Below are 68723 nucleotides of genomic sequence, written 5' to 3'. Positions count from 1 at the left end.
ATCAATTCTGATGCACTGAGAGGAGAGGAAAATGATCAGGAACAGTCAGCATGGATTCACCAAGGGCAAGTCATGCCTGACTAACCTAATTGCCTTCTGTGATGAGATAATTGGCTCTGTGGATGAGGGGAAAGCAGTGGACGTGTTATTCCTTGACTTTAGCAAAGCTTTTGGTGCGGTCTCCCACAGTATTCTTGCCAGCAAGTTAAAGAAGTATGGTCTGAATGAATGGACTATAAGGTTGATAGAAAGCTGGCTAGATCGTCAGGCTCAATGGGTAGTGATCAATGGCTCCATGTCTAGTTGGCAGCAGGTATCAAGCAGAGTGCCCCCAGGGTCAGTCCTGGGGCCGGTTTTGTTCAATATTTTCATTAATGATCCGGAGGATGGAGTGGACTACACCCTCAGCAAGTTTGCAGATGACACTAAACTGGGAGGAGTGGTAGATACACTGGAGGGTAGGGATAGGACACAGAGGGACCTAGACAAATTAGAGGATTGGGCCAAAAGAAATCTGATGAGGTTCAACAAGGACAAGTGCAGAGTCCTGCAGTTAGGATGAAAGAATCCCATTCACTGCTACAGACTAGGGACCGAGTGGCTAGGCAGCAGTTATGCAGAAAAGGACCTAGGGGTTACAGTGGACAAGAAGCTGGATATGAGTCAACAGTGTGCCCTTGTTGCCAAGAAGGCTAACGGCATTTTGGACTGTATAAGTAGGGGCATTGCCAGCAGATCGAGGGACATGATCATTCCCCTCTATTCAGCATTGGTGTCCAGTTTTGGGCCCCACACTACAAGAAGGATGTTGAAAAATTGGAAAGAGTCCAGCGGAGGGCAACAAAAATGATTACAGGGCTGGAGCACATCACTTATGAGGAGAGGCTGAGGAAACTGGGATTGTTTAGTCTGCAGAAGAGAAGAGTGAGGGGAGATTTGATAGCTGCTTTCAACTACCTGAAAGGGGGTTCCAAAGAGGATGGATCTAGACTGTTCTCAGTGGTACCACGTGACAGAACAAGGTGTAATGGTCTCAAGTTGCAGTGGGGGAGGTTTAGTTTGGATATTAGGGAAAACTTTTTCACTAGGAGGGTGGTGAAGCTGGAATGGGTTACCTAGGGAGGTGGTGGAATCTTCTTCCTTAGAGGTTTTTAAGGCCCAGCTTGACAAAGCCCTGGCTGGGATGATTTAGTTGGGGATTGGCCCTGCTTTGAGCAGGGAATTGGACTAAATGACCTCCTGAGGTCCCTTCCAACCCTGATATTCTATGATTCTATGAAAACAAATGGGAAATGTCTTGCATTATTTTCACTTATCTGTATCCTGTTATAATGCAGCAGCAAATATTTACATTATGTATACTCCTTTGTAAATCTTGTAGAATGCTAATGAAGAACTTTAACAGAAAACTGCTAATTTCAAAGCAAGAGGCCACTGTGTGTGATGACTAGAGGTCAAAGACTCAAAGTGTGTTCCTCACTCACTATCATCAAAGGAAAAGCCCACATGGGCAGAGACATTGTTAGCTTGTTTTCCATCAGAAGAGGTTATAAATATGGATTTAAGGAAAGATTCTTCACCTCTGGACTGTTTGGAGTCTTACAGGGAAGTATACCAGATGCAAAGCAGAGACCCCCAGAGACAATCTGGGTACCCAGAAAAGACTTTGGGGAAACTGACAGTTTATTACATCACTGCCACAATTAGGAATTACAAACTGTGACTCACTTGTGCATATATTTTACCTGTTTTAATGTCTCAATAACTCTCATTTCCTTTTCTTAGCTAATAAATCCTTAGTTAGTTTACTATAGAATTGGCTACCAGCATTGTCTTTGGTGTAAGATCTAGAGTACCCATTGATTTAGGGTAGGTGACTGGTCTCTTGGGACTGGGAGCAATCTGGCATGGTGTGATTTTTGTTTTAAGTGATCTTTTATCACAAAATTCAGATTGTCTGCGTGGCAAGATAGATTTGAGAGTCTAAGGGGAGCAGGGCCAGCTCTAGGCACCAGCAAAACAAGCAGGTGCTTGGGGCAGCACATTTGCAGTGGGCGGCATTCTGGCCATCCCTTTTTTTTTTTTTTTTAACTCACTTCCTCCCCTCTCGCAATGCTGCAGAAACGGAGAACCCATGGACCCCTGGGAGCTGTAGTTCCTTGCCTAGCTCCCTGCCTATAGAGCCAGCCCTGGAGCAGGGCAAGAATTACATTTCCCAGCAATCCCTTGGCAGCTATCAACAGGAAAGGGAGGGGGAGGGAGTGAGGTAGCTGAGCCATGCTGCAGCTTGTTGTGAATGGAGAGCTGGCTGCTAGAACGGGGTGGCACTGTGAGTGGGGGACAAGTGTGCCCAGCCCAAGGAGTACAAGGCTTTGCCCCAGATATCCCCTTCAGAAGACTTTCCCAGACTGGATTAGGGATACTGGTGTGACCTCACCTTGCAGCCCCCCAAGAAGGAATTTGGTGGACTAAAGGGACAGTGCACCTCTCTATCTGAAGCCTAGCAAGGGAGGTACGTGGATCCCACTAGACTTTAAAATGAAAAGTAAGGGAGGGGAGGCTCTGCTAGAGGACCTGGGCAGCTTTAGATACAGTACCGGGCATGTAGGAGGATTTCCACTTCTGAGCCATGGAAGCAGAAATTGACTTTTCCTTTCCAGATATAGCTAATATTCAGAAAGGGAATCTAGCACCTGCCTTCCAGATTTGAACACTCTCAAAATTCAGGCGTGCTCAAGCTCAATTTGGGCAGCTGTTACTTCATTTCTCCTAAATCAAATATACTGATCCACTGTAACTTGCTGTAGAAAAAGTAGGATAAAATTGAGCAAGCAATGCTTCCCAGTGATTTTTAGGACTGGAATTGCTATTTTCAACAGCCATTGCTTTTTTTTTTTTTTAACTTTCATTTGTTTAAAAGGAAGACAGTGATTGCATTGGCAAATTCCCTATAGAAACAAAGAATGGAACAAAAGAATAATAAAGGCACCTCAACTTTTCCTCATTTATGTAGGACCGTCTTATAATATGCATCCAGACATCCTCCAATCACACAAGCTGAAAATTGTTCCACTTTACTGCAGTTCTGTAACCATATGGGAACCAATCCTGTCTGTGTTCTGTGCACATCCAAAATTCCTGCTGAATGACCCGCCCTGGGAGCGAGTTACCAGCGACCCAGGGCTGGGACAGCAGGAGGGTGCAGGTTGGGGGGAGAGCCCAGGGCTGGGGCAGCAATAAGCAGGGGGGGAGCCCAGGGCTGGGGTGGGGGACAGCCAAAATTTTTTTTGCTTGGGGTGGCAAAAAAGCTAGAGCCGGCCCTGACAGGAGTCCACAGGAGAGCACTCTGAGGGGTCGATTTATCGCGTCTAAATTGACTCCCGCCCGATCCAAAATGCCCCCAACCACCCCCGACCTGAAGTGACAGGATTAGACTGAAATCTTGTGTATGGTAGTAGATTGTGCTACCAGTACACCTCTGATCCTCCCCCACAATAAAAGAAGAACCAAACAGATTGGCATGTATTTATTCTTAGTATGTGCAATATCCTTTGTGGAATGACACCAGGTATGACTTTGACCCTTAAAATTTTAAAATTAAAGGACCCTGCAGGGTGTAACATGCATGTCATGTTAAGGAAGACTGTGATTAGACAAATACTTGTAAGTAAAAGACTTACATCACTCAGAGGAGTTAGCTGTGTAATGAATTTTGGCTGGTAACTAATGAGAACATTATATGCAAAGGATGTCAAAAACCCTGCAGACTACCCAAAAGAACATATAAAACTATCACAAGTCAGGACTGTTCTAACCACTTTTCTTCACTTATTCTCCAGGGTGAACTGATTAAGTCTGATTTGCTTCCAGCACTTTAAAATTACTAAAATGTGCTTTTTGATAGTTTTAACACGGGGCTCAGTCCTGCACAGATAGTCTCTAATTCTCAGCAATATTAGAGGGTTTGTTTCCATAAAAGAGTTGTGCGGTTATTCAGCTGCAGGCGTTAGGTAAGGCAGGCTTTGGTTGTTGTGTGGCCATTAATTTGGGTGCACAAGGGAAATTCAGATCGCTTAATTAGACTTGAAAACAGTGGACGTGTTATTCATTGACTTTAGCAAAGCTTTTGATAAGGTCTCCCACAGTACTTTTGCAACTAGGTAAGAAGACTGGGGTGGCTGAATGGTGGATGGAAAGTTGGCTCAACGGGTAGAGATCAATGGCTCCATGTGTAATTGGCAGCCGATATCAAGCGGAGTGCCCCAAGGATCGGTCTTGGGGCCGGTTTTGTTCAATATATTCATTAATGATCCAGAGGATGGCGTGGACTGCACCCTCAGCAAGTTTGCAGATGACACTAAACTGGGAGGAGTGGTAGATATGCTGAAGGAGAGGGACAGCATACAGAGGGACCTAGACAAATTAGAGGATTGGGCCAAATGAAATCTGATGAGGTTCAACAAGGACAAGTGCAGAGTCCTGCACTTGGGACGGAAGAATCCCATGCACTGCTACAGACTAGGGACAGAGTGGCTAGGCAGCAGTTATGCAGAAAAGGACCTAGGGGTTACAGTGGACAAGAAGCTGGATATGAGTCAACAGTGTGCCCTTGTTGCCAAGAAGGCTAACGGCATTTTGGGCTGTATAAGTAGGGGCATTGCCAGCAGATCGAGGGACATGATCATTCCCCTCTATTCAGCATTGGTGTCCAGTTTTGGGCCCCACACTACAAGAAGGATGTTGAAAAATTGGAAAGAGTCCAGCGGAGGGCAACAAAAATGATTACGGGGCTGGAGCACATCACTTATGAGGAGAGGCTGAGGAAACTGGGATTGTTTAGTCTGCAGAAGAGAAGAGTGAGGGGAGATTTGATAGCTGCTTTCAACTATCTGAAAGGGGATTACAAAGGGGGTTCCAAAGAGGATGGATCTAGACTGTTCTCAGTGGTAGCAGATGACAGAACAAAGAGTAACCGTCTCAAATTGCAGTGAGGGAGGTTTATGTTGGATATTAGGAAAAGCTTTTTCAGTAGGAAGGTTGTGAAGAACTGGAATGGCTTACCTAGGGAGGTGGTGGAATCTCCTTCCTTAGAGGTTTTTAAATTCAGGCTTGACAAAGCCCTGGCTGGAATGATTTAGTTGGTGTTGGGCCTGCTTTGAGCAGGGGGTTGGAGTAGATGACCGCCTGAGGTCCCATCCAACCCTGATAACAAGGCTAAGCTGAAATTGGGAAATTTCTTACTTGTCTACAGGAACACGCAACTCTTTTTTCCTCCCACTATCTTTGCCTACTTATCTGGACCTGCTACATCCTGATTTAGTCTCATGTATTCAAGCCAGGAGGGTCTGATGTAAATCACCGTATGGTACGTAAGGAGCTACCTGAAGAAGTCACCGAACCATTAGTAGTGATCTTCCCAGAGTAGAGGTCCCAGAGGACAGAATAACGGCAAAGGGAACTAGAGTCCCAATCAGACTAAATTTATAGTTGGAAAGATACTGAAACAAATTATTGAACAATCAATTAGTAAGCACATAGAGAATAATAATAATAAGTAATATGCAACATGCATTTCTCAAGAACAAATTATGCAAAATAATTTTTGTTGCCCTCCGTTGGACTCTTTCCAATTTTTCCACATCCTTCTTGAAGTGTGGGGCCCAAAACTGGACACAGTACTCCAGTTGAGGCCTCACTAATGCCGAATAGAGGGGAATGATCACATCCCTCGATCTGCTGGCAATGCTCCAACTTATACAGCCCAAAATGCCGTTAACTTCTTGGTAACAAGGGCACACTGTTGACTCATATCCAACTGCTCATCTAACCCTTAAGCTTAAATGTCTGTACAAAGTATTTCACTAGTCTATTTGTAGCAGGATGGTATAGAGCAGAAAATATATGCAGAATTCCATTTGAAACTAGTAACCGCTGAAATGCTTCTGGACAAACATGAGGTCCATTGCCATTCACTAACTAAAAAGATCAGGAATACTTGTGGCACCTTAGAGACTAATAAAATTATTTGAGTATAAGTTTTCGTGGGCTACAGCCCACTTCATCGCATGCCCAGAAAAGCTGATGCTCAAATAAATTTGTTAGTCTCTAAGGTGCCACAAGTACTCCTGTTCCTTTTGCAATACAGACTAACACGGCTGCTACTCTGAAACCATTCAGTAACTGTAACAGTGGACCAAACTGGCTACACAAGGTACGAACATATCCAGTTGTCTTGGTAGTTGTAGTAGAAATAATTCTGAAAACTTCTGGTCATTTTTCATGGGCATTGGCTATGTCGAAATACAAACTTTTAAATAGTCCTGCAAATCCCATTTGACTACGTGTCCAAGGTGTCTGAGGCCAAAATCAACCCTGTAAGCAAGCTGGGACAGGAGCATGCTGAATTTGCTGACGTGTAAGAGATCATTTTGCCTTTTTCTCAATGTCTTTGTCAATCCCAGGCTACAAGATATGACTCTGGGCTAGGGCCTTCATCAATATAATGCCAAGATGACCTACATGAAGCGCTTCCAAAACCTGTGACTGAAATCATTTTGGAATCATCACTTTCACTTGCATTCCCCATAAGTTACAACACTGATTGACAGATACTTAAGATTGATGTGAATTGTGTCAACCAGGGATTCTTTTGTTCCAACACTGTATCCTGTAATAGCATCCCCTGTACAAGAGAAAGCACATCATCCTTAGTTTATTTGCTTGTGCTAGTGCTGGGTGACCTATCCAGCAAATCGAGATAAAACACTTCATCTGAAGTTGCTTTGGGAGGATGGGAGCTTTGGCACAGCAAGCATGAGATCCCATTTGCATTGTTCTTTGCAAACTTGACTAATATAGGAATGAGCTGAAAATAGCAATGTCCATCATTAAATACGAGCAGCAGCCAATGACGGAATTCCATGTTTTGGTCCAAAAATTGAAATTAAGGGCAGTGATCCATCAGCATGGTAAAATGTCTACCATACAGCTAGATATGGAACGTCCAATTTCCGAAGATGATGCTGAAAGCCTCCTGCTCTAGTTGGGCACCGTTCTGCTGGAGGGTGGTGAAGGAAATTGGTGGCTCCATGTCATTATTAAAAATATGGGGGAAAAATGCTCCCACTCCATGTGGAGATTTGGCACAAGCCAATTGCAATGGTAGCGAGGCAAAGTGTGCAAGAACGTCAGCTGGTGTCAACCGTTTACCTGCTGCTTTGAATACACACACATTCATACACATACAAATACACACACGTACAAACACACACATGCATGCCCACACAAACATACGCATCTATACACATGCAAACACACGCATATACACACAGCCACAATCACATATATACACATACACATGCGCACATGCACACACATATAGACACACTGTGACAGACCCAGACCAGTGGGATAGAGGAGTCTGGAAGAGGGCAAATATACTGGTCACTGGATGAGTAGTTTTCTGTTCCCTGAGTGACCAGAGCAGGGGCTGCACTAGAGTAATCAGTAACCTGCTAGAACCAGTTAAGGCAGGCAGGCTAATTAGGACACCTGGAGTCAATTAAGAAGAAGCTGCTAGAATCAATTAAGGCAGGCTAATAAGGGCACCTGGGTTTTAAAAAGGAGCTCACTTCAGTTTGTGGTGTGAGTGTGAGGAGCTGGGAGCAAGAGGCGCAAGGAGCTGAGAGGGAGAGGGTGAGGGTGTGCTGCTGGAGGACTGAGGAGCACAAGCGTTATCAGACACCAGGCGGAATAAGGAAGGTGTTTGGAAGAGGCCATGGGGAAGTAGCCCAGGGAGTTGTAGCTGTCATGCAGCTGTTATGGGAGGCACTATAGACAGCTGCAGTCCACAGGGCCCTGGGCTGGAACCCGGAGTAGAGGGTGGGCCGAGGTTCCCCCAAACCTCCCAATTGACCTGGACTGTGAGTTCTTCTAGAGGGGAAGGTCTCTGGGCTGTTCCCCAATCCACATGGTGAATCTCTGAGGCAAGAAAATCCGCCAATAAGTGCAGGACCCACCAAGATAGAGGAGGAACTTTGTCACAACACTTGCACAAACACAGAGACACACAGAGATACGCATGCACAGACACGAACACACATGGACGCAGACACACACACATAATTTTTCTGCTAAATTTTCAGCATTCTGGGCCTGGGGTTCCTGATCTCTGCGGCCCTATGCCGAGTGTCATCCCCACAGTGCTCACAGCCTCAGGCTGTTCTTCTCAGCTTGTCGCCAATAAAGCGAGAGGGAAAGACGTGTCTGTCCCCTGGACAACCCTCGCTGGTATCTGGTACTCGGTGCTGGCTGTGTACGCGCAGAAGCTGTGGCATGTTTCCTTTAAGGCTGTGGAACCCTGGCTCCAGGGAGCGTCATTCCCTCATGGAGAGCTGAGCTCCCGGTGTCATTCCAATCTCCCTCCAGCCTCTCTGTTGACAGTGTCAGTTCAGCTCAGAGAACTTGGGCTCTGCAAGAAAAGCTTTGCCAAGAAACCCCTAGGGATGGTGGGGGAAGGCGACTCTCTCCCTGCACATGTGAGGGGGCTCCCAGGGACCTGACCCCTGACCTTGCTCCCAGCCCCTTGACTTCACCCACATCTCCACTCCCAGGGCAGCTCGTGTTCACGGGGGTGAGAGCCTGCTCCGGACTGCTCTGTGGGGAGGTGCAGTTGGGGTACCGAGGAGCTGGAGACCTGGTGGAAGGGCAGGAACACATTTTCTTCCTGTCCCTGCACGCACTGAGTTCTGAAGGAGCAAGCCCCCCATTACCAACAGGAGTCACATTTGTTCCTTGTACGGCATGAGGGCCACCCCCGACCGGCCCACATCTTTGACTAGGTGCAGACCAGGGCAAGGCAGGTGGGTCTCAGTACCCTACCATAAGAACGGCCATACTGAGTCAGCCCAAAGGTCCATCTAGCTCAGTATCCTGTCACAGCAGCCAATGCCAGGTGCCCCAGAGGGAATGAACACAACAGGCAATCATCGCGTAACCTGTGTCGTTCAGTCCCAGCTTCTGGCAGCCAGAGGCTAGGGAACATGGAGCACAGGATTGCATCCCTGCCCATCCTGGCTAATAGCCACTGATGGACCTATCCTGGCAGGGTCTCCCCATGCAGACCCTGCCAGTTCAGCCGCACCCTGCCTGGCAGGACTCTCTGAGACGGTGTCGCTCTGCTGTCTCGGGGCTGGAGCAGGAACTGGCGGTTCATCCTGTGGGAGAAGCTGATGCTGCCCCACTCTGCTCTGCAGTCGCAGCATGCAGCTGCTATGGGGCTGGGAAACAACTGGCCACAGGGCAGCAGGGGTTTGCCCAGAGAGAGCTCGGGGCAAAACCCCTGCAGGGAGCAGGTAAAAGAAGGAATAAGCAGAGGGAAGGAATAAGCCTTCCTCACCCCCACCCACCCACCCCAGCCTTTTCTGGGCCAGGCACCTCCTCTCAGCCAAACAGAGGCACTATCCCCTGCAGGAGGGAGCCCTGCTGAGTCCCTCCTCATCACATCCTGCCGCTGCTCCCGCAAGCCTGAGGGGTGCATGACTAGCCCAGCTACGCTGACCCCCTACCCTATGGAGTAACAGTGACACCCAGTGGTCGGTCAGGATACTGCAGTGTGTGTTTCTCATGGCGCAGCAGTGACACCTGGTGGCCAGTTCGGGTATTCCACGGAGTGCGTTTCCCATGCAAAAACAAGGAGTCCGGTGTCACCTTAAAGACTAACAGATTTATTTGGGCATAAGCTTTCGTGGGTAAAAAATCTCACTTATTCAGATGCATGGAGTGAAATTTACAGATGCAGGCATTATATAATGATACATGAAGAGAAGGAGTGGGATATCCGGGGCTCATCAAGCAACGGAAGAACAGTGGTGCTTAGCACTCACTGACAACCCCGCCAGTCAGCACCTCCCAGTCCTCCACAGCACCTTCTCACCGCCAGCGGCCCCATTGATCAGCGCCTACCCCTTCCCCACAGCACCTTCTCCCCGCCAGTGGCCCTGAGATCAGTGTTACCCCCTCCCGCACAGACTTCTCCCGCCAGCGACCCCGATGATGAGCGCCTCCCCCTTACTCCCACAGCACCTTCTCCCCACCAGCAGCCCCGACGATCAGCACCTCCTCCTTCCCCGCAGCACCTCCTGCCCTCAAGCGCACCCTCTAATCAGCACCTCCCCTCCCCCGCAGCACCTCCTGTCTGCCTGCCAGCGGCCCGCCGATCAGCACCTCCCCCACGCACACAGCAACACCTGTCCACCAGCGGCCCCACCGTTCAGCAAAACCCCTGCCCCTGCAACACCACCTGCCCTGCCACTGACCTGCCGGGGCAATTCCAGCCCTACCATGACCTGCCAGGGCAATTCCAGCCCTGCCAGAGACCTGCCGGGGCAATTCCAGCCCTTCCAGTGAGCTGCTGGAGCAATTTCAGCTCTGCCAGTGACCTGCCGGGGCAATTCCAGACCTGCCGGTGACCTGCTGGAGCAATTCCAGCCCTGACATTGACCTGCCGGAGCTATTCCAGTTCTGCCCTTGACCAGCCAGGGCAATTCTAACCCTACTGGTGACCTTCCGGGGCAATTCCAGACCTGCTGGTGACGTGCCAGGGCAATTCCAGCTCTGCCTTGGGCTTGGGGGAAATGCACTTAGCTACAAAGTTCCAGCAGCGCCCAACTTCCCCCTGCTGGCCCCAGAGACCTGGCCCTGCACACAGGTGGCTGCTGATGTGCTAGAGGCCCTGCTCCATGCTCCCCCGCTGCCATAGCTTGGCCCCAAGGATCAAGCCCAGTGACCCAGCCCAGGGCTCTGCCCCGATGCCCATGATGCCTCGGGGGAGGGGGGGGAGTAACTGAAATGTACAAAATGGGGGACCCAGCTGTGGGGAGTTCATGTCGCTAATTTAACTGGGTGCGGGGAGCAGACACTCCTCGTGGTCCCTGCCCCTCTGGGCCATGACCAGCAGGGGTGGGGTTGACCCTGTCTGGGAGCAATCTCCCCCCATGCACAGCTGCCAGATGCTTTCAGGAGTGAGGTCCCAGCGAGTGACAGGGGGTGGGCAGAGACTCTGTCCAGATCTACAAACATCTCTCAATAACGCCTGGCTGGTGCCTCTTGCCTGCATGCCCAGGCCAGACTGCTCGCCAGATTTGGGGTCAGGAAGATGTTGGGACCATGGGGAGGTATGGGGGGGCAGAGTGCCCACTGGGCTCACACAGACTTGCCCAACCTCATCAATTCCCTGCCAGACCCTCCCGCCTCCAACCCCCCTGCTCTTGCCCTGGAGACAGTCTGCTCAGAGAGAGGAGGCTCCCCCAGAGTCCTGACTGGCTTCGTAGGGAGTAGTTCCAGAGCATCACCCGGGGACTCCGTGACAGAGGTGTAACCACGACGCCCAACACATCACCACCTCCGTCGATACCAAGCGGGCTGCTGTATCCACGGCATCTAGTGAGGTCTGGAGCGGCATTCTCGCCACTAACCATCCCCTGTGTATGATGGCTTGAAACTGTTCCCGTTGTGCTTCTGGCAGATAGTCAGTAAATGAATTAAATTTGGCATCATTCATGTGGTCATACTTCACAATTAAGGCCTGGTAATTCGCAATCCTGAATTTTAAAGTCACCAAGGAGTAAGCCTTCCTCCAAATAAATAAAGTCTCTTCCAGTATCTGTCATAAGGGGTGGCTTTAGAATGATGCTCTCAGCCACAGGAATCAGGGCCGGCCCTAACTTTTTTGCTGCCCCAAGCAGCAAAAAAAAGCGCCGCCCCCCGAGCCCACCGCCAAGCGCCGCGCCGCACCATCCCCACCCCAGCGCCACCCCCACGCCGAGCGTCGCGCCGCCGGAGCCCGCCCCCACCGCCAAGCGCCGCCGTAACACACACACACCCCCAGCGCCGTGCCCCGCGCCGTGCCGCGAGAGCCCCCCACCCCCGCACCGAGCGCCGCCGGAACCCCCCCACAGCGCCGCGCCCACGCTGCCCCCCCGCCGAGTGCTGCCGGAGCCCGCCCCCCCCGCAGAATGCCGCGCCACGCTCCCCCCGCCGCCCCTTACCAGGTGCCACCCCAAGCATGTGCTTGGGTGCCTGGTGCCTGGAGCCGGCCCTGACAGGAATTCACAGCATTCACCATTATGGAGTTAGGTGAAGGGTGCAAAGAGGAACTCCACATCCTGGGAGGGCATATAGTACTTTTTAATTGACCCATTTTCACATTGGCATGATGGAGGCTGGTCTTTGCCAAATGCCCCTAGTAGGATTCACAAGCAACTCATTAACTGGAAGGTGATTCTTGAGGAGGAGGACGTGTGCAATATATCTAGCAACTTGCGGTGGGGATCTTTTACCGCCTCGAAGGGAATTTGCAGTGTGTCTGCCATCCTTTTAGTGAGATCCTGAAATGGTTTAAAATTGTCCACCATCGATGGTGGAGGGGACATCACCACTGCGTCCTGGGAGGAGGAGGAGATATTGGTTGGTGGCGTAACCTCCTCTTCTAGTCTGGCCACCTGCTCCTCAAAAGTTTCCTCTTGAGGTTCTGGGGCTCTGGTCACAGAGGCTGGAGGAGACCATCTTATTGATTCTCGATAGGAGACACTAGATGCCCGAGAAGCATGGTGCCTGTAGGCTGCCCATGGATCCCAGTGTGGCCACTGGGGCAGGGGAAAGCACATGGTTGGCAGTACCCACAGGTGGTCATACCAAGAGGGCTTAGGCTCATCCTGGTCACTGACTCACTGGATAGCGGTGGAACCAACAAGACTGGAGGTGAACACCCCAGTACTGGTGGTGATTCCAAGGGTTGAGATGTGCTTGGTACCAGGGCCCCGGTGTGACGGGTTCGATCACAGAAACCCCCTTGAGACTGTCATCTGATTGCTGAGTCTACCTCTGAGCCCATTTTCTCTGCCAGTTTGGGCCTCCAGAACCCTGCCTTGTCGAGCCAGACACACCAGTCTGCTCCAACACATACCTCTCTATCAGTGTTATAGAGGGCAGACAATTTATGAGTTTACCCTGCATAAACTTTATACAGAGTAAAACAGATTTATTTGGGGTTTGGATCCCATTGAGAGCTGGGTGTCTTGGTGCTAGAGACAGGAGCACTTGCTAAGACGTTTTCAGTGAAGTCTGCCTCTTTGGGGCACGTGGTTCAGACCTGGCTCTGTGTTGGAGCAGACTAGTGTGTCTGGCTCGACAAGGCAGGGTTCAGGAGGCCCAAACTGGCAGAGAAAACGGGCTACGTTTTATAATTAATAAAATCACTTCTGCTTATTAATTAACCCAGAGTAAGTAATTAATACCTTTGGGAGCAATCACTGAGGTTACTTAGAATCAAACACATTGAGATACAAGTACATAGCCAATATACATAACTTCAAATACAAAAATTATACACACATATAGACAACATAATCATAACCAGCAACCTACAACTTTTCCATAGACACCCAACTTGACCGCCTCTGTACAAGACCTGGTACAACCATAGGCCCCTGGTTGCAAAAATGATTTATACAGTCACAGTTCATGTCAATAATATCACACCGTCCTCCTGAACTTACTGCCAGAGTCTTGGACACTGTCCAGGGTGGAGGCAGTACATGTAAAATCCCTTTTTGTCTCTGGTCACAAACCGTCCCAATGCCTTTAAACCCTATGATGTCAGGTGTTCTAGCAAGGTTTGGAGTTCCTGGTCCCCGGCCTGAAAACATGTTGGGGTGTAGTATTGCTAACAGAATGCAGATAGCAATATCTATTAAAGTGTAGGTGTCTTGGCATTTAGCCACCAATGCCATGAGGTGGTGTGCCTCAGTTTCCCCTTCCACACCACAACCGTGTAGGCCTGTTATGCTTTTGCTGCTGTGCCAAACTTCCAGCCTGTTTACAGCTATAAGCTGAGAAGCAACATGCTTGTGGGACTGTTTTGTCACCATCCTTAGCATGTGCAAAAGTTTTCCCCACAAATCAGGTATGTCACACATCTTTAAAGGGTTTACCGTTAGTATTGACTCCTTTGTCTTGACCCCCAGATGAAGTAGCAAAAGACACAGGCTCAACAGCCAACTTATGTCAGACTGATTCCACTCACACAGCCTGGCTTGCCCAGTGTTTAGTGCATTTCCCATTCCCTTTGTGTACCATAGAATCATAGAATATCAGGGTTGGAAGAGCCCTCAGGAGGTCATCTAGTCCAACCCCCTGCTCAAAGCAGGACCAATTCCCAACTAAATCATCCCAGACAGGGCTTTGTCAAGCCAGGCCTTAAAAACCTCTAAGGAAGGAGATTCCACCACCTCCCTAAGTAACCCATTCCAGTGCTTCACAACCCTCCTAGTGAAAAAGTTTTTCCTAATATCCAACATAAACCTCCCCCACTGCAACTTGAGACCAATTACTCCTTGTTCCATCATCTACTACCACTGAGAACAGTCTAGATCCAGCCTCTTTGGAACCCCCTTTCAAGTAGTTGAAAGCTAGGGTTACCATACGTCCGGATTTTCCCGGACATGTCCGGCTTTTGGGGGCTCAAATCCCCGTCCGGGGGGAAATCCCCAAAAGCCGGGCATGTCCGGGAAAATCGGGAGGTCAGCCGGGCCGGCGGGGAGCCGGGTTGGCCGGGCCCGCGGGGAGCCGGGCCGGCGGGGAGCCGGGTCGGCCGGGCCCGCGGGGAGCCGGGCCCGCGGGGAGCCGGGCCGGTGGGGAGCCGGGTCGGCCGGGCCCGCGGGGAGCTGGGCCCACGGGGAGCCGGGTCAGCCGGGCCCGCGGGGAGCCGGGCCGGCGGGGAGGCGGGGGCCGGGCCGGCGGGGAGCCGGGTCGGCCGGGCCCGCGGGGAGCCGGGCCCGCGGGGAGCCGGGTCAGCCGGGCCCGCGGGGAGCCGGGTCAGCCGGGCCGGCGGGGAGCCGGGCCTGCGGGGAGCCGGGCCCGCGGGGAGCCGGGCCCGCAGGGCCGGGAGCCGGGGGGTGCGCCGGGCCGCCGGGGGCCGGCAGTGCTGGGCGGGCCGGGGGTGGTCGGCCGGGGCCGGCACCCCAGGGCCCGAGCCGACCCAGGCTGGAAACGCCGGGGGGCCAGCCTGGGCCGCGCCTCCTCCCCCCACACCCCCCTTACCTGCTTCAGGCTTCCCGCGAATCAAATATTCGCGGGAAGCAGGGGAGGGGGCGGAGACTTTGGGGAGGGGGCGGGGTTGGGCGGGGGTGTGTGGGCGGGGCTGGGGGCGGGGCCGTGGGCCGTGGAGTGTCCTCCATTTGGAGGCACAAAATATGGTAACCCTATGAAAGCAGCTATCAAATCCCCCCTCATTCTTCTCTTCTGCAGACTAAACAATCCCAGTTCCCCCAGCCTTTCCTCATAAGTCATGTGCTGCAGACCCCTAATAATTTTTGTTGCCCTCCGCTGGACTCTTTCCAATTTTTCCACATCCTTCTTGTAGTGTGGGGCCCAAAACTAGACACAGTGCTCCAGATGAGGCCTCACCAGTGCCGAATACAGGGGAATGATCACATCCCTCGATCTGCTGGCAATGCCCCGACTTATACAGCCCCAAATGCAGTTAGCCTTCTTGGCAACAAGGGCACACTGTTGACTTGTATCCAGCTTCTCGTCCACTGTAACCCCTAGGTCCTTTTCTGCAGAACTCCTGCCTAGCAATTCGGTCCCTAGTCTGTAGCAGTGAATGGGATTCTTCCGTCCGAAGTGCAGGACTCTGCACTTGTCCTTGTTGAACCTCATCAGATTTCTTTCAGCCCAATCCTGTAATTTGTCTAGGTCCCTCTGTATGCTATCTCTACCCTCCAGCGTATCTACCACTCCTCCCAGTTTAGTGTCATCTGCAAACTTGCTGAGAGTGCAGTCCACGCCATCCTCCAGATCATGAATGAAGATATTGAACAAAACTGGCCCCAAGACCGACCCTTGGGGCACTCCACTTGATACCGACTGCCAACTAGACATGAAGCCATTGATCACTACTCGTTGAGTCTGACGATCTAGCCAGCTTTCTATCCACCTTATAGTCCATTTATCCAGCCCATACTTCTTTAACTTGCCGGCAAGAATACTATGGAGACCATATCAAAAGCTTTGCTAAAGTCAAGGAATAACACATCCACTGCTTTCCCATCATCTACAGAGCCAGTTATCTTGTCATAGAAGGCAATTAAATTAATCAGGCATGACTTGCCCTTGGTGAATCCATGCTGACTGTTCCTGATCACTTTCCTCTCCTCTAAGTGCTTCAGAATTGATTCATTGAGGACCTGCTCCGTGATTTTTCCAGGGACTGAGGTGAGGCTGACTGGCCTGTAGTTCCCTGGATCCTCCTTCTTCCCTTTTTTAAAGATGGGCACTACATTAGCCTTTTTCCAGTCATCCGGGACCTCCCCAAATCACCATGAGTTTTCAAAGATAATGGCCAATGGCTCTGCAATCACATCCGCCAACTCCTTTAGCACCCTTGGATGCAGCGCATCAGGCACCATGGACTTGTGCTAATTCAGCTTTTCTAAATAGTCCCAAACCACTTCTTTCTCCACAGAGGGCTGGTCACCTCCTCCCCATGCTGTGCTGCCCAGTGCAGTAGGCTGGGAGATGACCTTGTTGGTGAAGAAAGGGGCAAAAAAGGCATTGAGTACATTAGCTTTTTCCACATCCTCTGTCACTAGGTTGCCATGGTAGGTGCTCAGATACAGATTCTTCTGCATCTCTGGAGAAGGCTCTTAATTCAGGCATGTGTTTGAGGCTTTGGCAAGGAAAGGGTGCACTGCAGCCATTCCTGCCCTCAACCCCTCCCTCTGGAATTTCTGTGGGTGGACCCCACCCACTTGTGAAGCTTCCCAAATGCAAAGTTTTTCTTCCCCCAGCCTTGAAGAGACTGTGTTATCTTTTACAAGGGTAGCAGGAATAACATTCTTTTCTGTACAAGACCTGGTGCAACCATAGGACCCTGGTTGCAACAATACACTCACAGTTCATGTCAATTATGTCATACCCGGTATCAAGGAGTGGGAACTCTGGAGTCTCAGCCACCATGAGATCTCTGGAAAAACGAAACTCCTGCAGTACCACGGTGATCAGTACCGTCAGAGCTTGTCGGTGCTGACTCGCTGGCCCTGAGGAAATCAGCAGAGATCTTGCCCAAGATGGTCAGTCCGAGAAGGGTTGCTTGGAAGTAGTTGTTACCGAGGATTACTATACTGGTACCAGGGTCTGCGCTCTTGCCTTTGACAGGTGATGCTGCCACTTCAGATCCTGCACCCTTCTGGTCCTTAGGCTTATAGGCGGTCTGCACTGGAGGACCCAGGTGTCCCATTGGAATGGTGCTTCGGAGCCATCGGTGATCAATCCAGCCAGGGATCTCCTCTGGCTGGTCCAGGACTCAGTTTGAGAGCTGCAAGCCTTGTGAGACAAGTCCAGATTTCCTCCTTAGAAGTAGAAGGCTCCAGGGATGGTCTGTGCCGCAGAGGGGATTTGTTTGGACACTAGCTTAAGAGCACTCTCCATAAGGAAGAGTTTCAACTTTAACTTATGTTTTTTATTTCTTTTCAGGAGCTAGCCTTCAGCTGCTGGCAGAAAGTACACCTCTGTGGAAGGGAGCTTCTCTGAGGCACCAGATGCAGTGGCATGTCCATCCATAACCGGTATTTTCTTCCTGAAGGACAGGTACTGTTTAAACCCAGATGAGCCAGGTATGCCCCCTACTGGTGATCCCCAGAGGGGAGATAAAAGGGGGGAAAACAGGGGTAAGAAAAGTTTGGTTTGTTTTTTAATAGGGGAAAAACTAATAGAACCCAGGGCCGCCCAGAGGATTCAGGGGGTGTGGGGTCTTCGGCGGCGGGTCCCGGAGCGGAAGGACCCCCTGCCGCCGAATTGCCGCCGAAGACCCGGAGCGGAAGAAGTTCCAGGGGCCCGGGCCCCACGACAGTTTTCCAGGGCCCCCGGAGCAAGTGAAGGACTCAGCTCCTGGGGCAAATTGCCCCATTTGCCCCCCCCCCGGGCGGCCCTGATAGAACTAAGATAAGACTAAGAAGATCTAATAAACTCTAATAGTAGCTCTAAAAACCGAACTCTCAAACTCTGAGGTAAGAGAAAGTGGACTGCTCTCCACCCTGTCTCAGGCCAGAAGGTGGTTCACCTGCTCAGCACAAGTTAGCCTCAAGGCAGAGCATGCGGGAGGGAGAGCGCCTGTGCAGGCCGAATGGACACGGCTACCAAAGATCTCAGATCAGAGACACAGGGACATAGACACGCCTACAGTGGAGCATCCATAGGGACACATCTGAAAGAAGAAACCTGGGTTCTATCCTGGCTGACGGAGGAGAGTGGGTTCTCATGGGTTAGAGCCAGGAGGCGAGCGTCTGGGAACAGTCTAGACTCCTGGGATCTATCCTGGCTCTGGGAGGGGAGTGTGGTTTGGGAGGGGGCTGGGGTTTGGAGCCTGGACTCCTGGTTTCTGTTGTCCGTTCCTTTCAGGATGGATCCCTGGCTCACAGCCTGTCTCCGTGGAGTCACCATGCCCCACATGCCAGAGGCAGTTGCTCGCGACACGCAGCAATAGCTGCTGACTAGGGTTACCATACGTCCGGATTTTCCCGGACATGTCCGACTTTTTGGGCTCCAAATCCCCGTCCGGGGGGAAATCCCAAAAAGCCGGACATGTACGGGAAAATCGGACATGCGGTCGGCGGCTCGGGTGCCGGGCCGGGGGCTCGGGGGCTCCGCCGGCGGTGCTCGGGGGGGCCCGGTGCCGGGCCGGGGGCTCGGCCGGCGGTGCTCGGGGGGGCCCGGGGCCGGGGGGCTCGGCCGGCGGCTCGGGTGCCGGGCCGGGTGCTGGGCCGGGGGCTCGGCCGGCGGTGCTCGGGGGGGCCGGGCCGGGGGGCTCGGCCGGCAGCTCGGGTGCCGGGTGCCGGGCCGGGTGCCGGCGGTGCTCGGGGGTGCCGGGTGCCGGGCCAGGTGCCGGCGGTGCTCGGGGGGGCCGGGTGCTGGGCCGGGCCGGGGGCTCGGCCGGCGGTGCTCGGGGGGGCCCGGTGCCGGGCCAGGCCGGGGGGCTCGGCTGGCGGCTCGGGGGTGCCGGGTGCCGGGCCGGGTGCCGGCGGTGCTCGGGGGGGCCCGGTGCCGTGCCGGGCCGGGGACTCGGGGGGCCCGGCCGGGGACTCGGGTGCCGGGTCGGGGACTCGGCAGGCGGTGCCGGGCCGGGGGCTCGGGGGACGGGCTGGGGACCTGCGGTGCCGGGGGTGGGCCGCGCCTCCTCCCCCCACACCCCCCCTTACCTGCTTCAGGCTTCCCGCGACTCAAATGTTCGCGGGAAGCAGGGGAGGGGGCGGAGACTTTGGGGAGGGGGCGGGGTTGGGGCGGGGCTAGGGGCGGGGCTGGGGGCGGGGCTGGGGGCGGGGTTGGGGCCCCTTTAAAGTGTCCTCCTTTCGGAGGCACTAAATATGGTAACCCTACTGCTGACCCTAATTCAGTGAGTAGCGCTTGGTGAGTGGAGTCCAGTGCCAGGAACCTCAAGTCCCCGATGGAGCCCAGGAACCCTTCACTGGATCCACGCGCGGAACCAAGCCAGGGACGGCTTCCCCACAGCCACCTGAGTATGAATCAGGCTCAGTGCCCTCCAGGGGGAAAGGCCTCATCTCCCATCCCTCCAACTTTGCGGCCCCCTAACCCAGCACAGTGGCCTGGAGCAAATGGTTCCTAGGGTAGACAGACTGCACTCCCCACACCTCCCCGTCTCCATCAGCCCCTCAATCCTCGACATCCCAGCCTTTGACCTTAGAACACCAGTTTTGATGCCTTGGTCAAGGTCCCGAGAGACCATGTGACGAAATTTGGGATTTTTGTAGTGTTTTCCATTAATAGCGTGTGCGCTCCTCAGTTTCCCTGTGTGCTGTATGTTTAACAAGGTGGTGGGAGAGGGTTTGTTGTTGCAGAGGATCAGGTGTGACCTTGCCTGGCAGCTGGGTCCCCCAAACAATGGCCTGGAGAAGGGGAACCCTAACAACTGGTGACCTGGAGACTAAGAGGCCCACCCCAGCTTGGCCAGTGAGAGCACAAAGGGCTGAAGAGAGAGGACCCTGGTGACCTGATCAACCAGTTCCAGCCAGAGGGGAACAAAGGACAGGGGAGGAGCTGTTGGGGCCGGTGATATCAGATGCCCAGCTGAAAAGCGCAGGGTCTCTGGACTGGAGAGAGTGAGCAGGCAGAGCCCACCTGGATGCATAGGCATGCGCACGGGGTGTGCTGTGTGTGCCCCGGCACACCCTAATGTCCTGAGCTCCGGCTGGGAAGGCTGCTCCTTCCCCCTCCCCTCCTCAGCTGTTTGCCAGGCAGACTCAAATCAACTGCTTTCTGCCTCCCTGCTCCGGCAGGGGCCAAGTGAGTCACACACACACACACAAGAAGCCTTCGGTTAGGTGTGGGCGGGAGTGCGGAGCTACCAGCAGCAGCACAGCCAGCCCCTGCTTGCCTAGGGCTGCCCCGCACCTCTTGGGCTGGTGGCCATGGCGTCCACGTGTATGGCTGCTCCCTGCTAGCCAGGCTCCATTCTGGCCACAGCAGGCAGCAGGTGACCCAAGGGAGCCCAGCGAGGCTAGGGCTGGGTGCAATGGGAGAAGCTCCAGATACCGGCAGGGGCCATGCGGGGGTGGGGGAAGTCCTGGACCCTGGCAGAAGATGTGGGGTTGAAGTCCCCGTCTCGGGAGCCCCAGCCACCCTAGTGGCAAAAGTTGCAGGGCTGAAGCCCTGACCCCACTCTGTGTGGAGCTGGCCTGAGCCCCTCTGTCTCCCATCCCACCTGTGGAGCTGGGGCTGCATACTTCTGCGGGGCAGTGTTTGGCTCCGCGGGGAGGCTAGGACCCTCATCTCATGGTAAGGGGTCCAGGGCCAGGGGGGTTGGATAAGGGGTGGGGGCAGTCAGGGGACAGGGAGCAGGGTGGGTTGGATAGGGGGTGAGATCCCGGGGGGGTGGTTAGGGGCAGGGGGTCTCTGGAGGGGGCAGTCAGGGAGCAGGGGGGGTTGGATGGGGCATGGGAGTCCCACGGTCTGGCAGGGGGTGAATAGGGGTCAGGGCAGTCAGGGGACAGGGAGCAAGGAAGGTCCTGGGGGGGCAATTGGGGGGGTGGTCTTTGGAGGCGGTGGTCAGGGGACAAGGAGCTGGGGGGGTTGTAGGGGTCAGGAGTTCTGGGGGGGGCCTGTCGGGGGTGGGGAGCGGTTGGATAGGCATGGCAGTCCTGGGGGTCTGTCTAGGGGCAGGGATGTGGAAAGGGTTGGGGCAGTCAGGGGACAGGTAGGGGGTAGGGTCCTAGGGGGGCAGTCAGGGGACAAGGAGCAGGGAGGCTTAGATAGGGGGAGGGGTTCTGGGGGGCAGTTAAGGGCAGGGGTCCCAGGAGGTGGTAGTCAGGGGACAAGGAGCAGGGGGGGTTGGGGGTTCTGAGGGGGACAGTCAGGGGTCGGGAAGTAGGAGGGAGTGGATGGGGGCAGGATGAGGGTGGGGCTAGGGCAGGGTGGGGCTCCTTGGGTGCACACCCTAATGAAATGGGCTGCGCACACCTATGCCTGGATGCAGGGGAGACTTAGATGTAACTGTGCTGAAGGAGGCCAGGCCTGCGGGTTCTGAGAGTTTCCTGTGCTGTGTTCAGATGCTCAGTAAACACTCCTGTTTTACACTGGCTGAGAGTCGCTCCGGTCTAGAGAACAGGGTGGCATTATTCCCTCTGGGAGTGGAGGCTCCGGGGGTCCAGAGCAAGTGGACTCCCTGAGGGGGCCCACGGTGAAAAACAGGCGTGCTAAGGCTCAGAGAGGCGGAGGGGCTTAACCTCTGAGAGAGTGGACCCCCGAGAAGGGCTGTCACGCTGAATGGGTTTCCCCCAGTGACCATATGGGGCCAAGAGTGGGCATGATCTGTGGGTCCATGACAGACCACTCCCCACATCAGCTGCAACCTCCCTGCCCCCATGGCCTACACTCCCCACACCACCCTGCTCCCATGCTGCCAGGCTCCCTTCCAGCCCCCCTTCCTGCACTCCCCCCCCCATGCCACCCCTTCCCCCCGTCGGCCTGAACTCCCCATGTTGTCCCCTCCACTACTGCCAGGCTCCCTCCCTGCCTCCCAGCCTGCACTCCCCACACCACCCCCTCCCCTGCTGCCAGGATCCCTCTCCCCATCCCAACCTGCTCTCCCCATGCCTCCCACTTTGCAAGCTGTTAGAGATCCCCCTCTACCTAACCCCATATTTCCCATCACCCCCCACTCCCCACATCTATCACTCACATAGCCCCCTATCCGCTCCCTGACCCCACTGTGACAGTGCACCCCATATTCATCATAGTGCTGCTTATGATGTGATTATTGCATAATTATGATGCATTTTGTACAAAATGGGTCATGTGAGGTGTCATTGCAAAAGTTATGATTTGCCAAATATGATTATCCTATTTGTGGGCATGTATCATTTTTGTATCTGAAGTTTTGAATATTGACTATGAACCCGTATTTCAAATGTGCTTACTGTGGATAACCCCCACAGCTAGCCTTTCAGGTACAACAATGAAGAAGCTAGACAGTGCTAATGGTTCATCAACAAAGACAATGGACCATGGAAGAACTTAGCCTTCCTGTGTGAACGTTTCAGCCAGCCTATGAGTAATGGATGCTATGACTCAGCAAGGCATGTAAGGGCATGTGACCAGGCCACATGATATTGAATGCCATTTTGGTACCTGTATTTGTCTACAAACTGGAGTGGACTGAGTTTGGAAAAAAGGGTTCCCACTATATGTTAAAGTTATACAAGGCAGGGAGTGACATCAGCTCGTGGCCTCACTCCCCACACAAGGACACTCCTGGAAACACCTGGGAACAAAGACTGAATTGGAGGAAGTGCTGGTCCCAGGCTAAAGGGATTTTTAGCCAGTGTATGGAAACTCAATTGACGGCTTGTATCATCAGTAAGGTTGAGAAATTGCTACTTCAAATATTATCCCTCTAGTATTTTAGACTTGGTAATCTGATTTGATCTGTTTGCTATCACTTAAAATCTATCTTTCTGTATTTAATAAACGTGTTTTATGTTCTTATCTTTACCAGCACGTTTTCAATGAAGTGGCTGGGAAAATCTCATCTCTGTAAACAAAGGCTGTTTCATATCTTTCCCACATCAAGGGGAAAGCAAACTATATTAATGAGCTTGCATTGTACAGTGCAAGATGGTATAATACTGGGTTTATTCTCCAGTGAGGGTGAAAGGCTGGGGATCTGAGAAATTGGCTGTTGTTTTCTGTCTGTCCTTGAGTGGCTTAGGTAAAGCACTCAGGTAGCTCAGCTGGATGTGTGATACCACCTGCTGTCAAGTTGGGTGATAACAGGGCCTGGAGAGGCTGGCTGAATCTCTACAAAGCAGTGTGAGAGAGGCCTGCCCAGCTGGTGGGTTGGGGGCACAGCGGTTCCCACAGCTCCCAGGCTGCACCCTGGGGGTTGACAACCCATCACACCCATACCCCCCCACACCTTTACCCCCCCCCTTGCCCCAAGTCCCCCCCACCCCAGGAATCACACTGTGAGTGCAGGATGAAATCCAGTCTCTTTATTCCATGAACAGCCCCTACGGCACAGTGACGGGTGGGTACCCAGGACCTGTCCAAGGGTCGGAGAAGGAGGGGCCGGGAGCCACTCAGCTGTATTCCCTGAAGAGCCCAGAGTGGCTGGGTTGGGGTGATGAGTCCCCTGGGCCAGGGGGACTGAGGGGGACATGACATTGGGGAGCAGGATGCTATGGGGGGATGGCTGGCAGGCATGGGAGATATGGGTGGATGGCATGGAGGGTTATGGCACTGGGGGGCTGGATGGCATGGAAGGGTGGCTGGCATGGGAGGATATGGCACTGGGGGATATTGAATGGGGGGCTGGATGGCATGGGGACAGCTGGTATCTCTGGTGTCAGTGCATGGAGGGGAGGGAGTAGAGTCTGCAGCACCCCTTGGAAGGCTGAGGGGGGCACTCACTAGCAAACCCCTCAGATGCCCTCTGTGGGGGCTGCTCCCCCAGATCTCAGCCCCTCCCCCCATGACGGGAGGAGCTGTCTGAGTGCCAGGGACCTGGAGGAACCCTAGCCCAACCCTGCCTGCCATGCCTTGGCCATTGGGAGGGGATGGAGGGTGGGGGACTCAGGGGAGTCTGCTCTGGGAGTCCGCGAAGCAGCCCCCTGGGTCAATGGGGTACATCCCATTTGCGAATGGAAACACGAGCTCCTTCAGGGAACGTGCCTGGGGTCCTGAAGGCTGCCATCATGTATGCCTGTCTCAGCCTCGGGGTGGGGTCTCAGGACCCATTGGCAGCCATCTTGGACATTTCCCCCATCTCCACGGTGCCTTGGGTGTGGCCAAGTTGGGACCCATTGGGCAGCCATCTTGAAGGCATCCCCCATCCTCTCATGTGGCTGGGACCATGGGATCCCAGTATGCAGGCGTCCTGGACACCACTTTGAGTCTGGCTCAGGCCTAGGAACCCATTGGGCGGCCAGCCTGGAGGACTCACCCAAGTCCCTGAGAGGCTGATGCTTTGCGCTGGTAACCTGGGACCAGGCTGGAAGCTGTTTGGGGCTCTGATGCCCTTCCCTCCCCGTGTCCAGGCTGCCCCACGTCAGGCCCCAGCTCCTCAGAACCAGAACGTGCTGGTAGTGACGTAACCAAAACAACCTGAAGCGCGCAAAATGTGCAAACCAGAAAGCGCGAGTGCAGTGCCCAGAGGCGGGGGCGGGGGGCTGGAGCAGGCCGAGGCCAAGCTTTGCATTGTGTGAGCAGTGGCCATGTTGCTTCCCCCATCATGCATTGTGGCGGGGGCAGCCTCGCTCACCATGAGGCAAAAGGATGTGTCTAAAAGAGCGAGGTGCCCACTGCCCATCCCCTGTGGGGCTGGGAGAGTGAGCACTAGGATTCACAACAACATGCTTTGTTTGGGGCGCCCCCAGGCGTGCAGGGTGTGTGGGGGAGCCAGCTGGGGGGCACTCTCTGGGGGGCGCCCCATCTCGAATCACTCCCCTCGTCCTTCATTCGTTCCTCGCCGTTACCTCAGGCCTGCAACAAACAATGTCACTCAAAACCAGGCCACCCTGACCACAGCCCCTGCAGCCAAAGGAGAACCTCGCTGCTGCTAGCAGTAGTGGGCTGTTATCCTCTCTGGGGTCCACCATGGGAGCGGGATGTGACGCTGTGTTACAACAAATTGTAGTTGAGATAGGGAAAGGAGTGGGGCCTAGTGGTTAGACTGGGAGCCAGGACTCCTGGGTGCTCTCCTGGCTCTGGGAGAGGAGTGGGGTCTAGTGGTTAGAGCAGGGGAGGCTGGGTTCTCTCCTGGCTCTGACCCGCAGGGCAGGGGCACAAAGCACAGCGCTAGGGTGGGTGCAGGGAGCTCTTGTGCCCCCACCAAGGAAGGGAGGGGCCATGGGGCTGGTGGAGGCAGTCGGTGCTGGGGTGGCAGCGAGGCAGAATCTGATGAGAGGATGCAGGGCAGCACCAAATCCTGTGGGCCAGGACGACCCCCAGGGCTCCCGGCCGTCTGGGCTTACCCGCCACACGAGGTCCCCCACGCTCGCGGACGGCCCCCAAGAACTATTCTGCCACCTGCACCCCGGCACAGTTCTCCTTGCTCTCCGACGTGATGGCTAGATACTCGGAGCTGTGGAGAGACAGGGGTGAGGACAGCCTGCCACCCACTGCCCACCCTAGGGTTGCCAACTTTCTAATCGCACAAAACTGAACACCCTAGACCCACCCCTTCCTGAGGCTCTGCCCCCTGCTCACTACATTCCCCCTCCCTCCATGGCTCGCTCTTCCCCACCCTCACTCACTTTCACTGGTCTGGGACAGGGGTTTGGGGTGCAGGAGGGGGAGAGGGCTCCATCTGGGGATGCAGGTTCTGGGGAGGGGCCAGGGATGTTTGGAGTGTAGGGGGGGGCTCCAGGCTGGGAGGTGGGGCAGAGGGGTTCAGGGTATTGGAGGGAGGGAGCTCTGGGCTGGAGCAGGGAGTTGGGGTATGGGGGGGTGAGGGCTCCATTTGGGGGTGCAGGCTCTGGGGTGGAGCTGGGGATGAGGGGTTTGGAGTGCAGGAGGGGGCTCCAGGTTGGGGGGGGGCTCAGGGCTGGGGGTTGGGGCAGGAGGTTGGGGTGTGGGCTTACCTCCTGCGGCTCCCAGTCAGCAGCACAGTGGGGAGGCAAGGCAGGCTTCCTGCCTGTCCCGGCTCCGCGCTGCACCCCAGAAGTGGCCAGCAGGTCCAGTTTCTAGGCGGGGGGCGGCCAGGAGGCTCTGCGCGCTGCTCTCACCCGCAGGCACCACCCCACAGCTCCCATTGGCCATGGTTCCCAGCCAATGGGAGTGCAGAAACAATCTGGGGGTGGGGGCAGCGCATGGAGCCCCGTGGCCTCCCCGTCTAAGAGACGGACCTGCTGGCTGCTTCCGGGGTGCAGCGTGCAGCCAGGACAGGTAGGGACTAGCCTGCCTTAGCCCTGTAGCACTGGACTTTTAACAGCCCGGTCAGCGGTGCTGACCAGAGCGCCAGGGTCCCTTTTCAACTGGGTGTTCCGGTCGAAAACTGGACACCTCGTCACCCTAGCATAGCCGGCCTGCCCCCAGGCACTCCCCACCTGGGTCATGCCCAACCCAGCCCCCACCTGCCCCTCTGAGCCCCCCCAGCTCCCTGCACTCACGCATTCTCCTGTGCAGCCGCCTCCGTGGCCGCCGCGATTTTCTTGTAGCAATAAATCATCTCAGCCACCAGCCAGATGGTGAGCACCACGATGAGCACATACATCATGATCTCTGACACGATGGACGCCATGTCCCGGTTCGCTGCGGGAGGGGAGAGGGTGAGACCCCCCCACCTGAGCTCTGTCTGCAATGGGACAGGTTCCCCCAGCTCCTGGGGGCTGCCCCAGACCCTCCCACCTCCGGCTGTCAGAAACTGACTTTTCCCGACACCACCATGGCCGCCTGCCCAGTTCAGCCCCAATGGGCCTTTAGCCCCTTAGCTCTTCCCTGCCTGCCCCTCCCCCCCTGCTGAATTTATGGGGCGCACACGGACCCTCCCAGCATGCTCTGGGAAGTAACCAAGCCCAGCTCTTCCCGCCCATCTCAGCTCAGCCTGAGTGTCCCGCGGCCCCCTGCACCAGCCCAGGATGAGTGTACAGCCCCACTCCTCTGTGTGGCTCCACCCCTGGTGTGTACCTCCACCCCCATGTGTGTGGCTCCACCTCCTTGTGCCCTCATTCCCTTCCTCCATGTGTGTGGCCCTCTCCCCATGTGATTCAACCCCCCATGTATGTGCCTCCACTTCTGTGTACATGGTGCCACCCCCATACCTGGGCTGTCCCATGTGTGTAGCCCCATCTCAGTGAGTCAGACCCCTCCCTCCATGTGGCCACAGCCCACATGTGTATGGCTCCAGCCTTGTGTGTGGCCTTGCCCTGATGTCTCTGGCCCCACCCTCTGTAGGTAGCCCCACCCCTATGTGTTGACCTGCCCCCATTACTGTGACTTCCCTGTACCTGTGGCTCTGCCCCATGTACATGGCACTAGGGCAACCAGAGGTCCTGATTTTATTGGGACAGTCCCGATATTCAGGGCTTTGTCTTATATAGGAACCTCTTACCCCCCACCCTCTGGTCACCCTAGTGGCACCACCCTGTGTACATAGCTCCACCCCTGCCCATGGCCCCACCCCCTGCCTGCGGCCCCACCCACTCACCCTTGTCCACCACCTCGACGTGGATGGTCTTGTTGATGACGATGTTGTAGACGTAGCCATCAAAGGTGAGGTTGCGGTCGACGCGGCAGAGGTACTCGCCCGCCTGCGCATAGGTCACGTTGGTCAGGAAGATGGACAGATCCTGCAGATCCCGCGTGTTCTTGCTGCCGTTCCACACCACCAGATCCTGGAACCGCTCATCCACCACCTCCAGCAGTGCATCAGGGTCATAACGCAGGATCTGGGGGGAAGGAAGTCAGACGGCCGGCCATGCACTGCAGGGGACTCCTGTCCCAGACCACAGCCCCATGGGGGTCGCCTGCCACAGACCACAGCCCCATGGGGATCGCCTGTCCTGGCCCAGACCCCCATGGAAGACATCTGACCTGGACCAGACCCCCACGGGGGATGCCTGTCATGGACCAGATCCCCACGGGGTCGCCTGCCACAGACCATAGCCCCATGGGGGATGCCTGTCCCAGACCAGACCCCCCTGGGGTCGCCTGCCACAGACCACAGCCCAACGGGGGAACACCTGTCCCAGACCAGACCCCCATGGGGGACGCCTGCCATGGACCAAAGCCCATGGGGGAAAGACATCTGTCCTGTCCTGCCACAAACCACAGCCCCACAGGGGATGCCTGCCACAGAACACAGCCCAACGGGGGACGCCTGTCTCACACCAGACCCCCATGGAAGACATCTGTCCTGGACCAGACCCCCACGGGGGACGCCTGTCATAGACCAGATCCCCACAGGGTCACCTGCCACAGACCATAGCCCCATGGGGGATGCCTGTCCCAGACCAGACCCTGCCAGAGACCAGAACCCCATGGAGGGCAGCGGTGGTGTGCTGGGGACAGGACAGCAGCCTCAGCATTGTGGGTGAGATGAGGAGCTTGTGTGGACAGGGCAGGCCAGGGTCTCTGGGTCTCTGGTGAGTCTCCGTGTAACTCGTCTGCACGGCCTCGCGGGGCTGCAGGGACTCCGGCATTTCCCAGGTAATCACCTTTTGGGGCTCCCCATGCTGCGGTCAGCTGAGCACCTGGCGGGAAACATCTCGGGGAGTGGGATTGTGGGGGGCTCTCTGGGGTTACCCCACTGGGGAAGCTAGGAAAGTGGAAGCCAGGCTGACATCCTCATGTTCGTGGGCAGCTAGTGGGGCCAGCCCCATGGAGAGTGACCCCCCCATGGCCCCACGGACAGTGACCCCCCGCGGCCCCACAGCATCATAGGGAGTGACACTCCCCTCCCATATTCAGTGAAGGGAGACATGAGGCAGGATGGATGTGGTATCTGTTTTTCATAGGAGGTTCTAACCTCCTGGGAAGAGGATGGAGTCTACTGGTTAGAGCCGGGGGGCTGGGAACCAGGTCTCCTGGCTTCTATCCCCAGCGCTGAGTGGGGAGAGAAATCTAGGGGTTTGGGGATGGGGAGGTGGAGCGTAGTGAGCAACCAGCAGAGAACAAGCCTTGTCTGCCTTCACCCAGCTCAGGGCAGCTGGTTAGTGACATGGGCCTGTCTGGAATAGGCCAGTGCTGAGATGCAGCCACCTCTGGGGTGGGGCCCAGCCGCTGTCTAACAACACATGGGGTTGGACTGGGCAGTGAAGGAGGAGGCTGCGTGCAGGGGAAGCCACAGGGAGGAGAAGGGAAAGCCCTGGATAGGGACCTGATTCCCCCTCCTGTACCCCGTGCTCCCTCCAGTGCAGTCCAGCCCCCCCAGCCAGCCCTCGCGCACCCTGGTGAAGGTCTCAGTGCCCTTCTCCCTGAAGTACCACTCCGTGTAGGCCTCAGCCGAGGTCTCGCTCCGCTTCTTGCAGGAAATGCAGAGGATCTTGAAGGTCATCCCAAAAACGGCCTCGGTGTGGGAGTCCACCTCCACGCAGCCGGCATAGCACGACGAAACTGAGGGGGGGAGGGTTTTAAAGGATCACACACAGCTCCCTCCAGGCCCCACAGGAGCACCAGCCCCAACCCCCCAATCTGCATCCCCAAAACTGATCTGCACCCCCAGAACCACCCCAGCACTCCACATCTGCACCCCATCATCACCTGATCTACACTCCCTCCACCAGCACCCCCAGATCCGCACATTCAGTACCCCCAGAACCACCCCCAGCCCCTGGGCTCCCCCATATGCTCCCCCTTCCCCTCCCTTCCCTCCAATCAGTTCTCGAGGCAGGGCCGGCTCTAGGCACCAGGCACCCAAGCACATGCTTGGGGCGGCACCTGGTAAGGGGCGGCGGGGGGAACGCGGCTCGGCATTCCGTGGGGGGGGGGGGCGCTCCGGCGGCGCAGCGCTGGGGGGGCGGGCTCCGGTTGCGTGGGGCTCGGCGAGGGGGCGGCGCGGGAAGGGGGTTCCGGCGACGCTCGGCGGGGGGCGGGGGCGGGCTCCGGCAGCGCGGGGCTCGGCGCTCGGCGGGGGGCGGGGGCGGGCTCCAGCAGCGCGGGGCTCGGCGCTCGGGGGGGGGTGCAGCGCGGGCACGGCGCTGGAGGGGGTTTCCGGCGGCGCTTGGCAGGGGGCGGGGGCGGGCTCCGGCGGCGGGGGGCGTCGCGGGGCTTGGCGCTCGGGGGGGTGTCCGGCGGCGCTCGGCGCGGGGGGGGGCTCCGGCGCTCGGGGGGCGGGCGGCTCGGGGGGGGGCGGCGCTCTGAGGGGGATTCCGGTGGCGCTCGGCGGGGGGCGGCGCGGCGCTCGGCTGGGGGGGGGCGGCACGGCACGGCGCTCGGCGGGGGGTCTGGGGGGCGGCGCTTTTTTTTGCTGCTTGGGGCAAAAGCTAGAGCCAGCCCCTGTCTCGAGGGGCTGCATTGGTCCTGCTCCCTGGGGGAGCTGCAGGTCACTCTCCCAGCCGGAGAGGTGGGGATCAAGGCAAGGGCCTGGGAAAGCCACTGTTGGCTGGACAGAATCACATCTGCTCTGTGGGTGTGTGTCTGTGTCTGTGCAGCCCCCAGCATGCACCAGATTACCTTGGGGCAGTGCACCAGCAGAGCTGCGGGTTGGGAGTGAGGAGCACCAGCAGAGGTGAGGGTGGAGCTCAGGGCTGGGCTAGCAGAGGACTGCAGGTCAGGAGTAAGAGGCACTGGCAGAGATGCAGGGAAGCCCAGGACTGAGCTAGCAGGAGGCTGTGGGTCGGGAGTGAGGGGCATGGGCAGAACTGGATGGGGGCAGAGCCCAGGGCTAAGCTAGCAGGGGACTGTGGGTCAGGAGTGAGCGGCACCGGCAGAGCTGAGGACGGAGCTCAGGGCTGAGCTAGCAGGGGGCTGCAGGTTGGGAATGAGGAGCGCCAGCAGAACTGGGGGTGGAGCCCAGGGCTGGGCTAGCAGGGGCTGCGGGTTGGAAGTGAGCGGCACCGGCAGAGCTGAGGGGCCCAGGGCTGAGCTATTTGTTCTGTCACTGCAGTTGGATTCTGATATCTAAACTTTCCTGGGTGGTTCCTGCCCTGGTCGCTGGGTGTCACCCCAGGGCCTGTCAGGTTGCCCTGTCTCTCTGAATCATGGCTCTGGGCACTCCAGATCCATCTGTCTCTGTCTATCTGTCTGCCTACTCCATCTCCCCACCACTGGGCCTCAGGGACTGGCCATGTCTCTCCATGCCTCAGGGCTAGCTCAGTGGCTGCGTCCTGCTCCAGGCTTTCCCTGAGGGGAGGGAATCAGTCCTGGGGCGGGGGGCAGTGTGGAGAGGGCTCAGGGAGTCCCCACTGGGACAGGCCCTGCGCCCCCTCCCCCCTAGGGCCCAGGAGCCCCCTCTCTGGGCAGCCCTTGGCCCCCATCTTCCGCCCCAGGTGTGCACTCACCAAGGATGAGGCTGAGCAGGAGTGATGGACCCAGCAGAGCCATGGTGGGGTCCCTGGGATCAGGGGCCCAGGCCAGCTGGGACAGCTCCTCAGTGGGGCTGGTGCTGCGGGTTCCCCTCTGCCCCTGCCCGCTGGCTCCGTGCTCAGCGGACAGACGATCCCCGACAGGAATCTTCCAGGAGGGTATTTATAGCCAAGGGCTCGGCGCCCTGCACTGCCCGGCCTGCGTCTTGGAATGTCCTGGCCGGATGCTCCCAGCTGGTCCTGGCCGGCCCGTTCCCCCCGGCCGAGGCTAGCACAGCCTGGCTGCCCCTGCTGCCACGCAACGCCCCAGGTGGGCCCAGGGCCCAGCACTGCTGGGAAAGGGGCACCCCCACAGCCCAGGGCAGACAATAGGGCTGGCCGGAGGAGCCATAAACAGGAGCAGGGGGAGCTGTCAGCAGACCTGGGTCCCTCGCCCTCCACAGCGACCCCGTCCGGATTCAGTGCTCCTGGCCCACAGAGCAGAGTCCACAGCTCAGCTGCTGCCACCTGGATCCTGGCAGCCCATGAAATGAGTCAGGCTCATGAGGGACACACTTGCTCTGCGTGGGACTGGCGCTGTCAGGACTGGATGCCCGGAGCCCCGGTGCAGGGAGCGGGGGGTGTCACCACGGTCCCAGCTCGGTCCGGTCCAGCCGCTGTCTCAGTGTCACTGCAGAGCTGCAAACTGGCCACTCAACAAATCCCCATTTGCTGCCCACACCCAGCCAGCTGCCCTGACCCACGTCCAATAGTGATCAGGGCATGGTGCCCTGCCAGTGCCTCCTTTGGGGGGAAGAATCAGGCCCACTTTGGGGATGCCCAGGGTCGACCTTGACACTGGCCACTACACTGGACAGGCTGGTGCCCAACCGGGAGGTAGTGCTGGAGCCTATGTCCGGTACGGAGGATGTAATGGAGCCGGTGCCCAGTTTGGAGGGGGCGATGGACCCGGTGCCTGGTCTGGTAAGGAGGGGGCGATGGAGCCTGTGTCCAGTCGGGAGAGGGCGATGCAGCTGGTGCTCGGTTGGGAGGTTGCAATGGATCCGGTGCCCTGTCCAGTTGGGAGGGGGCGATGCAGCCGGTGCCCGGTCAGGAGGCGGCGATGGAGCCAGTGCCCAGTCGGGTCGGGAGAGGGTGATGCAGCTGGTGCCCGGTCGGGAGGGGGCGATGCAGCCGATGCCGGGTCAGATCAGGAGGGGGCAATGCAGCCGGTGCCCGGTCGGGAGGGGGCGATGCAGCCGGGGCCCGGTCCGATCGGGAGGGGGCGATGCAGCCGGGGCCAGGTGCGGAAGGCGCGGTGGCCCTGCGGATCGGCCCCTGCCCGGCGCACTGCAGAGGAGCCGGCTGGCTGCAGCGAGCAGCTGCGAATGAATCAAAGCGCCGGGCGCAGAGGGCGGGCTGGGACTTGATGCATTGCAGCATGCGCCGGCGGCAGGCCGGGGAGCGTGGGGCTGGGGGCGGGACGCAGCGGCCAATCCCCGCCCACCCGGGACACACACAGGGACGGGTCGCGCCAGCAGCAGCACTGGGGGGCAGGGGCCAGAGCCGCGAACGGACGAGAGAGTCAGGAGGACGGATCCAGAGATCCCAGCTGTGCCAGTGCCCCTCACTCCCGACCTGCAGCCCCTGCTACCCAAGCCCCGGGCTCCCCCCACCAGCGCTGCCGGTGCCCCTCGCTCCCCACCCGCAACCCCTGCTAGCCCAGCCCTGGATTTCCTACCCTCCCAGTTCTGCTGGTGCCCCTCACTCCCAACCTGCAGCCCCCTGCTAGCCCAGCCCCAAGCTTCCTCCCCCAGTTCTGCTGGTGCCCCTCACTCCCCACCCGCAACCCCTGCTAGCCCAGCCCTGGGCTCTGCTGTGGGTGAGCCAGAGCAGGAGGAAGCTGCTGTGGTGCTGGCGCCGTCTGGCTCCCTCCACCTTTCCCCCTCTCAGTGCACCTGCCTCCATTTGTAGAGCTAATGTCAGGTGTGCAGGAATCCAACTGCTCCCGTTTCTCCCTCCCATCCCAGTAGGGTGACCAGATGTCCCGATTTTATAGGGACAGTCCTGATATTTGGGGCTTTTTTTTATATATAGGTGCCTATTTCTCCCCACCCCCTGTCACTATTTTTCACACTTGCTGTCTGGTCAACCTACCTCCCAGGCCCCCTGCCTGGTGGGGCCAGCTCCCTGTGCACTCAGCTCCCTCCCGCCCTCCAAGGATAGCAGTGCTTCAGGGGGATGGGACATGGGGCCTTTCCCCTCTAGGTGGTGCTGTCCCTGATCTGGCTCCAGGGCAGGGGGTTGACCGACTCGGGAGTGGGAGTGGCCGAGCAGAGGTTGGAGGGAACATCCCATAAGGGATGGAAGGAGGCTATGTCTACACTGGCAAGTGAAAAACAAAACTTTTGTCATTCAGAGGTGTTAACCCCCCCCCCCCCCCCCAAAAAAGACAAAAGTTTTGCCCATGAAGTTTTAGGAGACCTGACAAACAGTGGCAATACTGCGTGACTTTTAGTGGCACGGCTGTAGTGGCACAGCCAGGTCACTAAAAACAAGGTCTCAAGTGGGGTGAGGCCTCAGCCGGAGTAGTGGGTCCAGTTTTGGTCACCAATGTCTAGAAAGGATGCAGAGAAACTGGAAACGATCTGGAGGTGAGTGACAAAGATGATCAAAGGGATGGACTGCAAATCATCTGAGCAAAGGCTGCAGGAATTGGGTAGGTATTTTGGAAAAGAGGAGATTAAGGGGGACATGATAGCGGCCTTCAGATATTTGAAAGGCTGCCATAAAAACGAAAGAGAAAGGTTGTTCGCTCTTGCCATGGAGGGCAGGACAAGAGGCAACAGGTTAGAACTACAGCACAGCAGATTTAGATTAAATCTCAGGAGAAACTTCCTAACAGTAAGAACAGTAGGATAATGGAACAGACACCTTGGGAGGTTGTGGAATCTCCTTCACTGGAGGTTTTCAAAACGAGGCTGGAGCCATTTGTCTGGGATGGTTTAGCCACAACAAATCCTGCACCTTGGCAGGGGTTGGACCAGACCCCTGCGGTCCCTTCTAACCTGATGGGTCTGGAATTCTAAGGGCGTCGCTCATCTCTGCCCAGCTGCCTCTGGGCTCGGGGAGTGACAGCCCCAACTGTGGGCTGAGCCTGGGAGGCTGGGTGTGTGAGGTAGGCTCAGCACACCCCACTCAGCCCATCACAGGGACTCAGTGGGGCTGGGAGACAAGTCTGGGGTATGGGAGAGGGACTCTTGTCACAGGAGAGTCTGGGTCACTGTCACCACTGCCCCCCAGTATTTCACTGCCCAACACTTCACCATACTGCCCCTAAGCACGGCACTGCCCTGTCCCATGCTGCCCCCAGCACTGCACTGCCTCCAGCCCTGTACACTACAGTATTTCCCCAGCACCCTGAAGATCATGCTGTGCTGCCCCCTGCAGGTGCCGCCTGGCCAAAGCAGCTCACTCTCGACAGCTGAAGGCAGCCTTGGCCCCAGAAGTGCCAGTTACAGAAGCAGACGGGTGGGATTCCAGCTGCAGGCTCCAGCCACCTCAACACACATGGGTCAGTTTCATCCTTAAGCTTGAGTCACCCCAGAGCCCAACCAGAGCTCAGGCACCCCCAGTGTGTGCATGCTGGGAGTAAGGGGCACCAGCAGGTGGTGCGGGGCTGGGGAGAGGGGGCACAGTGTTGGGTTTGCAGGGGGCTGTGGGTCAGGAATGAGGGGCCCTGGCAGATCTTATGGGGGTAACCCAGGGCTGGGAGAGCAGGGACTGTGCATCAGGAGCCCAGGGCTAGGCTAGCAAGGGGGTGCGGGTCGGGAGTGAGGGGCACCAGCAGATCTCAGGAAAGGGCCCAAGGCTAGGCTAGCAAGAGCTATGGGTCAGGAGTGAGGGGTATCACAGGGCAGGGTGGGGAGCCCAGTGCTGGGATAGTAAGGTGCTGTGGGTCAGGAGTGAGGGGCCCCAGCAGATCTTGGGGGGGGGGGGGGGGAGTCCAGGGCTGGATTGGCAGGGGGCTGCGGGTCAGGAGTGAGGGGCATCGCAGGGCCGGGTGGGGAGCCCAGGGCTGGGATAGCAGGGGGCTGTGGGTCAGTAGTGTGGGACACCAGTGGGGCTGAGTGGGCAGCCCAGGGGTGGGTTGGCAGGGGATGTGAGTCAGGAGTGAGGGGCACTAGCAGGGCTGTGGGTGAGGATTGGGCTGTGGGTGAGGATTGGGCCCATGGCCAATGTCTAAGGACCACGAGGAGGTCTCCGCTTGCAGCTGGGTCAGGCCAGGTGCTGTGTCCTTGGGTGGGCTGCAGGAAGCTGCCTATCTCTGTCCCCAGGGAGGGGGGCCCAGCAGGGCAGAGCAACGAGATGTGGTCAGTGGGGCCAGGCAGTGGCAGAGCAGGGGGCTGAGGCAGGTGTACATCAGCCTGGGAAGGATCCTGAGCAGTATCTGAGCTGAGTTCCACTGGGGGAGGGGGCAGTAACTGGCTCATCTGCATGCGCCTCTCTTGGCAGCTGGGGTGGAAGCACTGGCTGGGGGCACTGGGCAGAGCACAGCATGGACACAGGGTCAGAAGCACTGGCTGGGGGGGCGGAGGGGTGCACTGATGGGAGGAGTGTGGGGAGTGCTGGCTGGGGGGGGGCCCTGGGCAGAGCGGGGATGCGGGTGTTGATGGGGACAGGGGGAGGGGCGCTGGGCAGAGCAGGGTGTGGATGCAGGGTCAGATGCACTGGCGGGGGGGGCAGAGGGGTGCGCTGATGTGGGGAGTGGTGGGTGGTGGGGCCCTGGGCAGAGCGGGGATGCGGGGGTTGATAAGGGCAGGAGCAGTGGTTGGGGAGCAGGGGGGAGCAGCAAGAGCACTGGCGGGGGGGCACTGGGCAGAGTGGGATGGGGATGCGTGGGGTTGATGGGGACAGAGGCAGGAGTGCTGGCTGGAGTGTGGGGGAGCACTGGCCGGGGGGGAGGGATGGGAGCCTTGGCAGGCTCTGGCCGGGGGGGGGGGGGGGCACCAGGCGGAGTGGGGCAGGGATGTGGGGGGGTTGATGGGGGCAGGGGTGCTGGCTGAGGGGCAGCGGGGGGAAGGATGGGCGCCCCGGCAGGCTTTGGCTGTGAGGAGGCGTTGGGCAGAGTTGGGCAAGGACACTGGGGGGCGCCCCTCTCCCTTGTGGTCCCCTCACCCCTGGACAGACACACACAGACTCGCCCTAGGTGGCGCTATCCCAGCCACGCTCTTTAATCAGCTAATAAATAGTGGGGCGGGGCCCAAGCCCCGTAACACTGAGGATGAGGAGGGAGCAGATGGCGTGCAGGCTGGTTGGGGGGCTCACACACACACACAGCCCCCGCCAGCAGCGGCGAAGGACAAGAGGCCCAGGCCAGGAGACAACGACCCAATGCCTGGTGGGTACCGAGCCCTCTGGGAATCGAGTGTTTGGAGAAGGGGGCAGAGCCATGGGCAGTGCCCCTGGCACCGCATGGAGCCTGCCCCAAGGGTGCCCCTGCTCTAGCACAGAGAGGACCCAGGAGTCCTGGCTCCAAGGTAGGGGGGTGGGGGAACTGCCCTGGCCACTCCCCACAGTAACACCGTGCAGCTAGACCACTTAGAAAGTCAATTCCTAGCCCAGGCTGGATGGGTTCCCCCAGGCCACGACAGGCCCCCAGCCAGCAGACACGGGGGCTGTACCCAGCTGGCAGCCGCAGTCCAGCCACCATTGTCCTGGGTTGCAGACAGAGGGCGGATCAGGGGGGGCAGAGCCGGCCCCCTGGGGATCCTCCATGTGTCCCACGGTGCGGCCTCCACCTAGCTGTCACCACAGAGACCTGCTCCGCCAGGGGGGTGGCAGGAGAGCAGGGCAGCCCAAGCCAGTGCTGACGCCAGCTAATGGCCAGGTGCTGCTGACCCAGCAGGAGAAGCAGACCCTGGGAGGCGTCCAGGCGGCGCTGACCCGGCCAAGGGAGCCAGCCGGCAAAGGGCGTCCAGGCGGCACCGACCTGGCCGAGGGAACTGGCGCTGACCTGGCCAAGGGAACCGGATGATGAGGGGCGTCCAGGTGGCGCTGACCCGGCCAAGGGAGCCAGCCGAAGGGGGGCATCCAGGTGGCGCTGACCTGGCCAAGGGAGCCAGCCGAAGGGGGGTGTCCAGGTGGCGCTGACCCGGCCGACGAGGGGCGTCCGGGCGGCGCTGACCCGGCCGAGGGAGCTGGCCGACGAGGGGCATCCGGGCGGCACTGACCCGGCCAAGGGAGCCAGCTGATGAGGGGCGTCCAGGTGGCGCTGACCCAGCCGAGGGAACCGGATGATGAGGGGTGTCCTGGCGGCGCTGACCCGGCCAAGGGAGCCAGCCGAAGGGGGGCAACCAGGTGGCGCTGACCTGGCCAAGGGAGCCAGCCGAAGGGGGGTGTCCAGGTGGCGCTGACCCGGCCGACGAGGGGCATCCGGGCGGCGCTGACCCGGCCGAGGGAGCTGGCCGACGAGGGGCTTCCGGGCGGCGCTGACCCGGCCGAGGGAGCCGGCCGACGAGGGGCTTCCGGGCGGCGCTGACCCGGCCGAGGGAGCCGGCCGACAAGGGGCATCCAGGTGGCGCTGACCTGGCCAAGGGAGCCAGCCGAAGGAGGGCGTCCGGGCGGCGCTGACCCGGCCGACGAGGGGCTTCCGGGCGGCGCTGACCCAGCCGACGAGGGGCTTCCGGGCAGCGTTGACCCGGCCGAGGGAGCTGACCAACAAGGGGCGTCCGGGCGACGCTGACCTGGCTGAGGGAGCCAGGCGGCGCTGACCTGGATGAGGGAGCCGGCCTGCAGGGGGCGTCCAGGCGGCGCTGACCCAGCTGCAGTCTCAGATCCAGCTCAGTCTTCCGTGGCCCCTGGCGGCCAGCACAGCTTCAGGAGATGGTGTCAGCCTGGCCTGGCTCCGGGGGCGGTTCTGCCATCATGATGCCCTGGTGCAGCTTCTCCAGGGAGACCTTCATCTGGGGGGGGCAGGAAAGGTACCAGTTATTGCCGAACGGCCGACAGCCAATGAAGAGGGCTTCAGCCTTGTAGTCCTGGCTCCCACCCCACCCCTCCCCCCATCTAGACTACACTCCCCTCAGAGCAGGGAGAGAACCCAGGAGTCCTGGTGCCCAGACCCCCAAACACACTAACCCCACTCCCCTCCCAGAGCTGAGGAGAAAACCCAGGGGTCCTGGTTCCCAGCCCCTCTACTCTAATCAGTAGATGACACTTTCCCCAGTGACTCCTCTTTCCTTGGGCTCCCACTAGGGTCCTGCTGCCAGGCAGGGGGTGCTCCAAGTAGCTCTGGGTGCAAGACTCAGGGGCTGGGTGACTGCACATTAGTTCTGCTGGCCCCAGGCTCTGCACGAGCAGAGCTGCAGGCCTCCCTGAGCAGGGACCCAAAGAGCCGAGCGAGCCTGGCCCGACCCGGCCCAGCAGCATCACCTCATCCAGCAGCTCCACAGAGGCCTCCAGGATCCGCCTCCACTTCTGCACCTCAGCACCATGGAAACGCCGCTGCAGCTCTAGGACCTCGGCCCACTCGCCTGCTGTCCGAGGCAGCTTCCTGGGGAGCAGGGGGTCACTGCCAGCTGAGATGGGGATTGCCCCATCTGCCCCAAATGCCAGCTGCTGGGACCCCTCCCCTGGCACCTCAACCCCACTTCAACAATACCCAACCCCCTTGCCCCCAGGATTGCCCCCATCACCTTGGCCTGTGTTCCCCATACTACCCCCTCCCCCAATGCCAGAAATCTCCCCATTCCCCTCCCTGGCAGCCCCCCCCCCGCCGGGATCACTCACCCTCGGGCCAGTGCGGAGGCCTGCCAGGCCTGGAAGGCGCGGGCCGTGTGCTCCAGCGCCCACAGCCGGTATAACAGCATCACATTGAGAACCACCAGGACCAGCAGGCTGGGGGGAGAGGGAGGATGAGGGGCTGGCAGAGCCCCACCACAGGCCTGATGCTGGTAAGGGTCACCCAGTATCCCTAGGACACAGCCTTGTGTACATGGGGCAGAACCCAGGCATACTGGTTCCCAGCCTCCTGCTCTAACCGCTACACCTCACCCCCACCCCCTCCCAGAGCCGGGGAGAGAACCCAGGAGTTCTGGCCCCACCCCCCAGTTACATGTGTGGCTGTCTCAGGCCCCATCTCCCTGCCCAGAACATGCTCAAGGCAGACTGTCAGATTTGCATACTGTGCTCTGATTGGTGGGGTCTGGAGCTGAAGCCTGCCATCACTCGGCATGTCAGTGGTATGTTGGCCAATCAGAGCGCAGTATGCAAATCATGCCACCTCAGCCAGTGCTCCAGAGAAATGGGAGCTCAGAACACTAGGGACGGGGCTCAGCAGGGCAGGGCTGATGCTGGGGGGAGGCAGGGATGGTGCTGGGGGGGTGTCTGGGGGCACAAAGGGGGCAGGGGGTCCATGGCAGCCAGCGGGACATGGGCGGGGGGGGGTCACACTGTACCTCACACAGATCCTGTGAGGCAGCAGAGACAGAAGGAAGGAAAGAGACACGTAAGTCCTCACCCCTGAGAATCATCCCATAACTCCCTCCACATGCAGCCCCCCATCCCATACACAGCCCCCTCTTCTTACACAATCCCTCCTCCACACACAGTCCCCCCCGCCCCGCTTCTCCCACCAATAGCCCCTGTCTGGCCATACAGAGAGCAGCTCTCATCCCCCACCCCAGTCCAACTCCTACATCCCAACTCGGGAAAGTGTCTGTGGCTCTGCCCCCAGGGGTACCCCTGCTCTGCCATACCCCCTCACATCACCCACAGAGCTGAGCCTGAGCCCAGCCCTGGATGGGTGTGACCCAAATCCTGGACCCTCCCCACACAGAGCTCCACCCCCCCATTATTCCCATCAGAGCCCTGCCCCAGCTCACCACATTATGCCCCCCAGAGCCCTGCCTGGCCCCCCACATCACTCCTTCAAAGAGCCCCAGACCCCATTAGTCCCATCCCCCCATAGCTCAATCGCCCACCCCTGCCTCCCCATAGCCCAGCCCCGCATGTCCCTTACACCAGGCTGACAATGAGGATGAGGGTGGACACGGTGGGGCCCCGGCTCCGCTCCATGAGCTGCTGGGAGAGTCGGGCTGCCAGGCTGCCTGCGGGGAGAGGGGGCAGGTTAGGCGGGGACCAGGCCAGCCCCATGGGCCCAGGAGTCACTCCCCATAGGGGAATGCAGCAGCCCGTCTCCCATTCTCTGGCAGGGAGGAATAGCTGCCCCTGCAGGCTCCCTGATGGGGGGATCATCGGGGACAAGGCATGTTCCCCCTTACCAGGGGACGGTGATGAGGGAAGGCTCCAGACAGGGCGATGGGGATGCATTCCCCATTACCTGGGGGTGGGGGACAGGGATGGGGACGAGTTTGAGGGGGCAGGTTCCCTTTGGGCTGGAGATGGGGCTGGGGTGGGTTCTGGGGGCAGGATACAGGAGGGGGCACATTTCCTTTGGGTGGGTTGTGGGTGGAGGGTTGGGGGCAGGTTCCCCTTTACCCGATGGGGGGGGGCAACAGGTTCCCTCTGGACATGGGCTGGGATGCGGTGGGTTACAGGCAGGGGCAGGTTTTCCCTTACTGGAAGGGCGCAGGGTGCGGGGCCCCGTCTCGCTGGGGGGCAGTGTGGCCAGGGTGGGCTCAGCATGGGGGGCCCTCCAGCCCAGTGTGCGCTTCCTGCGGCGCAGCCCAGCCAGCAGCCCCCGCGGCTCTATCCCATGGCCACTCTCCTCCAGCAGCGTCTTCTCCGCCCGTGCCAGCGCCAACCCTGCAACACCAAGGGGGGTGAGACACCCGTGCCAGCCCCGCCATGCCGGGGGGTGAGATGCCTGGGGGGGGCACATGCACCCCGTGAAGCCCAGAGGGAGAGAGCCATGTGGAGCCCAGGGCCCATCCAACTGTGTCCCTCCAGCTGCCCTCAGCCCAGCTGTCACCCCCACCCAACCAATGGATTTATTGGGAAACCCCCTCCCATTGGCAGCCTGCCCTGCCCAGCCCCCTTCACGTCACCTCCCCAGCCCCCTCGCTTCACCCGCCCCCCTCCTCCCACCGCTCATGGGATATGACGCAGTGAGAATTTTCTTAGTATTCTGTTGGGTGCTGGACGTGCCTCAGTTTTCCCAGTGTGCTGCATGTTTACCTAGCTGGAGGGAAAGGGGGTTTAATTTTGCAGAGACCCAGAGAACCAGGTGGGACTGTTGAATGGCTGCCTGGACCCAGACAATGGCTGGACATTTTGTAACTCAGCAACTGATAACCCAGGGGCTACAGCCAAAGAGAACAAAGCTGAGGTGGAGGCCAGGTGACCCTGTTTGCCCTGAAGGGGAACAAAGGATGGAGGAGGGGCAGCTGGGCATGACTGAGGGTGGGCTGCTGGAAGCGGGGCTCAGCCTCCTGTTGGGGGTCCCAGGTGGAGATCAAGGCTTGGAGCTCTGGGTCTGACCAAGATGGACGTGGCTGGAACTTCCTGGGTTCGGTGCTAACAAAGAACTTGCCTACGCTGTGCTCCAGATGGCTGATAAACCTTCTGTGTCACATGCTGGCTGAGTCACTGTAACTGCAGAGTTGGGGTGCAGGGCTCTTTGGGGGCATGTGAGGCTTCCCCAGGTGTCACATCCAGGCGGACTCCTTGTGGGGAGCTCAGTGAGGAACAGGGGGCTAAATGCTCCGAGCTCAGACCCAGGAGGTGCTGAAGCCAAGGAGGCTTCTTGCCCCAGTGAGAGTGTCAGGGGGTGTTATACTCAAGAGGGTCCTGCCTGGGTTTGATTCAGAGCTGTTCAAAAGCACCGAGCCTGTGACACGGCCCCCCTCACCCAGCCCCCCTCGCCTTGCCTGCCCTCCGCCTATGTCACCTCCCTCGCCTCAGCCGCCTGCGCAGCCCCGTCCACATTGCCCCCCAGTAGCCTCTTACCCCCCCCATATCTCCATCCCTGCCCGATACCCTCTGACAGCCCCCACCCCCCACAGGCACCTCCGAGTCCACAGAGCACTCCCAGACTCCAGTGCTGGGCACGCTCTTCAGCACCTGCCCTCTTACCCCGACACCAGCCATCCCTCGCAGTCCCCATCCGTCCCGCCCCCCGTCCCAGGTGCCAGACACCCCGTACCCAGGTGCTGGAAGTACTCCTCCACGCCGCTCCATGTGTTCTTTTCAATCAGGGCTCTCACAAGGTTCCAGGGCTGCTTCCGGTACCGGATCTCGGAGGAGACTCTGGGGAAGGCAGAGTCGGGGGGGGGGGGGTGTCAATGACCTGCTCCTTGGGGAGCACTGGGGTGGAGGCGAGCTGCCAGGCCAGGATGCTGGGAAGCAGCTCCCTAGAGCAGATGCGGTGGGGGCCTGTTGCCCAGAGATTCCCAGCAGCAGACCCACCCGTCACAGATCCCAAGGCCAGAAGGCACCATTGTGCTCATCTGAGCTGAGCCACCCCTAGCATGGGCCTGCCCTGAACGAACGCCTGCCCCCACCCCACGGCTGCAGCAGAGCTTCAGCGGGGTCCTGGCTCCAGCTCTAGTCCCCCAGGGCCAAGAAAGATCAGCTCCACCCAGGCCGGGGGCTGCAAGACACTCAGGCCGAGCTCCTGAGAGGGACGGGAAGAGCTGAGCTTGGTTATCCCCCAGTGCATGTTGAGAGGCTCCATGTGCACCCCATAAATCCAGCAGGGGGTGGGGGCAGGTCAGGGCACAAGGCCCAGTGGGGCAGGATGGGGCACAAGGCCCAGTGAGGCCGCACTGGGCAAGCACCTGTGGCGGTGGCGGGAGCAGGGCCGGCTCCAGGCACCAGACCACCAAGCTTGTACTTGGGACAGCACCTGGAGGGGGGCGACACGGCGCGGTGCTCCGGCTCCGGCCACCGGGGAGAGTGGAGCCGCAGTGGGCTCGCCGCCCTCCCCCGGCGCTCTGGCTGCCGGGGAGAGCGGAGCCTGTGGCGGGCTCGCTGCCCTCCTCCCAGCGCTCTGGCCTCCGGGGAGAGCGGAGCCCCGGCTGGGCTCTCCGCCCTCCCCCCGGCGCTCCGGCTGGTCGGGGAGAGCGGCCCGCGGCCAGGCTCGGCGCCCTCCCCTGCCTTGGGAGGCAAAAAAGCCAGCGCCGGCCCTGGGCAGGAGAAAATGGTTTCTGATGGCTGGAGGTGGGATGGTCTGTGGCAGCCCCAAGAGCCGGGGGAACCAGTCCTGTTGCAGACAGAGCTCAGGACGTCCCTGGAGGGGGTGCTCAGATGGGGCTGCCTGCCGGGTCAGGGACCTGCCAGCCCTACGTGGGCTTTACAGATGGGCAGTGAGTGGGAATCTGCACAGCCTGGGAGATTGTTCCAGGGCTTAGTTCTGGGCACAGTTCAGTTCCAGGCTGATTTAGTTCCAGCTTCAACTTCCAGCCGCTGGCTGTTCGTGTTGGACTTTTGTCTGCTAGAGAGACGAGCCCAGCACTGGGTGTCTGATCCCAAGCAGCACGGCCAGACAGGAGCCTCACTCTTGACCCTACTCTGGGTTAAGTGAAAGAGCTGGAGCTCCGGAAGCCTCTCCCTCTCAGGCAGGGTTCCTGACCCTTTCCTCATTCTCAGGGCTCTTCCTGGACCCCGCCCCAATTTATCACCATCCTCCTTGGCTTGTGGGCACCAGAACTGGACACAGGGGCCCAGCAGCGTCACACCAGGGCCAAACCTAGAGGGAAAATCACCTCCCTGCTTCTTCTCAAGATTCCCATTTGTGCACCCAGGGCTGCATTAGTCCCTCTGGCCCCAGCGTTGCATGGGAATCCATGTTCAGCTGGTATCTCTTTGGGAGATGCCACGGCTGGCGGCAGGAGGGAACACTGTTGACGTAACACACCTAGATCTTCTACAGCCTTTGACTTGGGACCACACGACATTTGGAGTGACAAACCGAGACTGCTACGAAATCAGCGTGGCCCACACTGAACGCATTCGTGGCCGGTTAACTGACAGGGCCCGAAATGAACCCTGTAAACAGGAACCAGCCCTTGAGGGGGGTGTCTCCAGGGGGTCCTGTAGGGATTGGGTCTCGGCCTGTGCTATTTGCAGCTTTATCAATGGCCTGAAAGAAAACTTCAATTCATCCCTGGTCACATCAGCAGAAGACACAGACATTGGGGAACAGGAAATAACGCAGAGGCCGGATCACTGGCACAGAGCCACTGGGATGGGGGACGCCACAACCCCCAAATCTTTTCACCATCCCTGCTCCACACAGAGGAGGGACAGAGTCCCCCCGGTCTGAGTGTGTGGCCAACGCTCTTTGTGCCTAGCTGGACAGTTACATGGAGACATATTACAAGGCACCATGTGCTCATGGCCAGCTCACCAAGCCGTACTGATTTTGCATCAGTCTCGGTTTGTCACTCTAAATGTCATGTAGTCCCAAGTCAAAGGCTGTAGAGGATCTAAGTGTGTTACATCAACACTGTTCCCTCCTGCTGCCAGCTTTGACATCTCCTCCCAAAGAGATCAAGCTAGCAACAGGATCTATTTTCAATAAACCCATGGCAATTGGCATTAATTCCATCCCCCTCCTTTAATTCGTTATTAACTGAGTCCATATCAGCTGCTCCTTTCTCTCTCCCAGGATTGCTGTTAGGCTGTCAGCCCTATAAGCACCCAGGCCATCCCCTTTACCCTTTTTAAAAGAGTGGCACAACAGTAGTTTTCTCCCAGATCTCTGGAACTTCCCCAGTGCCCCAAGACTTATTGAAAATCAACCTTAATGGGCCAGCGAGTTCCTCAGCCAGCTCCTTTCAAACTCTTGGATGCAAGTTCTCTGGACCTGCTGATTTCAAAGGGTCTGACTTTCATAGTGTGGAGCAGCCCTGAGACAAAGAGAGCCAGCCACCAGAGGAATTCCCAGCACCACTCTCTGGATGGGGGGAGCCCCCCCAAACCCCCAGTGCAGAGGGGCTCTGAGGCGGGGCGGTACCTGAGGCGGGCCGTGCCTGTAGCCAGCGTGCTGATGCAGTAGCGGTGGGCAGTGTAGAAGTAGTCCTGGTAGGGGATGCCCTGCGTGATCACTTCCGAGTCCACCACGCAGGCACCACTATCGGGGCTGGCACGGAACAGGGTCTGGGAGGAGGCCAGCTCTGCTCATCTCATCACAGGCCAGAAACAGCCCTGCATTGTCCCGCCACGCCTGCTGCCATCCTGCACTTGCTACCCACCCCACGGTTGCCACCCCGCCCCAGCAGTCCAGCCCCCCCACGCAGTCCAGCCCCACCCGCCGCCCCGCGCAGTCCAGCCCCCCCATGCAGTTCAGCCCCACCCCTGACCTGCCACCCCGCCCCGCGCAGTCCAGCCCCACCCCTGACCTGCCGCCCCACCCCGCGCAGTCCAGTCCCCCCCACCATGCAGTCCAGCCCCACCCCTGACCTGCCACCCTGCACTGCGGAGTCCAGCCCCTCCACCATGCAGTCCAGCCCCACCCGACCTGCCGCCCTGCACTGCGCAGTCCAGCCCCCACACCTGCTGCCCCCTACCATGCAGTCCAGCCCCACTCCATCCAGCCCCCCATCCCGCTGCTCCTTCACACCCTCCTGGGGCTCCGCTGCCCCCTCACCTGTGTCTCCACCACAGCAGCTGCCTTAGGCCCCAGCGGGTTGCTGAGGGGGATGGTATAGGAGAGGACACGGCTCTGGTGGCACTTGCTCTTGCCACTCCATGAGGTCAGCGTCACGTCTGGGGAGAGCAGGGGGTACCATCAGGGCGGGGGCAATCGTCCACTCAGGGGCCTTCCCCCATCTCCCCCCACGCATGCCTCTCATCCCCAACTCCCAGATACAAGGCCCTGCATGGCCCAGTGGGGCACCCGGCAGCATGAGCTGGTGACCCATGTCCTCCAGCCAGCACAGGCCACACGGGTCGTGTGCAGCGCCAGGCATGGGCCTGGTGCCCAGTCCAAGGCCTCCCCTGCGCTGCCGTTGGCAGCTCCCTGGAGCCCAGAATCTCTGAGGGCAGCGGGTCCCAGGTGTTGGGCGATGCCCCACTGCGCTGCCCTCCTGTGCCCACCACACACATGCCCAAGACCCTTGGCCTGGCTGGCGCGGGGTGTGTGCCCTGGGGGTGGAGAGCGCCCTCGCCCTGCACTGGCTGCTCCTGGCCCAGCCCCACTCAACTTCGGGATCTCTGCGAGGCCGCCTGGCCTGGAGCTACCGTGTCCCCTGCCCCATACACCTCGACTCGGGCCAGCAGCGCCCCATGGGTGTCCTGAGGAGTGAGCCAGACCCAGCCCAGCTGTCATCTGGAGGGTGGAAGGGGGCAGCCAGCTTGTGGCCCCAGGGAAGACTCAGCCCCTGCCCTGCCCCACCTGTGAACTTGCGCTGGCCCAAGAAACTCTGCATGAACGGCGAGTCACTGAAGAGCATCTGCTGCAGCCGCTCGGCCCCCAGGCAATAGACGCAGTTCAGCAGCAGCCGCCCGGGCAGGTCTGAGAAGGCGTCCACCTCCGCTGGGGGGAGAGAGGGGTGAGGAGCTGCCTGGGTCCTAACCCAGTTCTGGGAAGACAGTGGGATCAGAGCAGGCAGGCTGGGAGCCAGGACTCCTAGGTTCTATTCCTGGCTCTGGGAGGGGAGTGGGGCCTAGTGGTTAGAGCAGGGGTCTGGGAGCCAAGATTCCTGGGTTCTCTCCTTGGCTCTGGGAGAGAGGTGGGGCCTAATGGTTAAAGCTGAGGGCTGGTATGTTTGGGCAGGGCTGGGCTATCACCTTCATCCTGCGTGGAGGAGGAAGAGGAGGAGTTGCTGGTGTCAGTGGGGAGGTCCTCATGGGGTAGCAGGTCCCCCAGGGCAGGCAGCGGGGCCCCCCCCAGCACCGCAGCCTTCGGGGGCTCCAGCCCCGGTGTCACTGTGCAGTTGGAGGCAGTATCCGCCTGGCTGTCCACATTCTCCTCGGGGTCCTCTGCCAGCTGGGGGGAAGGGAAAGTAAGGGGGGCCCCAACATGGGCCCAAAACCTCCCCCAGCCTTGCCCCTTCCCTTCCCCAACTCCCCAAAGCTCCCCCATCCCCACCCCCTTCCTCCCCAACACCACCCCCACCTCCTATGGCGCTGGCAGCTGGCCAGCTCAGGGCAGTACCTGGAAGAGGGGTTAATTTACTGTGTGTGAGTAACAAAGGGCCATTAACTAGGCTAACTAAGACAAGCCCATGCACTTGTGTTGATAGAAGCCAAGAACTGATGGTAACTGTATTTACCTACATCCTGGTGGCTGTAACCAAATTAACGGGTACCTGAAAATCCTTTTCACCTCTTGTCACTCTGTATTACCTGCACATCCTGTATGCAGCTGTGCTCAGTTGTCAGTAGATGCAAAGGCCTGTAGCTAGCACGGAGTGTGAATTCACTGACCGGAGAACCATTTGGCTAGGGCATGTCAGGGCTATACAGTGTTTACAAGACCGAAGCTTCAGATTGAAGCATTCCATCTTCAAAGCAAGTGTTACTGGGACTTTTCACAGCCTCAAGTGTCCATCACGTGTTGTGACGGATTTTCTGTGTGGACACCTATCCGCTGGCTCTGTGTGCGGGAGAGCTATAAATACACCATTCATGGGCCTGAGCCAACACCTCTGGTCTGCTGAACTCCGACCAGAGAGTCTGAGCCATTGGACTGAGAACGGGACACCCGGAAAGATTCGTGGAAGGACTCTAAGAGATTTATGGAGAATTCACCAACATTAAATCTCTGCTAACAACTGGTCTCATATATTCTCATTCACCTGTAATGTATTTTATCTGCTTTGACTTTGAATAACGCTCAGGTCTTTTCTTAGTTAGTTTTAGACACTAAAGAAAATGGCTACCTGTATTGTCTATGGGGCGATCTGACCTGAGGTAAGTGACGAGTCCTTTAGGACTGGAAGAACCTAATGTGTGGGGAATTTGGGTTTAATCGCCTTTCATCGCAAAGTGCAGGTTGTCTGGGGGGTAATGAGGGGCTAGAATGGCAAGGGACTGTCTGTGTTCCGTGGTAAAACGGGTAGAGTGATCCAGAGGTACGTTTCAGTGCTGGCTTGGTGAAACTGAATGATAGAATACACCCCCAGCCTCGGGTGTCCATCCTATTTTCTGGCCGTCTGTCCTGAGTTTGGCTTTCTCAGCTGTGAGTCACTCCAGGCACCGTGACACCTCCCACAACCCCACCCCCTGAACCTCCCCAGTCCCCCCAAACCTCCCCCGGCCCTGCCCCCTCCCTTCCCCAACTTGCCCCCACCAACCCTTCCCCCCACTCACCGAGGCGGCCCCATCGTTGCTGCTAGCCAGTGAGTGGAAGCTCTGACTAGCGGCTGTCCTGGCCAACGTGGGGCTGGGCTCCAGCTTGAGGTCAGCAGCGCAGGGCAAGGCCAGGTCTCTCAGCTCCATAATGTCACTGAGCTCCCTGGCTGGCCTGGAGGGGGGGGAAGTCACTGAGGCGCCAGGGGTCGCACAAGTGTCAAGGTCACTGGGTCCCGCGGGGTCGGGAATCGCACCAGGGCAAGTCTCGGGGTCAGACACGGGGGGGGGCAGCTTTTCCAGGGGTGGGGGGGAAGGGCAGGCACCAGCTTATCCCAGGGGGGCAGGGGCTTCCCATTCGACAGAGGTCCCAGGGTTCCCAACACCTCGGGTGGGGCCAACCTACTCCCGAGGAGACAGCTCCCTGCCAGCTCCCCCTTAGGCAAGAGGACCCAGACTCTCTCATGGGGCAGTGGGGAAGGTGCGGGTGGTGGTGCGGGGGAAGCCAGACCTGAGGGCACCGCAGCAGAGGTCGGAGGCCTGTGGCTGGCCCCACATGGGGGGGGAAAGGGGGGCTCACACTCACCCCAGGCCATTGAGCTCGTCAGTGGAAACAGGACAGACGTAGTCATCGTCCTCACTGGTGAGGCCGAGCTCAGCGCCGTAGCCCTGGTGAACAATATGCCAGAGCTCCCGGGGAGACAGCGTCTGGGGGCGGGAGACAGCGTCGGGTGGGGCGAGAGACAGCGTTGGGGGGGACAGAGTTTGGGGGAGAGAGACAGCTTGGGGGGGGCAGCTGGGGGGGAGAGAGACAGCGTCGGGGGACAGCGTTTGCGGGGGGAGAGAGACAGCGTCGGGGGGGTGGGCAGTGTCTGGAGGGGAGACAGCGTCGGGGGGAGGAACAGCGTTGGGCGGGGGACAGCGCCGGGGGGAAGGGGCAGCGTCTGGAGGGGGGGACAACATCGGGGGAGGGGACAGCATTTGGAGGGGGACAGCATCGGGGGAGACAGCGTCTGGCGGGGGGGACAGTGGCAGGGGAAAGGGACAGCGTCTGGCAGGGAGACAGCGTCTGGAGAGGGGGACAGTGTCGGGGGGGGGACGCGAGCAGTGACCCCGGGCCCCACCCCCAAGCCTCCCTCTGTGCCCCCCAGGATTCCACCCCCAGATCCTCACCCCCAAATTGCCTTCTATCATCCCCCACCCCGGGTGCATCTGTACCTTCTCCAGCAGCGCGTTCTGCCACAGACGGAAGATCAGCATGAAGCAGCGATCACGGGCTCCAAATGAGGTGAAGAAATGCTGGGGGGAGGGGGAAGTGAGACCCGACCCCTGGCTCTCCTGGTGCCCCTCACTCCCGACCCGCAGCCCCTGCTAGCCCAGCCCTGGGCTCCCCCTCTCCGCAGCTCTGCTGGTGCCCCTCACTCCTGACCAGCAGCCCCTGCCAGCCCAGCTCTGGGCTCCCCCACACCTGTCCCACTCCTTCCCACAAGGAGGCCCAGCAGGGCACTGATGCTGCTCAGACAGTGGCCTCCAGCTGCCAGGAAACCCCCCTCACCCCAGGCCCCATCTCAGAGTGACCCGGGAGAGGCCAGACTCAAGTGTCCCTGGGGCAGCACTTCTGTGAGGGGAAGGGATGGGGGTTACTCTCTTGGCGCTCCCCAGCCCTGCCTCTTGCGGATCAGGGGGTCCCCACCTGACCCCTCCTCGGGTGAGGATGCCAGCACCCACACAGAGCGGCAGGCAGGACCTGTCCCCTCTCCCTGTGGGGCTGCCCCCAGGGGACCCACCCGGCTGTCTCTGTGTCTACCCTGCATCGGGCAGGGGCACCTGGGACGCCATAGTCCTGCTGGGAGGGGCTGTGCGGAGGCTGGACAGGGGTATGGGGCTGCCCCCCAAGGAGAGGGGCCCAGGGTGGGGGGAGCCCCGGCCCCATCTCACCTTGTCGGCCGCAGTGCAGACCTGGATGGCATTGGGAATCAGCTTGGCCATCTTCTCCTTCTTCAGGCATTTCACCTCCCGCAGCGGGACAGAGATCTGCAGGGGGCAGCAGTCAGGGGGCAGCGTGGCAGGAGGGGCAGGGTTGGGGGGAGGTAAAAGAGAAGCTGGAGGTGGCCCAGGGCAGCAGTGGGAGGGGCAGGAGGTGCCTGGGGAGAAAGGGAAGCTGGAGGCGGCCCAGGGGAGCAGTGGGAGGGGCAGGGAGTACCTGGAGGGAAGCTGGCAGCCCAGGGGAGCAGTGGGAGGGGCAGGGAGTACCTGGGGGGGCGGGAAGCTGGAGGCACCCAGGGCAGCAGTGGGAGGGGCATAAGGGCACCTGGGGGGAAGGGAAGCTGGACAGGAGGAACAGAGTTGGGGGGGGTGGTAAAAGGGAAGCTGGAGGTAGCCCAGGGCAGCAGTGGGAGGGGCAGGGAGGTGCCTGAGAGGGGAGAAGCTGGAAGCGGCCCGGGGCAGCAGTGGGAGGGGCATAAGGGCACCTGGGGGGAAGGGAAGCTGGGTAGGAGGGGCAGGGTGGGGGTGTAAAAGGGAAGCTGGAGGTGGCCCAGGGTAGCAGGGAAGTGATGAAGTGGGAATTTTCTTAATGTTTTGTATGAATACTGTGTGTGCGCCTCAGTTTCCCTTATGTGTCACATAAGTATCTAGGTGGTGATCATTGCAAAGTCCCCTAGGGGCAGGTGTGACTGCCAACTGGCTGCCTGGGCCCAGACAATGGCCAGACATTCTGTATCCTGGCAACTGATGACCAGGACCATCCTCTGCAAGAGCCAGCTGCGAGGAGTTGGAGAAAAGCAAGAGGTGGAGGCCAGGTGACCAGTTTGCCCAGGAAAAAGACAAAGGATGGAGGAGGGCAGCTGGGTGTAACTGAGGCTGGGCTGCTCGAAACTGGGGAGTCTCCTGGTTTTGGGACTCGGGGGAGAGCCCAGGGATCTGCGTCTCCCCCAGATGGACTCTGCTGCTCTCTGTGCTAACAAGATCTGTCCTATGCTGTGTTCCAGGTGGCTGCTAAACCGTCTGTAACACACTGGCTGACTCCCTGCTGAGTGCAGAGCTGGGTGCATGGCCCTTTGGGGCGTGAGGCTTCCCCAGGTACCTAGTCGGGCAGGCTCCCTGCAGGGAGCTCACAGGGTGAACAGGTCAGACCCAGCAGGCGCCGAAACTGAGGAGACTGACCCTGGTTACAGTGTGCCTAGACACTACTCGAGGGCCCTGGCTGAACTTCACTCAGAGCTGTCCAGAGCACCCGGACTATGCACCCGTGACAAGGAGGGGCAGGGTTCTGGGCCCCTGGGTGGAGAGGCAGAGGAGGTGGCCCAGGGCAGTGGGGACATGGCAGGGCTTGCGGTCCCCTAGGGGGATGGGAAGCTGGAGGCAGCCCAGGGCAGATGGGGCAGGGCAGAGCTCAGGGACACCGAGGGGAGAGGGGCAGTGGCCCAGGGCAGCAGGGGAGGTGCAGGATTCAGGGGCACCTGGAGGGGATGGGGGGGCAGAGGAAGCTGGCAGAGCCCAGGACAGTGTGGGGAGGTGCAGGGCTTGGGGTCCCTTGGGGAGATGGGAAGCTGGAGACAGTCCAGGGCATTAGAGGCAGGGCAGCGCTCAGGTGCAACGGGAGGGGGGAGGGGCAGCGGCCCATGGCAGCGAGGAGAGGTGCAGGGCTCGGAGGCACCTGGGGGGTGGGGCCTCAGGGTGCCCGGGGGAGGGGCAGGGGAATCTGGCAGGGCCCAGGGCAGTGGGGGAGGGGCAGGATTCAGGGGTGCCTGGGGGGCAGGAGAGCCGCAGGGCACCCAAGGGGGGGTCGGTCACTCACTGCTGTCTCCCAGCGGAAGATGTTGCTGTAGAAGCAGAGCCAGTTCTCGGACAGGTAGAGCCGCCCCTGGAGCAGGATGTCGCGCTGCAGTGCACAGGAGTAATCTGGGGAGAGGGGAGAGTCAAAGCCAGCCCAGTGGGGGGGCCTGTGGCTGAGCTAGAGGAGGGGAGGCAGGGCTGGGCTAGCAGGGGCTGCGAGTCAGGAGTGAGGGGCACTCCCAAAGCTGGCGGGGGGTAGGGCTGGGCTAGCAGGGGCTGCCAGTCAGGAGTGAGGGGCACTCCCAAAGCTGGCAGGGGGCAGGGTTGGGCTAGCAGGGGCTGCCAGTCAGGAGTGAGGGGCACTCCCAAAGCTGGCGGGGGGCAGGGCTGGGCTAGCAGGGGCTGCCAGTCAGGAGTGAGGGGCACTCCCAAAGCTGGCGGGGGGCAGGGCTGGGCTAGCAGGGGCTGCCAGTCAGGAGTGAGGGGCACTCCCAAAGCTGGCCGGGGGCAGGGCTGGGCTAGCAGGGGCTGCCAGTCAGGAGTGAGGGACACTCCCAAAGCTGGCGGGGGGTAGGGCTGGGCTAGCAGGGGCTGCCAGTCAGGAGTGAGGGGCACTCCCAAAGCTGGCGGGGGGCAGGGCTGGGCTAGCAGGGGCTGCCAGTCAGGAGTGAGGGGCACTCCCAAAGCTGGCGGGGGGCAGGGCTGGGCTAGCAGGGGCTGCCAGTCAGGAGTGACGGGCACTCCCAAAGCTGGTGGGGGCAGGGCTGGGCTAGCAGGGGCTGCAGGGCAAGAGTGAGGGGCACCCGCAGAGCTGCGGGGAGAGGAGAGAGCAACACTCCCATTTGACAGCACAGGGAGCAGGCCAGATCTGTGGGGGGAAGGGAGCTGCCAGTGTGGGGGACCTGGGGAAAAGAGGGGGCAATAGGTCGTGGGGAGTGGGTACAGCAGGAGCCAGAAGGCCAAGTGCCAGCACCGCCCCCCCCAGACACACGGGGGGAGCCCCCTGAGTGAGCAGGGACTGGAGACAGGTGTGGAATAGTTGTGAAAACATCTGGGGGACGAGTGAGAAGATGGGGGGGCTCATTCCACAGCTCCCCTCCCTGCTCAGCCTGTTCCTTTGCACCCACATACCCTCCCTGCTGGCCCCTGCTGCCCCTCCCCTGTCCCACACCCCTCCACTGGCCCTGCCCCCATGCCAGCCCCACCCTAGTGCCCCTCCCCCATGGCCCGCCCTCACCCACAAGCAGCCGCTCGCTCTCCGGCAGCCCCTTGAAGATCCTGCGGAAATCCTCATTGCGCTGTTTGTACGTGGGGCTCAGCATCTGCGGGGGGATCGGGCCTGTCAGGGGTGCAGTGGGCCATGCCCCACCCTCTGATACAGCGGGGAGGGGGACACTCAGCTACATTTTTGGAGCATGCAGGGGCACCGGGCAGGGTCCCAGGGGGTCCCTGGGCCAGCCGCAGGAGGGACTCTGGGAGTGGGGGGGGTCCTGGGAGGGCAGAGTTGAGGGGGTAGGAAAGTTCTGTCCAAGTTGCCCACCCCGTCCAGCCATTGGCTGCTCCAGGAAACAAAGGGGGAGGGGTCAGGCTGTGGCTCTCCCACAGCTGAGCAGAGCTAGCAGGGAAAGGAGAGAGCTCAGAGTACCGCCTGCCCCTCCCTCAACCCCCAGCCATGCTCCTCCCCTGCCCCTCCCCACCCAACTCCACATCAGAAATCATGGGGAAGAGGGGAGCATAAACCAAGCCCCTCCCCACCCCCCTTCTTACTCCTCCCCCTCACTGCCCCCCATCTCCAGTAGGGCTGCAGTGGGGGGGGAGAGGGGAGGGAAGGTCTCTGAAGGGAGCAGGGGGGCTGGGCTCAGCCCCACGAATGGGGGCCAGGACAGACAAAGCCCAGAGAAGGGGTGAGGGGCACAGCACAGGGCTGGGGTAGCGATGGGGGGCGGGGGCTGGAGGGTGTTGTAGGGCTGGTCTGCCCCACCCCAGGGATGCACCCAGCTCTGGGCTGTGCTCAGATGGGGGAGGTCCCCAGAGTCCCTCCTGCCACCCCCTCCCACAGCTGCCAGGGTCAGAGATAGGGGCAACAGGGGGGAGGCGTAGCTGAACCCTGGGAACTGGGCAGTGTGTGGGGTGCTGGGGCCGCAGGCAGAGCTGTGGGGACTCACGCTGTACCAGCTTTGCGCTTTCTGCAAGGGAAAGAGAGAGATAGGTTAGAACAGGAGCCCCCCAGGGGTACACCCCCAAATCCTGCTCCCACCAAGACCCCCAGTCCCCTGTGGTACCCCCCAAAGCCCTGCTCTCCCAGGACCCCCAGACGCATCCCAAAACACCCACAAGCCCCCAAGTACTTGCCACCCCCACCCCGAGAGCCCTCCCCTGAGCAGGATGACCCAGGGGATATGTCCCAGATCCCCCCCAGAGGCTGGCCCCCAGGAATGGCCCCCAGAACACCCCCCAGATGCTGGCTCCCCAGGGAATACCTCCCTAGAACACCCAGGACCCCCACAGAGCCCTCAGTACTGCAATGCAGAGCTCCTCCACAGGGATCCCAACAGCCCTGGATCCAGGGAGTCCCCAAACAACCCTCAATACCCTGCAGAGCTGGGGGGCAGGGCTGGTCGAGCAGGGGCTGCAGGTTGGGATTCAGGGGCGCCGGCAGAGCTGGGGGAAACTTCCCAAGGCTGGGCTAGCAGGGCTGAATGTCGGGATTAAGGGGTACTGGTAGACCTGGGCTGGGCTAGCAGGGGCACCCAAAAAAAGTCCCCAATATCCTGGCACAACCCCCACAGACACCCACAGCCCCCCAGGATCCAGCCCCCCAGGATCCAGCCCCCCTCACCTTGTTGTTGCGGATGAAACTCCTGGCACTCAGTGGGTAGTTGAGGGGGGCAGACAAGGGGCCCCGCTCTGGGACACTCTCTGTGCTCTTTTCCACCATGGCATCTGCAGGGAGCTCTGGGGAGGTCCGGGGGGGCAGCAGTAGGCGCTTCCGCAGGGACGGAGAGCTGCTGGGGCTGCTCCGGGGGGAGGGGCTGCCTGTGCTGGGGGAAGACAGAGTGAGGGGGGCCCCATGTATTCCTCCAGCCCCCCTCCCCATTCCTCCCAGGGCCCTTCGCTCCCCTTCCCTTAGCCCTCCAGTGCCTCCCTTCATCCCCTGCTCCCCATCTCTGCCTGTGGCACACTGTACCTCAAAATAGCACCCTGTAACTCCCATAGTCATCATTCATATATAGTTGTGATATTTCATACAAAGAATGCCATGTATGAGATCATATGAAAGGTCATGATCTGCTGAAACCCCTTGTTCTGTCCAAATATGTATATTGTTAGTGTGTATGAAGTTATGAGATTGTGCTATATGGTTGTTACTGAAATATGTTCTAAGTTTGAGAGTCTGTACTATATGGTGGTGACCCCAGCCCAGGAGGGTGTTAATCGACCATTAATCAGTAGGGGGGTTGTAATCAAGTGATTTACAATTCAACAACAATTATGCAAGCACCACACCAGGGGATCGCTCAACCCTGTGACTCAGCAAAGCGCACCAGGACCTATCTGGGCAAGTGTCTTCCAGGCACATGGACTGAGGATATAAAATAGGGAACAGTGGCATCATGCTTTGGCCTTTCTCCTCCCCTGGAAGCAACAAGGACCTGAGAAGACAAAGAACTTCAGCAAAGGAGACTGGTCCCAGGTTTAAGGGAGAAACCTGTGTATTATGAATAAGGCTGCAAGTCTTTCATGGAGGTCACGAACTTCCACAGGTGCAGCGGCTGGTGCGGCTGACCCCAGGGAGGCCCGAGCAGCTGGGGCAGCCCTGGGGCCAGCTGCACCAGCCACTGCTCCGGCAGCCCCAAGCAACTGGTCCCAGGCGCTGCCCCAAGCTGCAGTCCGGGAGCAGCAGCAGTGCCCCAAGCTGCCCCTGCCAGGAGGGGTCACAGGCAACCCCACACCTCCAGCAGCAGCAGCGGCAGCAGGGCTCCGGGCCGCCCCACACCCCCAGGAGCAGCAGCAACCGCTGGAGCACCCCCACCCCAGCAGCAGCGTTGATTGGAGCACTCCGCCACCCCCCCAGTACCTAAGATTTAGTTAGGGGTATTTTTAGTAAAAGTCACGCCAAGTCACTGGCCATGACTTTTTGGTTATTGCCCATGACCTGTCTGTGACTTTTACTAAAAATACCCGTGCCTAAATTGTAGCCTTAATTATGAACTGTAACATCCAGTGGGGTGAGAAACTTGCTTGAAAATACTGCCAAGTATGATAAGGTTTAAGATTTAGGTTGTGCAGTTATTTTTATTTTCTTTGGTAACCATCTCTGTCCTTTTATGTCCACCACTTATAATCAATCTTTCTGTAGTTAATAAACCTGTTTTATATTTTACCTAAAACAGTGTGTTTTGCTTGACGTGCTTGGGAAACCTCAGCTTGGATACAAAAGCTGCTGCATGTCCTCCCCATATGGAGGGAGGAGCAAACTGGGTTATAAACTTACACTGGTCAGGCTTCTGCCCAGGGCAGGGCAGGACAGTACAGCTCAGGGGCCAAAGTCAGGGAGCCGGGAGGAACTGGCTGGTGCCTTTCGCTGTGTGATTCATGAAAGTTTCAGAGGCCTTCATGCAATCTAGCTGGGTGTGGGGCTCCACCTGCTGTTGTGCTGATTGATGGGGGGACGGGGGGCGGGTTGCTGCTGGTCATTAGCAAAGCATATTGAGAGACAGCCCAGACTGGAGAGTGAAGGGGGGGTATAGCAGTACCCCAGTTCCAGATTGTACCCTGGGGATCCCATCACCCCCCATCCCCCCAGTTCAAGACAGGGCTGTTCTTGGGGCTAAGGACTAGAAACAGGAAATGCTTCTCCCATGGGGTGACATGACTCTGATTCCAAAGGGGGCACCTGGGAATGCCTGAAATGGGGGGACAGCTCTGAGCAGAGGAGACCCCCAAGGAGGAAGAGCCACGGGTGAGGGGAGCTCATGGGTCTGACAGGGGGTAGTGCCAGCTAGAGGGGCATGGGTGTGACATGGGGTAGTGCCAGCTGGGGGGGACCTGTGGGTCTGATGGGGGGTAGTGCCAGCCGGGGGGGACGGGCTGTGGGTCTGATAGGGGGTAGTGCCAGCCCAGTGCAGTGGGACCGAGCTGGAACCAACCCACCCATCTCACAAAATGGCTATTTGTTCTCAGCTCCATCCCAACTCCACTCCCCAGTGCAGCCAAATGACTCCATTGCCCCCGTCCACTCCCAGCCCGACCCCAGCACACAGAGCCGAGGGGAAAGAGCCAATACTGCAGTGGCCGGGGCTGCAGGTCGGGAGTGGGGGGCACTGGCAGAGCTGGGGACAGGGATGAAGCTGGCCAGTGTTGCTGCCCCTAAAACATCTCTCACCCTCCCCCCTCCCTCTGCCCATCACATGCCCCCCCACCCCCACCCCCCATCGTGCCCGACACTTACTGGCCACCTGGGACTCAGCCTACTGCCAAGGGAAGCATGTGGGGGCCCTACTTCCTGGGCAGCTTCAGATCTGGTTGCTGTTGCCTCCGCCCCTCCCAACAGGTGGCCAGGGCCAGCCTGACACTGCGACAGCTGCTGGGGGCCGGTGGGTGAGTGGGAGGGGGCCTAGAACCTCCAGAAGAGCCAGGGCAGGGGGGCAGGGGCAGCATGAGACACCCACACATCCCCCCCAGCTGGGTTCAGGCCAAGCAGGAAGGGGGTCATGGCCAGCACTGGCCCCAATGTCCCCATACAGTGCTATGGGGCGCTGTGCTGCAGGAAATGTGGCTGGGGCTTGGGGGAGGGGGTTGCTGTGGGGAGAGGACCCCCTGCTGACCTTTCCACCCCCTGCAGCACAGGCCCCCTAGTGCCAAGCTGGGACATTGGGGCTGGCGCCGTCTGCTGGGGAGAGCACCTCTGCTGAGCTCCCCGCCCCCAGCACCAAGCTGGGGCATTGGGGCTGGCACCGACTGCCAGGGAAGAGCGCCCCTTGCTGAGCCCCGGCCCCACTCCTTGGCCACCTACCAGGGTCCAGAAGGTCCTGAGATTCCCCGGCCACTGCCATCAGCTGGGCCACGCCTTTGGCTGTAGGACTCTGGTGGCTCCTAGGGGCCCAAAGTGACAGGGGTTCTGGGGCCCATCACATGCAGCAAGATGCTGCCAGTCCCAGGCCTGGCACATGGGGCCCCTGGCTGCAGGAGAATGGCTGGGCCAAGACCTGGCACCAACTGGCAGAGGGAGGTAAATATGGGGCCGATCCAGCTAGCTTGGCTGGGCTTGAGGGGCTGTCTGTCTGGCCAGTGACTGCCAGCAACCTCCGGCCCCATCTGACGTTGGGGGGAGCCCAGAGAGCATCCCTCAGCCCAAGTAGGACAGACCATGCAGGACAGCTCTGCCGGTGCACCTCACTCCCAACCCGCAGCTTCTGCCAGCCCAGCTCTGAGCAACCCCGACCCAGCTCTGCCGGTGCCCCTCATTCCCGACCCGTGGCCCCTGCTAATCCAGCTCTGGGCTACATAAATCCTGGGCCAGAAGGGACCATTGCGATTATCTAGTCTGGCCAGAGAAATTCCCCAAAATAATCCCTAGCACAGAGCTTTGAGAAGAACAGCGCCTCATGGTTTAAAAATGGCCAGTGATGGAAACATTGGAAAAATTAATTCCCCTCCCTGTTCAAATTAATGCCTCATTTCCCGTCTAAATTCATACGCTTCAACCTCCAGCCGCTGGGTCATGATTGGGGTGTCTGACTCCCCTCCCCTCCCCCCCCCCCGCAGCAAGGCCAGAGGGGAGCCTCTCCCTCTCCTGACCCTTTCCTCATTCTTGGGGCTCTTCCCAAGCCCCTCCCCAATTTATCACCATCCTCCTTGACCTGTGGGCACCACTGGACACAGGGGCCCAGCAACATCACACCAAGGCCAAACCAAGCCTCCCTGCTCTCCTGGAGATTCCCATTTGTGCACCCAGGGCTGCATGATCCGACCCAAGTCCTTTTCAGTGTCCCTGCTCCCCAGGACAGAATCCCCTGGCCTGCGCGTGTGGCCGATGCTCTTTGTTCCTAGCTGGACAGTTACATGGACTCGTATTAAATAGTCACCACCCCCTCTCTGCCAGTGCCCCTCACTCTTGACCTGCAGCCCATGCTATTCCAGCCCTGGGCTCTCCCCACTTCCACCGATGCCCCTCTACTCTGCCCTGCCATCCTGGGGAGTGTCTCTAGGAGATTATCTGGGGGCACAGAGGGAAAGGATAGATGGGCATTGCCTGTCTCAGAGCCCCTCGAGCCTGGGTTCTAATGCTGAAGGGGGCAGACACTCAGCCTGTTAAAGGGTCTGTGTCCCAGCTGGGCACAGAGATTCCTGAATGCAGGGCCCCCTGCCCTGCCTGGCCCACTGCCCTCCCAGGAATCTCCAAGAGCACAAAGCAGTCAGGACAGACACTCAAGATGCCCAGGCCCCTCACCCATCATGGGAGGGCATCAGCCCTGCCCCGATTGCTGGCCGGCACAGACCCAACGGGATGCTGGCATCCTAGCCACTGCGGGCCCCAGGCTCTCTGGGATCTGCCTGCTGCAGGCACCCATGGCCCCAGGCACTGCTTCGCAAAGAGATTCCTAGAGCAGCGATTCTCAACCAGGGCTCCCTGGGGGGCTCGAACAGGTTTCAGGGGATCCATCAAGCATGGCTGGCGTTAGACTGCTTGCTACCCCCTAATGCGGCCCTGGCTTGTATATACAGAAAACCCAATTGTGGCACTGCTGGACCATGGAGATTTTATAGCATGGGGGTGGGGGGAGGACCTCAGAAAGAAAAAGGGGGAGAACCCCGTCCTAGGGCAGCTCTGTAGTTCAGACAGCTGGCATCAAGCTGGGAGAGGGACCCAGGTGTCTGGCTCAGCTGAATGCAGGGGAAGGTGCTACAGGTGCCAGTCTCTCCACAGGGCCCATCGCTACCCAGACCCCCAGGGCTAGAGCAAATGCCAAAGGCCTGCGCCCAGCCCAAGATCCCCAGCCAGGAGCTCAGCGCAGGGCACTGGGCAGCGCCGGGCTCAAGGCCGGGCACTCGCTCAGCACAGCCTGGGAACCTGCCAGCAGGGCCGCCTGGGGGCGGGGAGGGGGGGGCAATTTGCCCTGGGCCCAGCAGGGCTGCCGGGGGGGGGGGGCAATTTGCCCTGGGCCCCGCAGGGGCCCCCACAAGAATATAGTATTCTATAGTATTGCAAGTTTTTTAATGGAAGGGGCCCCCAAAATTGCTTTGCCCCAGGCCCCCTGAATCCTCTGGGCGGCCCTGCCTGCCAGGGAGTGGGAAGGGGGGTTCTGGCTGTTGGGGGGCTCGGAACAGAGAAGGCAGAGCAATAACAGCCCAGGAGAGAACCCAGGAGTCCTGGCTCTCAGACACCCTTCCCCACAATTCTAGAATACCAGAGCCCACTTCCTTAACCTCCATCCCCGCTCACTCCATCCCTCCCCCCACACTCCCCTCCCCCCATGCCCCCGCTAACCCCATCCCTCACCCCACACTGCCCGCTCACTCCGCCCTCCCCATTCCCCTGCTCACCCCACACTGCCCGCTCACTCCGCCCACCATCCCCCCGCTCACTCCATCCCTCACCCCACACTCCCCGCCCCCATCCCCCCGCTCACCCCACACTCCCCGCCCCCCATCCCTCGCCCCTCATCCCCACCCCGGCGCCCCCTTACTCGAACATGGCCCGTGTCCCGGCCCGGCCGGCCGGCAGCCCTGCCTCCCCGCGGAGGAAGAGGAAGGAGCCAGAGGCCCGGCGGCTTCCTCCCCTCCCCCTCTCCGCGCTCCGCCCGCTGCACAAAGGGATGGGGGCTGGGCACCAGGATGCCTGGGTTCTCTCTCTGGCTCTGGAAGCGCCCCCAACCCCTTGGAAAGCAGCGGAGGCTTCCAGGAGAACCCCCCAAACCGCCTCCCGGGTGGCAGCCTCCCCCCCCCGCCCCACAACAAGCACAGGGTCACTGGGCAGCGCAGCCCCCCTGAGCGACACACCGACCCCCCCACCGGCCCTCCGGCCACGCACCGAACCCGCTCCCACCCCCGGCCATGCATCGACCCCCCCACCGGCCCCCTGGCCACGCACCTCGCCCCCCCCCCGGGCCACAAATCGAGCCCCCCTCCCCCGGCCCCACAACAAGCACAGGTGTCACTGGGGAGAGAAGCAGCACCCCTAGAGCCCCCCAGGCATGCACCGAGCCCCATGGCAGGGAGGGGCTGCTCTTGGGGTCTGACTCTAAAGCACCCAGCAGGGAGTGGGGCCCTCTGGGCCAGGTGCTGCCCACACCCCAGGGGCTTTGCTCCCTGCCCCCTACCACCCTGAGGCCCTGGGATGGGGGTGGGGTGCACAGCCCTGGGGAAGACAGGTGATGGCAGCACCTGGCCCAGATCAGAGGGGCCATGGGGCTCCCCCAGCCTCTGGCACCAGCTTGGCATCAGCACAGCCCTGTCCCATGGCGGCGATGCCCCCGGAACCAGGGAGGCCAGAGAAGCAGGGCTTGAATCCAGCAACACAAGTGAACCCAGCCCCTGGCACCCACCATGTCCATCTCCGCACCCCCATCCCCTGCCACCACCAGCCCTGCGCCCTCACCCCCTGCCACTGTCAGCCCCACGCCCTCAACCCTGCCGTTCCCAGTCCTGCGTACTCATCCCTTGCCACCCCTCAGCCACACGCCCTCAACCCCGACGCCCCCGGTACCACCGCCCCCAGTCCTGCACCCTCATCCCCTGCCACCCCTCAGCCCCACGCCCTTACTCCTGCTGCCCCCAATCATGTGCTCTCACCCCCTGCTATCCCCAGACACCAGCCCCGCCACCCTCAACTCCACCCCCCGTCCTACACCCTTACCCCCCCAGCCTTGCGCCCTCACTCCCTGCCAGCCCCATACCCTCAATCCCGCCACCCCAGCCCTGAGCCTTCACTCCCATCATGCCCAGTTCACTCTGTCCCCTGTGGTGTGGGCAGGGAGGTCAGTACAGAGCGGTTCCCAGGCCAGAGGGGATCCTTGTCACCATCCCGGCTGCCCCCTGCATCACATGGGGGCACTTGATGCTGGCCAGGGAAAGGGGCCACAGCTAAAGCGGGACAAACCCAGCAGGACCTAGTCTGCCCCAGGGAGGATCAGGCTGGCGTGCCTGGACCGGAGCCCCCACAGAGCCATCCCGGAGTGTCCCAGCAGGACAGCACCAGTGCCCCCAGCTCAGCCACGTCCCTGGGGCCCTGGCCTCTAGCGGCAAAGCCCCCAGGGCTGGCGGAGCTTCCACTACATTGCTCTTCAGCTGGGACCACTCTGCCAGGCAGGGGTGGAAACAATCAGTTCCAGACTAGGAAGTGTGGAGCAGGCCGGTGGCTGCCAGCGTGGCCGCTGCCTGAGTGGGTGCCTGGGTAAGACAGCTGCTGGGAGCAGCCAATGCCCCGCCAGTGAAGCTGGTACCCACACCTCGAAGGGAGAACACGGCCATGCCATGTGGGGCTTTGGATGGGACAGCACTGTGGGAAACCAGCATCCCACAGCACAGCCCACACCCAGGGAGGCCTGGCCTAGGGCTGAGCAGCCCCTGGCCCCATGGAGCCATCTCAGCTGCTGGCAACACACCTGCTGAACAGCCATCCTGCCAATGGGCAGAGGGGCTCACCACATTCACATGCTGCCATGCAGCCCACACTCACACAGTGTCCAGGAGTCACAGGTTTGGTGCTCTGGAACTGTGAAGCCAGCCCAGACTCTCCCCATCAGGGTTCTCTTACTCCAGGGCAAGAAGCTTCTGCAGCTTCAGTGCTTCCTGGATCTGACCTTGGAGCATTCAGCCCCCTGTTCACCCTGTGAGCTCCCTGCAGTGAGTCCACCCCACTAGGACACTTGGTTGAGCCTCACATGCCCCCAAAGGGACCATGCAGCCAGCTCCACAGCCACAGGAACTCAGCCAGCTTGTGACACAGAAGGTTTATTAGTCAACAGGAACACAGCATAGAACAGAGCTTGTTAGCACAGAGAGCAGGAACTTTCATCTTGGGGAAGGGCATCTAGGGCCCTGGCACCCTTTCCCCTGAGTCCCAAAACAGGAGACTGACCTTCCAGCTACCTGGCCTCCATCAGGCCCATCGCCCCTTCTCCTTCCTTTGTCTCATTCCCTGGCCAGCAGGTCACCTGGTCTCTTTGTTCTCCAACACCTCCGGCTGATTCTGGCAGAGGAGGGGGCCCAGCCATCAGTTGCCAGGCCAGACCTGCCCTCTAGGTGTCCCTGCAATGATCACACACACGTGTCCCATCAGCTAGAGATACTCAAGTATCGCATGGGGGAAACCGAGGCACACCTCAGTATTCACAAAAAACAACAACATTCCCACTTCACCACACAGTGACACACCGAACAACTACCATGCCAACAGGCAGAGGAGCCCTGCACACACACACACACACACACACACACACATGCTGCCACACACATTGTGTCTGGAGGCTCTCCGCACACACCCTGACACACTCTTACTAACACACTAAAATCCAGTTCAGGTCTCTGGGTGCCCTGCCTGTCCAGCCAGTGTGTCCCCAGTGCTCGGCTGTGAGCGATGCCCCCGTGCTGCCTGTGGGACCCAATTCTACCCCATGGCGCAAGCCCCTCCCCCAGGCTGGCTGCCTCCCACTGGCCACCCCCAACTCAGGGTCACCCTGCATATGCCTCAGCCTCACACATCTCATGGCAGCAAGGGATCTGCTAGTGGCATTGATCCATGTGGGGTAGCTTGCCCAGCACTGGGATGCAGCCACCTCTGGGGCGGGGCAGCTGGAGAACAGCAGCACAACAACACTAACTCAGGGAACGAGAATGCCATACATAGTACAAACAACACTAAGGACTGGCCAGCCTGGCAGGCCCTGCTGCAACCCGGGAGTGCTGGTCTGAGCTGCCAGGGAAACATCTGCACCTGGGAAAGAGCCCGAGGGTGTCAGTGAGTGAATTAGCCTCTCGCTCAAAGTGGGTCAGACAGTACAGCACTGGGGCCAGCTCCGACTGCCAGGGGACAGTGCCCCTTACTGAGAGCCCTGCCCTGTTCCCTGCAGCACAGCACCCCCTACTGAGCCCCACACCCCATTCCCTGCAGCACAGTGCCCCACTGAGCCCCCTGCCCCACCCCCTGCATGTCCCTGAGCCCCAGTCTGCTTCCCCCTGGGAATAGACTAGAGGGGACAATCCCCGCTCCACCAGGACCAGACCAGAGGGGAAGATGTCCCCTCCGCTCTATTCCCGAGGGGACAGTTTCCCCGCGCTCCCTCCAACCTCCTACCCCAGGGAATAGAGTGGAGGGGACAATTCTCCCCCTACCCTGGGGAATAGACCGGAGGGGATGATCCTCCCCAGGCCCAGGCGATGGGGTTGGCCGGGAGCTGTTGGGACGTCTCAGTCTATTGTCTCTCACCCTTCAGTCCCTGAAGAGACTGTGGTTCAATGTGTCCTCACCAATGGCCCCTGGGTCTATTTTCCCTCCCCAGAACCCCGGGGGGAGGGGGAGGGGTGCCCAGGGGCAATAGGAGCTGGACATGTCCCAGGCGCCTCGTCCAGTGCCCAGCAGGGAGTGAGTGGAGCCTGTGTTTGCTCTGCAATACAATCAACCCATCGGCAAACACCTCCTGAGATTACCCGACCCTTATCAGCCTGGCACGGGCAGCACACACCGTGCTGGCACCGGCTCAGCCACACCCAGCTCCATGGGCACGGTGCCAAGGCACTCGGCTCTCTGCAGACACCACAGGAAGAGACCAGGCCAGGCCAGGCGTGGGAAAGGCCCAGTGGTCCATTTCCCATCCCTTGAGCCAGCCAGTCCCCTGTCATGGGGCTGGATGAGAGCCGGTGCCCCCTACAGGGGACAGGCCCCGGGCCTCTTTCCCTGTCCTCCAAGCCAGCCAGTCCCCTGCCATGGGGCTGGATCGGAGCTGACACCCCCAAGGGCTGAGTCTGTATGTTTCCCTCATGCCCTCCATCCCATTGGACCTCAAAGCACCCTCCAGCCCATGCTCACAGATGCAGCCACCTCTGGAGGAGGGGACATCCCCTCAAGTCCCCTGGCACCAGCTGCCCCCACCAGGTGCCACATGTCCAGCCCTGAGCTGGGAGCCCTGACACTCTTACACGTGGGGGAAGTGAGCATGGGGCTAGGGACACCAAGCCCCCCTCCCAAGAGCCAGGGCTGCCGCAGGGTTACTGGCCTCCACGGTCCCTGCCCAGGTCCAGTCAGGCCAGGGCCTGAGTGGGTCTGGGGACCTAACCAGCAGAGGCCTGTTTGCCATAGGCACCATTGCGGTGACACCCCCGTCACCCTATGAGCAGGCCAAGCAGCTGCCACCCCCAGGCTCCGAGGAACAGGAATCAGCTCCTCACTGGGCTGACAGGAGTTGGTTGGCTCCGCACACCTGCCCCATGTGCCCCACCCACCCACCGCAGCAAAGTCGTGATCGCGGCTCAGGTGCTGAAGTGGCTCAGGGCTCTTCCTGGGAGCACCGGCAGCCCACCAGCACTTCAGTTACAAGCGCAGCAACCTGCCCGGCTCCATACCGGCACCAACCTGCACCTGCTGCTCTGCACCTGACCCCCTGCTCCCCGGGCAGCCCCCTGCCCAGCCACCCCACCCCCCATCCCCCCTTCAATAGCAAGGAGCTTGTCCAGATGGGGGAGGCAGAATGGGGGGGGCACAGGGGAACCTGTGGGGTGGGCTGAGCTGGGGGGGTTCAGGGGAGCTGCTGGGCAGGGTGGGGCAGGCAAGAGGGATCCTGTGGGGTGGGCTGACAGGGGGGCAGCATATAGGGGGGGCATAGGGGAGCCTGTGGATAGCCAGTTTTTAATCCAATCAATGGGGCCCATGTTAATTTTGTACCTTTCTAGTTTTTTAAATGTAACTCTCCTGCTGCACTGTGTGAAATGCCAGATCAGACCTTCAGCCCCGACAGGGCTTCCCCTGTCGCTGCGACACGTCCGAGCATGTCTGCAGTTCAGCCCCGGACCCAAGCTGGGCAGGACAGGGCAGCGCAGCACCAGTCTCTGGGAATGAGGGGCCAGCCGATAGGCACCCCTCCCCCCAGGCTGTGGGCCAAAAGCCTGGCAGTTAGCGTAACCAGAGGGGGGGAGTTTGCATTACCCACTCCAACTCCCACATAATCCCCTGCCCATGGGCAGCACATGAACCACCAGTTCAGGTAGACTGGCCCCCACCCCTTCTGTCCAAGGCCCTGCCTTTCTCCCACCCCTTCTGTCTCCCCTTCCACGCTAGAGCCCAGACCTCCCCCCACTGTGGCCATCAGGCTCCCTGCCCCAACCCTGGGCCATCCAATCGCTCTCAGCCCTGGAGTTCCAGGTGGCGTGAGGTGCGAGCACTGGCCCCAGCCACCCCGAGTCCCTGGCCGCAGGCCAGCCCACCCTAGCTCCAGCCCCAGCCCCAGCCCAGGCCACAGGGGAAGAAGGATGGGGCCTGGGGTGGAGTGTGAGCAGGGTCATGCCTGGCAGTCTGGGTCTCCTGCCCCTGCGATACCCACTCCCCATGCCCTGCCCCTGCATTGTCCCCAAAGTCCAGTCTTGTTGGGCACATTTCTAGGCTCATCTTGTGAGCTGCCCAGCCTCACACCACGTCCCTCACAGCAGGGGGACCCACAATAACACAAGAGCGTTGCATTCAAGATAATGGACTCCAAAGTGGCCATGGGGTGTAACTGCTGCTCCAGAAGCAACACACGGTGTGCAGCCCCCGAACTGCCCCTCCCACTCCAATCCCTCTCAAAAGGCCCCCCGAAGGCAGCGAGGGTGGATCAGCCCAGCCCCTTGTTATTCTGTCCACCAATCAGGCCCAGAGGTGCTGAAACCAGGGATGCTGTCGGGCTTGAAGTGGTTTCCATCATAGACAGGGTTTACAGTTTGGTTCAATGACTTCCCCTCCTCCCACCCCCCACTATACAACCTGTTCCAGCACCCCAATCAGGCCTGATTTCCAACGCATCAGTTTTGTTCCATTCATCCCTGATTCCATCCTGCAATGTGCCAGGCATGATCTTAAGGCAGTCCTTGGATCTGAGGGGCCAAGAGCCTTCTGGGCTCAGCTGACCCAGACTCTGTCTAACTCCTGCTGACTGTCACAGACAGCTACATGCATGGGCTGAGCGCACCGGCCAATGCCTTGCTCAGATGATCAGACTGACACTGTCCTCCGCACCCCCAGCCCTCCACAGACATGCAAAGCAGCAAGATCCAGCTGGTACAATAGCAAAGTGCCTGGGGATGTGCTGGCCTGCCGTCATTGGGGCTTCTACTCTGGCTTGTCTGGTCCCACCAGGGCTGTGCCAGGTCATGCCCACACAATCTGCGTGTCTCACTCATGGTGCTGAGCAACAAGGCAGCACCCAGACTTCAGAGGCTGCGAGACAGCTGGAGTCACACATTTCTCATGCAGTGGGGCAGCATCCTGAGCCTCCAGCTCCAGGCCCCTGCTGTGGCCCTCGCACCCTCTGGGAAAGCCCCATCCACCTGCAGCATCCGATCCTGCTACCACCACCACCGGAGAGTTCAGTCATGCTGCGACAGATTTTGGGGGAGAACGATGGTAACCTGCAGAGAGTCACAGCACAGGACAGCGTCTCACGCGCCCCATACAAGCTGCTCGTGTCCGATTGAAGCTGGCTTGGCAGGCATGGGAGAGGAACACAAAGCTCTACCCTCCACAAAACACCCCAGGAAAAGGTTTTAACCAGAGCTCATATTCCTGGCCGCTCTGCTCCCAGTATCCTCCCCCAGCCTCACCCTGAGAGAGCTAAGGCATACACTATGCCTTGCCTTATAAAGGTCTCAGAGGGTCCTGTGAAGTGAGGTTCTTACCCACGAAAGCTTATGCCCAATACTTCTGTTAGTCTTAAAGGTGCCACAGGACCCTCTATTGCTTTTTACAGATTCAGACTAACACGACTACCTCTCTGATACTTATAAAGGTCTGGTTCCCCAATCAGTGAAAGGAAATTATACCACCTGACTTAGGCAGCCAATTACATGCCCCAATCAGCAAATAAAGGCCCCTAACATTCTGAGCAAAGCAAATGTATTTATTCCAGCTACAAGGGCAGTTTTTCCCAGACCAAACCAGTCAGAGCAGTAGCCGGCTGTCTCTGGGCTCCGCACCGCCCCCTTGCATCCCCAGCCTGGCTCGCTCGCTCCGGGGCTGCAGGCGGCGTCGGCTGGTTGCCTGGC

The 68723-nt window shown here is 59.5% G+C and overlaps 2 protein-coding genes across 7 annotated transcripts; both read right to left on the bottom strand.

The window, feature by feature from the left end:
- Positions 1-23549: 23549 nt before the first annotated feature.
- SCN1B (sodium voltage-gated channel beta subunit 1) lies at positions 23550-32940 on the bottom strand. Its single transcript, XM_005279505.5, has 6 exons — positions 31512-32940; positions 29459-29625; positions 27719-27959; positions 26682-26823; positions 25545-25654; positions 23550-25053 (listed from the first exon to the last, which is right to left on the bottom strand). Exons 1-5 carry the CDS (start codon positions 31552-31554, stop codon positions 25588-25590), a joined length of 660 nt encoding a protein of 219 aa, XP_005279562.1. The 5' UTR covers positions 31555-32940; the 3' UTR covers positions 23550-25053; positions 25545-25587.
- Positions 32941-36720: 3780 nt separating this feature from the next.
- On the bottom strand, positions 36721-61314 carry GRAMD1A (GRAM domain containing 1A). 6 transcript variants are annotated; one of them, XM_065574491.1, is made up of 20 exons: positions 61181-61240; positions 58507-58586; positions 55330-55531; positions 54656-54676; positions 53728-53812; positions 52513-52616; positions 50652-50747; positions 49932-50012; positions 49300-49421; positions 48735-48888; positions 47211-47409; positions 46816-46956; positions 46069-46187; positions 45436-45578; positions 42622-42725; positions 41097-41282; positions 40537-40624; positions 39306-39413; positions 38949-39069; positions 36721-38479 (listed from the first exon to the last, which is right to left on the bottom strand). In XM_065574491.1, exons 3-20 carry the CDS (start codon positions 55426-55428, stop codon positions 38393-38395), a joined length of 2058 nt encoding a protein of 685 aa, XP_065430563.1. In that variant the 5' UTR covers positions 55429-55531; positions 58507-58586; positions 61181-61240; the 3' UTR covers positions 36721-38392. The 6 variants fall into 6 exon arrangements, with proteins under 6 accessions (XP_065430563.1, XP_065430564.1, XP_008171061.1 ...); XM_065574492.1 differs by lacking the exon at positions 58507-58586 and having other exon boundaries at positions 55330-55526; positions 61181-61314; XM_008172839.4 differs by lacking the exon at positions 58507-58586 and having other exon boundaries at positions 61181-61293.
- Positions 61315-68723: the final 7409 nt, after the last annotated feature.

This window comes from Chrysemys picta, chromosome 20 (genome assembly GCF_011386835.1).
Source record: "Chrysemys picta bellii isolate R12L10 chromosome 20, ASM1138683v2, whole genome shotgun sequence".
In the NCBI taxonomy this organism is placed as follows: Eukaryota; Metazoa; Chordata; order Testudines; family Emydidae; genus Chrysemys; species Chrysemys picta.
Note: the sequence above shows the minus strand (reverse complement) of the source record. Positions and strands in the feature narration are given on the sequence as shown.

Excerpts from the sequence above, each read along its gene's own strand:
- SCN1B (XM_005279505.5), bottom strand. The coding sequence starts at position 31,554 with ATGGCTCTGCTGGGTCCATCACTCCTGCTCAGCCTCATCCTTG. Across the intron at positions 26,824-27,718 it reads CGTCGAGGTGGTGGACAAGG|CGAACCGGGACATGGCGTCC; the intron begins GTGAGTGGGTGG and ends CCCCTCCCGCAG. Across the intron at positions 25,655-26,681 it reads GCGGCTGCACAGGAGAATGC|CTCCGAGTATCTAGCCATCA; the intron begins GTGAGTGCAGGG and ends GTCTCTCCACAG.
- GRAMD1A (XM_008172839.4), bottom strand. Across the intron at positions 39,414-40,536 it reads ATCCTCATTGTCAGCCTGGT|CCTGCTGGTCCTGGTGGTTC; the intron begins GTAAGGGACATG and ends CTCTCCCCCCAG. Across the intron at positions 38,480-38,948 it reads CTGTGGAGCTGCTGGATGAG|ATGAAGGTCTCCCTGGAGAA; the intron begins GTGATGCTGCTG and ends TGCCCCCCCCAG.